Source organism: Amphibalanus amphitrite, unplaced genomic scaffold (genome assembly GCF_019059575.1).
Source record: "Amphibalanus amphitrite isolate SeventyFive unplaced genomic scaffold, NRLGWU_Aamphi_draft 000311F_arrow, whole genome shotgun sequence".
Taxonomy (NCBI): domain Eukaryota; kingdom Metazoa; phylum Arthropoda; class Thecostraca; order Balanomorpha; family Balanidae; genus Amphibalanus; species Amphibalanus amphitrite.
This window is the reverse complement of record NW_024881806.1, coordinates 220,159-291,174: the sequence shown is the minus strand read 5'-3', so window position 1 is coordinate 291,174 and position 71,016 is coordinate 220,159. Positions and strand designations below refer to the sequence as shown.

General features: G+C 50.3%; 1 protein-coding gene and 2 long non-coding RNA genes across 5 annotated transcripts in view; 1 reads left to right on the top strand and 2 right to left on the bottom strand.

Annotated features, from left to right (window-relative positions):
* Nucleotides 1-12,152: 12,152 nt before the first annotated feature.
* LOC122388159 (ubiquitin carboxyl-terminal hydrolase 48-like) lies at nucleotides 12,153-62,687 on the top strand. 3 transcript variants are annotated; one of them, XM_043379006.1, is made up of 22 exons: nucleotides 12,153-12,426; nucleotides 15,480-15,696; nucleotides 16,065-16,271; nucleotides 17,071-17,211; nucleotides 17,850-18,032; nucleotides 18,620-18,755; nucleotides 19,173-19,279; nucleotides 19,665-19,822; nucleotides 20,621-20,722; nucleotides 22,252-22,562; nucleotides 22,863-23,093; nucleotides 23,531-23,688; nucleotides 24,060-25,099; nucleotides 25,887-26,011; nucleotides 26,512-26,696; nucleotides 30,992-31,093; nucleotides 38,838-38,950; nucleotides 49,459-49,580; nucleotides 49,908-50,036; nucleotides 59,467-59,592; nucleotides 61,324-61,405; nucleotides 61,980-62,687. In XM_043379006.1, exons 2-22 carry the CDS (start codon nucleotides 15,560-15,562, stop codon nucleotides 62,000-62,002), a joined length of 3,918 nt encoding a protein of 1,305 aa, XP_043234941.1. In that variant the 5' UTR covers nucleotides 12,153-12,426; nucleotides 15,480-15,559; the 3' UTR covers nucleotides 62,003-62,687. The 3 variants fall into 3 exon arrangements, with proteins under 3 accessions (XP_043234941.1, XP_043234940.1, XP_043234939.1); XM_043379005.1 differs by having other exon boundaries at nucleotides 15,475-15,696; XM_043379004.1 differs by having other exon boundaries at nucleotides 12,187-12,426; nucleotides 15,462-15,696.
* Nucleotides 50,257-57,893, bottom strand: LOC122388160. Its single transcript, XR_006257742.1, has 2 exons — nucleotides 57,746-57,893; nucleotides 50,257-51,513 (listed from the first exon to the last, which is right to left on the bottom strand). It is a non-coding gene; the product is annotated as an uncharacterized LOC122388160 (long non-coding RNA).
* Nucleotides 62,688-67,992: 5,305 nt separating the features above from the next.
* Nucleotides 67,993-71,016, bottom strand: part of LOC122388169 — a 36,992-nt gene continuing 33,968 nt past the window's right edge. The window contains exon 3 of the long non-coding RNA XR_006257746.1: nucleotides 67,993-69,084. This is a non-coding gene — a long non-coding RNA (uncharacterized LOC122388169). The remainder of the gene's footprint in view (nucleotides 69,085-71,016) is intronic.

Sequence of the window (71,016 nt, the reverse complement as noted above, 5' to 3'; positions counted from 1 at the left end):
ACAATGGAACTGGAAGAATGTAGTGTAGTACCCCTCCCCGGGCCCGCCGGGGAGGCAGCGGCGGCCGGAGCCGGTCCGACCGACCTTTAGCCGGCCGGGTCAGGTAACCGGGACGGCCGCGCCGCAGCGCCGCGCCCGGGCCGGCCGGGAGACGGAGTCGGGTGCCCGCCGGCGAGCCGTCGGCAAGGGCGCGGGGCACATTAGTCGAGTTGAATGTTCACTGTTCAGTCTTCAGTGCGAGTGATGTATGTGTGAATCGATATGTGAGCAGCAAAATCCAACAAGAAAACAAAATCCGTGAAAGAAAGGCAACGCTGGCAAACATCACCCATTTTAAAGTTTGACCTGACCTGGAAGGTCAATGACTGACCTGAAAAAGTAAAACTGGGTATCATTGGATTCGTCTCTTCCAAAAGAATCTTTTTGGTCTTTACCGCGAAGCTCTATCTCCAACAGGAACGAAATGGCTCGGGGGGGGTGGCAACCCCCCCCCCCCCATGTGCATTCTAGGATGGGAAAATGGCATGTGCGGGCGAGGGTTTTAAAAAGTGAGCTCTTGGGAGTAATTGCCGTGGTTCAATGTTTTGCGTCGAAATTAGCCAACTTTAACGTCAGTCTGACGTCATTTCCGGCCGATCTATTGTAGCTATGAAGTTCATATTTTGACACAAGGTGTCAAATTAATGCAGTCGAAGGTACTGAAAGTTTGGCGTCAAAACGTCAAGCGGTATGTTATTGCAGAAAAACTGGAGGGGCTGCCCCCCCTAATAGCTATGGGGCGCGGGTTAATTACTTTAAGTCCACTTGATTTTAAGAAAATTTCAACTTTCTTAAGCTGGTAATAAAGTACATCGTTCGATTCGCAGGACGAGCTGCACTTGGTAAAAAGTTATAAGCGAAAACCTTTTGGCATGTTTTAGCGAAATTTTTGCAAAAACCCCCTAAATATTGACTTATAGTCACCACATTTTTAGGAGGACGAGATCTCCTATGGGCCCCTTGACATTTCTAAGTGCCATAAGAGCCAATCGCCGGGGGGGGGGGGCTTCCGACCCCCTTCGCCATCCGTGTTATGGAAAAGGCCCTCGCCTGGCGAGGGTTAAGCACAATGCATTTCACGTAGAAACTCGACATGCGTGAATGTAGGTTTAAACATGGTGAACCGATTGACTGGGGCGTTTTCAACTCTTTTCTTCTGGGCAAGGATCATGAGCGTCTGCATAGAGGCCCCTCCCTCTGAGTGGGTCGGCCATCGCACCCCTTGTGCACTATTTCTACCGGTCGTTAAAAAAATGATTTTTCTATTTTTCTGCCAAAAAAAACCGGAGTTTTCTTTTACATGCCATAGCTAGAAGAAAGTCAGGGAACACACAAATCAAATTCATTTCATTTTCATGTCCAAATCATTTTTAGCACGAGGTTCAGCATTGCGCGCAGCATTTGGGCACATAAATTGCATTTTTTGTCTTGCTTAGAAAATAGGCTGATAAGCATGCACCGGCTTTCATGTAATGAGTGAAACGATGATGAATTGACTGCTGAAACACTATTTGAATGCATGCAAAGACATATCCTGTTCGGCTAAATTAGACAAGAAATGATTTGCAATGTGACTTTCGTGAAGGAAGCTCATAAACTTCACATTTCTATTGAAATGCTTTAGTCCCGCCTTTTTAAACGCCTACCGGCCATCCCTGAAAGCATTTGCTACGTTTTATGGCTTTAATAACACGAGAAATAATACGTGCAAACAAATTTTACGACTCTTTATTGCCTTTAAATGCCAATCACGGCACTTAGAATGCAATAATATACCGAGACTGTGCACTGACACGCCATTTCGGCGCGTGTCCGCGGTCATAAAACCAAAATCCCACGCCTCCCGCCGGCGCCCGGGTCCCGCCAGCTTTTCGTCGAACTTCGTAATTGTAATATAATTATGAAAGAAAAATGTCTTTGCAGACGCCATTACCGACGCGCAGGCGCCGCCCAGCGACATTAAATTCGCCGGCAAAGTCATTTTTGCGCCAGTGATGGGTCGACTGTGGTCAGGTGGGCCCATTTATACCGAGCCGGATGGCGACAACTGTGGTGTGTCATGCCCATTCGGATGAGTTATGACACAAATTAGCCTCTAATGGATTCCAGCTTTCGTGATTGTGTCGTTCTGCAATTCATTGGACTTGTAGGAAACGAATGGCGGGCCGACAAAATGGAGGCTCCGAGCGCTCAGACTACAACGGAGCTCCAATGTTTCATTGTGTCTGTTTCTGTCAAAATGGCTTCATGTTTGAACTACTCTTATAGTCGGAATTCATACCTCTCCTGCTACAGGAATACTTCAGTGTTTCTTTTGTGTCAAAATGGCTTATAAATGTACCTAGTTAGAATTTCAAATAACCTAATTAAAATTGCCGAATAAAAAGCAAAGATTATAATGCCTGGCAAATTTTCGAACAACAGATCATTCTCAAGCCACATGAAACAATTGACGCAAACTGTTTGCCATGGATGATATAACACTGGATTGGTGTCTCGTGGAAATTAACATTGGGATCCGCGACATTGGGATCAGGCCTGCCATCTAGCGAGAGAATTATCGTAAGTTAGGAGCTAGCCGAGTGAACGCCATCTCTCAGCATTATGAGACACGTGGGTGTGGTGTGTTAGTTGGCTTGAAGTGCATATTTCCACGAGTTGGAGGTAATCTTACTGGACCTGAGACGACAAAAAATGTCTTAAATGCTTGAAGGCCAAAAACGTCAAGCAGCCTTTAGGTAATAACGAAAATAAAATGCGTAAGACGGTGTGTATTGAAACGCCCAGTCCCATCGGCTTGTATGACCTTTTATATGGTCATTTACTCACAATGGTACAGCAGTTCGACAATATGTAATGCACATTTGGTAGGCTTATTCCTTCTTCTCCGAATTTCGCCCGATGTTCTTCATCTTAGTTAATGTTACGGCACGTGCCACGTGCCAACTTAGGGGTGTCGAAATTGTTCCACATAAAGTAACTCCGCAATGACTGGGCCCATAACAGTAAAACTTCCTCAATAGTTAGGCACCCAGTGGCCAATGCATTTCCATGTGTCACCATGGTGGGTGCTACTGCACATGCGCACGTGCGGGGTGCCGCTTCCATATCTCAAGAACGGCTGGGCGGATAACGCTCAAACTTGGTACTCAAATGTCACACGATGCTCGCACTGCATTGATCAGTACTTACATTGGTGCAGAGTCGTTAGGAAAACGATGAACTGAGATGCGTGGTGTTTATGCCTTTCTGTTCCAGCAGTTGATTTATCCGCAACAGGAGATCCTTGTTTGTGAAGGGCGAAGGCTTCGTCTCCCTTTTCCACTCCTTGTTTAAAATAACATAACAATGTACGAAGATCACACATCAAAGTTGTTTTAGGCGGCTATCTTGGGCCAGGGCTGCGGAGTTGTAGTCAGAGCCAGCGGTTCTGTTCCGACTCGGAGTCGGTTGATTTTTTAAATCTGTAGTCGGAGTATGAGTCGATTGTCGAACGTCACCGAAAAGTCATCGACTCCACAGACTTACCAGGGCTGCAGAGTCGGAGTCAGAGTCGGAGTCTGTGTGAATCGACAGTTCTGCCCGGAGGAGTCGGAGTCGATATTTGGATACCGGAATCGGAGTTGGAGCCAGTCACTGAAATTTCATCGACTACGCAGCATTAGTTGGGTCCTTTTCATAGAGCGTCTTGAATGACATATTGAGCGGCAATTACGTTAGCAATTCCGTTTAACTTTTTCATTAGACATATTAATTAGTACTTAAGTTAGTTTTGTTCTTTGATCGAACAATTTGTTTGATTTAGGCCAAGGAAAGACTCGTGTGAAAAATAGCGAAAACGACACGTGCTGGCGAAGTCTCCAATAACTCCCTGTTTCACGATTTAAAGAGGAAATAACAGGGAACCGCTTATATTATTACTCACCCTACACATAAATTTATTAATTTCTTCGCTTTTGCTGACATATTAAAACATAACATTTTTAAAAATTACACATCAAGCCTGCTACTACACCACACTCCCGTGTGTCACAATGCTAATCAGCGGCGTTCACTCCGCTTGCTCCTAACTTACGATAATTCTCCCGCTAGATGGCAGGCCTGAGCTCAATGTCGCCAAAAACTGCGAAGACACCAATCCATTATTATCTCATCCATGCTGTTTGCCAATTGTTTCATGTGGCTTGAGAATGAACTGTTGTTGAAAATTTGCCAAACAATACAATATTTGCTTTTTATTGCAATTTCAATCAACTATCGAGGAAAAAGGTCATTTGAAAATCAAGCAACCTATATCAAGATGTTTCTCGCTAGAGCACTGCGTACTATTTCCATCTTTTCAAAATACCATCTTTTCAAGACGACGTAATATCACCCTGCAGCTTATTCTTGATAGCGTCTTCTGTGTCCTGGCTCCAAACTCTATTTTTAATGGTATGCATTCCTACGGCCCTGTATGAAGATCTAAAATGAACAAGTACACATTTTCGTTTACCGTTCTTCGTTGTATTTTGCATAAAACGAGTTCCGTATTCTACGTTTTTTAATGCCTTCTTTTTTATTAAAATAAACTTCACATGCATCGGGTGATGCGTACAATCACTCTGCCCACTAGATTTGGGATCTTAGAAGAGAGTAAACCCTCGTCGGCCCTATTGGTTTTCTACATACGGTCGAGGGGGGGGGGGTACACCCCCCTCGCCGTTTCACCCCTGATGGAGCTAGAGCGTCGAAGAAAAAACGAGCGTGTGCACCGTCACGAGACGCAGTGACTGGTACTCGATTTTCATTTCTCAGGTCAACCGGTGACCTCTGAGGTCAGGTCAAGTGACCCAAGGCATGGGTGCAGTTTTTCATAAATAACTTCTCAAAAACGGTCGCAGAGTCGCGATTTTGGCATCATCGTGTTTGCCTCGGTCAGGCGCGTCAAACTGTATACTTTTTGTTTGGGTAAGGTCAAGTTCAGATGTTGACCCGTGCTGGGTGGGGACGTGAACGTGAAAACGCCCCCACCCAGCACGGCGCGGGTTGAAGTGCCATTGGGCTCATGAAAGTTCTCACGCAGGCTCGCAGGCGTAGAAAAAAGGGCTCCTAAGGAACCAAACTGAGCCCTAAACAGGGATCCCAAGCTAGCTTCAGAGGGCCCCAACGGCCTATGAGATTCCCACTGGTGCCCATATTCTCTGAAGGTCCATTTAGCGGTCTTTGAAGATCCCATTTGCGTAGGGATCTGAATGGCCACTGGCCATACGGATCTTTGAGGGTGCCTCCGAAAAGGCCTCTGATGGCTCACCCGAGCTCTTGCGGCTGGGAACTTGCGGACTCCGAGCCGGAATATGGGGGAACCGCGACCCATCTAGCCTCTGAGAGTTTCATTTTCATGTTTCCGCATAGGGCCCTGAGGGTTCGACAGACCCTAAGGGCTGTTATCTAAGGGACCACCCCGGTCGCTTATTCGCCCGCTGCCCACACCTGGCTTCTGAAGGTCCCATATTGAGGCTTAGAAAGCGCTAAAGTCCCACATAAATGTTTGCTAGCCACGCCGATCTCCGGAAGCTTACACACACTTTTGATATGTGAGATGGTGCTTTTTGCCATGATGAATAGATATAAATATGCAAAAATGATCTGTAACATGGCAGAAATGTAAAACTTTTATTGTAAAATAGGCCAAATATGAGAATGAACTTTCGCTTTACAGCATCATCATTACAACATCATGATGTTGCAAAGCGAAAGCTCATTCGCATATTTGGCCTATTTTACAATAAAAGTTTTACATTTCTGCCATGTTACTGATCATTTTTGCATATTTATAGCTTACACATACCTCTGAGTGTCCGAACTGACCCTACTACTACTAGTGATCCACAAATACCTGAGAATCCCAAGCCCGCCTCTGAGGGATCCATTTCCTCCTATTCGTTGAAAATGTTTCGTTCCGCATTTGTTTGCGTTTTGCAGTGCTTCCTTAAACACGAAAAAAAAAAACGTGTACCTAAGTGTGTGAATAAAACACTTCCTATCAGTGAATCAAAGATGAAAAACTTCCGTTTCACACTTCTGACATTCACTCTCTGCCGAATGTCTTCTTTTTACTTGGCTACAATTAGTGGCTGCCATAAGCCCAATGCATTTCACGTAAGAGCTCCGATTAATTGGAGGGCTTAAACTTTTTTTTTTGGTGAGGATCATGAGAATCTGCGTGGGGGGCCATCTGATAGGGGACTTCTACCACGCCCACTGTGCACTTCTCATCAAAAATCACTGCCCTGCTAAACGGACGAAAGGCCAGTTATCTTATCTTACCGAATTGAAGTCGCTTTTTCTGTCAAAAAAAGTATCATGTCATAGCTAGAAGACAACTTCTGCTACCATCGCATTCCTTGCACAATGCCGCGTCGAATGATATGTAAAATGAGTGTGTACCGACTGTATAAAGGGAAAATTTTACGCCAAAATTGACATTCCCCTCAAAATAATCTCTGGCGAAGCCTATGGATGTCCCGATTGCGGTTTTCTCAGCTATCTAAAAAAAATGGGGATGCGGAGCGCCATCACTTTTGGCACACCTGTTCATATACCTTTTCTTCACATGTGAAAATTTCAGATCCATATGATTACCAGGTCACGTCAATTGACGTCACCTCAGAAAAAAAGTTAGAATGCTCGCCAGAGCTTCACCGACGAAACAATCGCCTTGAAACTTTTGGCGATGGATTAACCCGCGCCCCAGTGGCGGTCTCAGCCAACTTCGCCCTAGTGTGGGGGGGGGGGGCATATGTTACCACCCACCTCTAACTCAAAAACTAAGAGGGCTAGAAAGACGCGGTAAAAAGCAGTCGATAGCTCTCAATGCGTACGTTTGAAAGTATTTCGGTCATTTTTCACCTTAGAGCAATATTGGGGTCACCGGAGGTCATCAAAGGTAAAAAATTTGCCAAATTATTCAGAAAACATGCCACTATCTCAGGAACTATGGTAGCTAGAAAAACGCATGGAAAATCAATCGATAGCTTTTGAACTCTTCTTTTAATAAGGTCATTATCAAAATTGACCCCAGGTCAACGGTTTAGCCTCCAGAGGGCAAAAACTCCAAAAATAGCTGTTTTTACGAAAAGTGTTTTTCGACAATAACTTTCGACTACAAAAAGCCACGACATTTCTATTGCCAGAATCGTGTTCCCCTCGCCGAGACGCGTCGAATGAACTATAATTTGACCTTGAAAGGTCAACTTGAAAATTTGACCTCAGGTCAAGGTCATGACCTGACCGGAAAAGGTCATGTTGCATATCAGCCGATGCGTCTCAACAAGACAAACACAATGAGACCATCCACAGCGTTCTATCTCTTTCCAATCGCGAGGTATTGGCAAAAAACTGTTTGTAGCCTCAAATGACCTCGGATGACCTTTCTAGAGTCTATCAGCAAAAATGACACCCTGGTCATCACGAGTGGTCTAAATCATTGTGATTTTGAAATATTTGGACGGTTCCTATGCGTACACACGGATCTAGAGGCATTTTCATTTTTCTCCATTGACTTGTAATGGAAAGGTCACGCCACTGGCCTGACCTTAGGTCACGGATATAAAAAATCCGAGATATACAAATTGTAGGCGCCCATAACAGCATGCAATCCACCAAGTTTAAAACCTTTCTGACAAACACTGCAGGCTGGACATGATTGCAAACTTTTTTTAGGCTTGGTCAGTCAACTTGACCTGGTGACCTGACCTGACATGACCTGTGCTCAAAAATTTCACACATTGTCCAAAATTGATGTACCTAAAGCTACCCCAAGCGGCGCGGCGCTACGCGCCGCGAATTTTTTATTTACACGCAAAAAACGCGACAGGGTGGTAACATATGCCCCCCCCCCACTGGGGCGAAGGCCCGCGCCCCGTTGGGCTCTGCCGAGCAACGCGCCCGGTTGGGGGGGGGGGGGCATTTTGCCCCCCCCCCTAAGATCTCGAGAACCACGCAACCTAGCGACAAGCGGCAAACGGTGTTGGATAGCCCTATCAAGGAACTACCTTGTGACCCAATTTTATTGACCTAGGTCAAAACGATGACGTCACAGGTCAGGTCAAAGGTCCAATTTTCACCGTTCACAGGCATTTCAAGAAATGCGTTGTAAAATCGAGTAAAATGCATTTCATTGAAAATCATCGATGGGGAAATGTTCTTTAAACACATATTTTGCTATTTGAGGTCACTGATACCAGGTCAGGTCACAGAGGTCAGGTCACGGGGGGGGGGGGGGTGTCACAATATGAAAGTGTCGTGTGATACATGTTTTATGGTCCATTTTACATGACAAATGCGATTATGTGGGTCAGGCAGCCTTTGGGGCCAGCTTAGGTCACGTTTTGGTCAAGGTCAGGTCAAGGTCAGGTCAAGGTCAGGTCAAATTAGGTCAAAAGTTAATATTTTTGCATAAAGTGGGTATCAAATCGATGCAGCTCGTCACGGGGAGTTCAATGGTGGTCTTTGTTTTGCCGTACGTGGTCTAGAATAGCTAAAAATAAAGTTCAAAAATTTGACGTCATCTTTTTTGAACAGCTTTTTCGCTATAACTTGGCCAAAAAACGAGATATCGATCTGAAATTTGGTATGTATATAGAAGAGCGCTATGACTATCACATATATTCCAGTTTATTCGAAAATCGGAATTTTTTGGATTTCTTTTAGTTTTTTTTTTCTAAAAAAATCAATTTTTTGATTTTTTTTTGTCAAAAACCTAAAATTTTGAAAATCCGAGATAGCAGTTTTGTAGCGCCGCTTTTTGTCTACTAGAACATATAAAGAACTTTGAAATTGCTTGATAACTGTAGATTTGGTGAGCGTTTCAAGATTGCATGTTTTTTGCTCATTTTTGCTCGAACATGACCTCAGTTTGACCTCAATAACTCCTTTCCTAAGGTGACCTAAGACTTGAAATTTGGTGTGAAGGTGTCAAATTGATGCCCGGGAAGGTACTGAAGATTTAGCGGCGCTGCGCGCCGCCGTTTTCTTGCTATTCAGGAAAAACCACATGGGGGGGGGGGGCAAAATGCCCCCCCCCCAACGGGGCGAGGGAGTAACGTAAACTATGGATAAAGTTAACAGTTGTTTTGCGTATAAAGTGTGTGTCTCGGAATTTTGATATCGTTAATCAAAAAGAGATCAATTTTGCGCCCCCTCCGTCATAAATCAAACGGAAAAATTGAAAGGCGCTTCTTTTGGACGAACGTCATTTATGTCATTTCATTTCATTTATTCATGGAATTGATCACGGGACTAGCCCATTTAAGATCAAAGTCAAACCATAAAATCCCAATCACAACACTCTAAAAAGTTGGCGCTACTACAGATCTTACATATTTCTGGATCTTACGTTTTATACATGACAGTGAATCGTAAAAAAGGTCCACTTCCGTACATTTCCTTTACCCGTGCCCCGGTGGCGGTCTCAGCCAACTTCGCCCTACTGGGGGGGGGGGGGGGGGGCATATATTACCACCCACCTCTAACTAAAAAAACTAAGAGGGCTAGAAAGACGCGGTAAACAGCAGTCGATAGCTCTCGATGCGTACGTTTAAAAGTATTTCGGTCGTTTTTCATCTTAGAGCAATATTGGGGTCACCAGAGGTCATCAAAGGTCAAAATTTGCGCATTGTCATTAAATTTTTCAGAAAACATGCCATTATCTTAGGAACTATGATAGCTAGAAAAACGCTGGGAATAGCAATCGATAGCTTTTGAACTTTTCTTTTGATATGGTCATCATCAAAAATGACCTAAGGTCAACGGTTTACCCTCCAGAGGGCAAAAACTATGCCACTAAATATTGTCCGATCTTCAAAATTTTGGCACCAAAATGTAGCGCTTGCAAAGTTCTAGCCGCACTTCGAAAACCATTTTCATCAAGGTCAAACTTCAAGGTCAAATTCAAGGTCAAAGGGCGGGGAACTGAAAAAGTGCCACTAAATATTGTCCGATTTTCAAAATTTTGGCACCAAAATGTAGCGCGTGCAAAGTTCTAGCCGCACATTGGTGCGGCTAGAATTGAAAAGTTCTAGCGGCTAGAATTGGTGCCAAAATTTTGAAGATCGGACAATATTTAGTGGCACTTTTTCAGTTCCCCGTCCTTTGACCTTGAATTTGACCTTGAAGTTTTACCTTGATGGAAATGGTTTTCGATGTGCGGCTAGAACTTTGCACGCGCTACATTTTGGTGCCAAAATTTTGAAAATCAGACAATATTTAGTGGCACTTTTTCAGTTCCCCGTCCTTTGACCTTGAATTTGACCTTGAATTTTGACCTTGATGAAAATGGTTTTCGATGTGCGGCTAGAACTTTGCACGCGCTACATTTTGGTGCCAAAATTTTGAAGATCGGACAATATTTAGTGGCACTTTTTCAGTTCCCCGTCCTTTGACCTTGAATTTGACCTTGAAGTTTGACCCTGATGAAAATGGTTTTCGATGTGCGGCTAGAATTTTGCACGCGCTACATTTTGGTGCCAAAATTTTGAAAATCGGACAATATTTAGTGGCACTTTTTCAGTTCACCGTCCTTTGACCTTGAATTTGACCTTGAAGGTCAAGGTTTAGGGGTGAATGGGTTCGATTTTCGTGATCCTCATGGTCCAATTGACCTTGTACGAGGTTTTGGCTAAAATCGGTGCTCGTCGCTGGAAAAGTCGCAGGTGACGTAGCATTTTTAAAGTTCCCCGTCCTTTGACCTTGAATTCGACCTTGATCTTTGACCTTGATGAAAATATGTTTCGAAGTGCGGCTAGAACTTTGCACGCGCTACATTTTGGTGCCAAAATTTTGAAGATCGGACAATATTTAGTGGCACTTTTTCAGTTCCCTGTCCTTTGACCTTGAATTTGACCTTGAAGTTTAACCTTGATGAAAATGGTTTTTGATGTGCGGCTAGAACTTTGCACGTTCTACATTTTGGTGCAAAAATTTTGAAGATCGGACATTATTTAGTGGCACTTTTTCAGTTCCCCGTCCTTTGACCTTGAATTTGACCTTGAAGGTCAGGGTTTAGGGGTGAATGGGTTCGATTTTCGTAATCCTCATGGACCAATTGACCGCGGCGCTATAGCTCTAATTGGTTCCCGAGTTATGCGTCGGCATCTTGTAAACTGTCGATATTCGACCTGAAAATCGGCGAAATTTGGCCTTCATCATGACCTGACCTTTGACCTGACCAAAAAAGTGGCCGAAGAAATTTCGTCATTATTTTTGACGCTCTTTCGAACGAAGATAGAATATGGGATGTAAAAAGATATGCTTGCCAATGCACGCCCATGTTTTTGAATGGAAATTGAGGGTGCAGCTGCACACCGTGCACTCCCTCTTCCGCCGCCCCTGATTTCTTGCCACAAACGCCTTCAACCGCTTCCGAATGAAAGAATGTACGATATATTCTCATTTTGTGGAGGTTGGGCAAAGCCTGACCACTACTGGGGCATTCCTCGACTCTACTGGGGCATTTGCCCCAGTAGTTAACATGCTAGCCGAGGCCCTGCACCCATGGGTGCTTTTGCGGCCACTTTTTGCAAAAAAGTGGCAGTGGCTTTGGGATGGCCCCTCTCCCTTTGAAAATGGCTGGATCCGCCAGTGAGCCCATTCGATGAGTTTGGCAAGGTGCACGCTTCACGTCGATAGAGGTCTGCGAGCATTGCGATGGGCGATCCTCTGGAGCGAACCCGAACGGGAATGGGCCGAATGGGCCGTTCCTCAAAGTCCGGCTCATTCCTCAATAAGATTGGGAAATAGCTGCTCTTATTACCGTTTGCAGCGACATCTCTTATGAATTTTACGGTACCGGTCCTGACCTCTATTGACCACTTTTGTTGTTTGATAAATAGATGAAAGTTGCTCTACAATATTCACTGATACCTATGGATTTCGTTTAAATTTGTTTATGCCATTACAAATTCAGATTTTTAGCAGAGATGAATGAAAGGAAGACACATTTTACATGTAGCTGCTAGTGGAATTGAAAATATTTTGCGGTTATTTTGCTTCAATTCGGGGATTATGAGAATGACGCTTCTCTTACGAAACTGGCGCAATATGATAAGCGCGTGAGGGCTTTTTGTATCTATAGGAATCTTGGCTTTTTGTATCTATAGGAATCTTGGCTTTTTGTGTGTGCAGCTGGATCGAGCTGGATCGAGCGGATAAACAAGTTTCAATGTCGATATCTCGATATCTAGCGTGATTTTGTACCATATTTGCTCGCTGAGTAATTTTTTAAGGTTTCCAGGAAATAACGGAATCGTTGCATATTGATACACCTCCGTTGCATTCTGATTCAATCGTCCCCCAGTTCAGTTGGGAACTCTAGCCCAAGCTCTAGCCGTCCTATCGTCGGGCACGGTGAGTACCTACCTACCTATTTTTGTTTTATAGAAGACAAAAAGCAGAATGAGACAGACGCTCTTTTCGTTAATTCCTTAACTTTAGTTTGCTCTTATTATGCCCATGATATTATAAACCCTGAGCTATGAGTCCGAGGGTCAGAATGGCTGTCCAACAGGAAGGCTTAACTGTTGCAATCTGCAAGTGGATACAGAACAAAGCTGAAACCAATTTTGAGGAATATTAGAATTATTGTGGGCCGTGGGGGAGGGGCTTCAGTTCTGTTTTATCCGAAAAGTAGTTGAAATCGTGAGCTTTTAGTTATGCGTGCAAGTCTGAGTCATTTAAAGGGACCCTCCCACCTTCAAAAAAGTTAATGAATTGGCATGAAAGTGATGTCGCTCGGTTCAGAAAGAGCAAAAACGAATATCTACCAAATTTCGTCGAAAAATATTCACCGGTTTTCAAAATATTAGACTTTTACTTTTGTTTACTTTTTGGGATCTCCGCTGTTCCTAGCGACTTTATTTAAAAGTGCGGCATTTGTTGCGCGCAAAGCAGCATATACCACCGCGTGCTACAAAACGTTTTAGTCAAACATTTAACGGACGTTCGAAAGCCTGATGACGTCATCAGATTCCCGTAATGGTTAAGAGATAGGGACCACGCTGGTCCCACCCTGCAAGTAAAGGGAAGAAATTTCTTGAACACCATAAAGCTGCGGGGGTTGCGACCAGGATAAATGGTGGTTTCTGAGCCTGGCCGCAAACTTGGCTATCTCAACTCAAAACTAATGTTAAGGTGGGAGGGTCCCTTTAAAGTTTTCATCATTTGCCTTGACTAAAATTGATGATGGATGCTCTAGTCAATCCCATATTAGTTTTTCAGTTTTTATCCATTCAGAGAGATGGAATATTTTGATATTCACTGTATCAATTTTAACTTAGTTTGAACATTTGAAGTCCCTAAGCTAGAATTTAATGGAACTCAGTTTAAGTTAATTGGCTAAAATGAAGAATTTAATACATCATTATGAGCTTTATTATGCAAGGATATAGTTGGAAAGTATTTAGAGTTACTAAGTGGGTAGGTAGTTAATTTGTGGAACAAGGAGCATTTGTATAAAGATAGATGTAAGATGAATCATCAGATATATGTGATTGAGTTCATGCTCAAGGACTTGTAGTAATTATTTATCAATCCTTCATGATTTACCCAGCATCCAACCATGCTCATGTTAAAGTTGACAAGTAAACTATAATTGAGATGACAGGTTCAGATTGCTGCCCATAACAGGCTACCTACATAAGATAAATTCTAGGCAATTGATCACAAATATTTCAGGAGAGGCCCGAGGCTCTTTCCATATTTCCATAATGAGTCACACACCAGATTGGCCAGGAGCTTGAATGGCAATAGCTTCCTCATGCAGTTATGCAGCATGTTCAAGATGAATAAGACAATGCCAATTAATTACACATCAGTTCCTTTGATAGATCATCCAGCTGCTGAGTTAAGGTTAAGGTTAAGGTTAAGGTTGATGAGCTAGGTTAGACTTGGTCTATTTGGTGCTCATGTCCGGTAGGATGGTACATAGAAGGATCAACAGTAGACATATGTAGGATTGATGACTAGGAATGGCAGGTGGTAGCCCAGTGTCGGTCGAGTCTGTTCTTGAAGGCATTTGTAGAAGGCGCAGAAACAACATGATCAGGGAGCTCATTCCAGGGCGTAACGACTCTATTCGAGAAAAACTTGGCTCTGAAGTGATGGGCTGCTCTCTTTTTCTCCAGCTTCAAGTGGTGTCCCCTGGTCCTTGTGTTATCTTGTAGTTTGAACAGCTTCGTGGGGTCGATATCTAACTTGTTGGTAAGAATCTTGTAGGTTTCAATCAGGTCACCACGAGCAGCCCTGTCCTTCATGTTCATCAGGTCCAGCTTCCTTAGCCTGTCCTCATAAGAAAGATTTCTGATTTCTCGAGTATGTGGGTGCAGTGAGATCCTATTTTGTCTAGTCACTTTAGGGCTTGAGTTTTTAGTGGTTGGCCATTTAAAGGGACCCTCCCACCTTGACATTAGTTTTGAGTTGAGATAGCCAAGTTTGCGGCCAGGCTCAGAAACCACCATTTATCCTGGTCGCAACCCCCGCAGCTTTATGGTGTTCAAGAAATTTCTTCCCTTTACTTGCAGGGTGGGACCAGCTTGGTCCCTATCTCTTAACCATTACGGGAATCTGATGACGTCATCAGGCTTTCGAACGTCCGTTAAATGTTTGACTAAAACGTTTTGTAGCACGCGGTGGTATATGCTGCTTTGCGCGCAACAAATGCCGCACTTTCAAATAAAGTCGCTAGGAACAGCGGAGATCCCAAAAAGTAAACAAAAGTAAAAGTCTAATATCTTGAAAACCGGTGAATATTTTTCGATGAAATTTGGTAGATATTCGTTTTTGCTCTTTCTGAACCGAGCGACATCACTTTCATGCCAGTTCATTAACTTTTTTGAAGGTGGGAGGGTCCCTTTAAGCTAGCCTTTGGCACCAGGGCTCACACTACAGGAAAGATGAGGCTAGTGAGCAGAGTGGTCCTTTCTAGATATTTTGAGGATGGGCATCACTTGCATGTAATACCACTTAGGAATCTTATGTTGTTATGACTTATGAGAAGGTATATTTTGTCTTTGGCAAATTAATCTTGTCTGAGTATGTCATCTTTGATGTTTGACAGATTTACCTGTCCTACTTTTGTGCTGTTTTGTTTGCAAAATGCAATACCTGATAGATCCTCGAGCCTGATTTTTCTTCCCTGCTTATTGCAACTTATTCTTTTTTATTGACAGTCGTACATTTTACATATTTGTACAGCGAATCAGTTTCAATCCTAAATGATCTGTGTAGTTGCAATGACAGTTCAAGCAAACAATAATCGCAGTATGGTCGTCCAAGACTTCAAGCCATCAAAAGCATCGAGTTCCAGGTTTAAATTTGCCATTTTTGGGTTAAAACTTTCAACTGACATTCATCTGACATTCAACTGACATCAACTGACATTACAGTGACCTGTTGCAGCACAGGCTAGTCATCCTCAGTCTGCTGGCGTCGCTGCTGGCCGGCTCTAGCCGGCTGTGTCTGGTTCCAACCGGTTTATACCGGTATGCCGCCCCGTAAGGACCAAGTGGAGCGGCAGGCGTGGCAGTGGGCGGAGACCACGCCCCCGGAGGATGTCACCGAGGAGCACGTGCTGACCGCCTACATCCTGCAGCCGCCGCACAGCCGAAAAACCGCCTGCAAGTCAGTAACACAGAGGAAATGGACTTACTTATTGGTGAACTTCAAATGCAGTAGCCATAAGTGCACAGCATATTTGTCAGAAACATGAGTCATGCTGCAAAGCTAAGTTTTAAACAAAGTTCACTTGAAGCTGATAAAACTTGATTGTAGTCTTTTCAACATTTGTTCTGCCTGGAATTATGTTGCAGGAATATCATGCAAGTTGCTGTTGGAATATGTTCATGCATCTGACTCGCTGAGAACTTGGCAGGCTAACACACTGAGGTGATGGTGCTGACGTCACATGTTGACTCTATGTATCTTACATAGGCCTTATATTGACCCTCTATCACCTAACACTGAACCCTTTCCCCATCTCCCCCTCACAGGAAGAACTGCCGCCACCAGCCGCTATGTATTGCCGGTCTGGGCGAGCACGACTGGCTCTACAACAGCGACGAGACGCGTCTGTACGCCGGAGACCGCGAGGAGCCGGACGTCCGTACCGCCCAGGTGCCCGCCGGCCTGAAGAACCTCGGCGCCACCTGCTACGTCAACAGCCTGCTGCAGCTGTGGTTCCACAACAGAAAGTTCAGGTGCGGATGATGATGTGGATTGAAGGACAGGGTGAAGGGTAATTTAGGTGATAGAAGTTGAAAATTACGTTTTTCTGTGTCTCTCTTTATGTGTCTCAGCAGAGGCAGTTTTGGCTTGTGTAGCATTGGATATTAGGACCCGATACTGTTATGTAAGGGACAGAGATAGGCTATATGCGGACTGGTTCTCAGTTTATCAGGATTATGATTCATGCTGCAAGCTGTTATGACTCATAAGAGCGGAGAGCAGTTTATTCACTGGTGTTATAACAACTAGTCTAAGAGGATAATATCTGCCCGAATGATACGATCTCTTCAGAAACAGTGCTGTTATATCAAGCTGACATACATTGGAGGTCGATATTACAAAATGTATGAACACAATAGTCACAACAGATGGCTGATCTTGCATCATGTTGATTTTGGATGATCAGAAACCACGTCTTCCGCGCTATCCGCGGCTGTTGATTTTACCGTTGATTCTTCCGTTCTAATAAATGACCACACCAAAGGCCAATACAACAGTTTCCAACAACGTTTAGTAAAACATTTCAATGGAGCAAACAGTGGAATGATTACACCCCACCGTCATCCTTTCCACCCTATCTCTCTGTCGCCTCTGTCCCTCCCTCCCGCCCGTTCTCCCCCTCTAGACGGACGATCCTGCAGTGGGACCCGGCCGCCGACTGGGGCTCCTCTGACCCTCCCCGCTCCCCCTACCCCTCTGACCCCGCGCTCCCTCTATCTCCTGACCCTCTCGTTCTCTCTGTCCCTTTAACCCTCCAGTTCTCCCCCTCAGGCGGGCGATTCTGCAGTGGGACCCTGTGGCCGACCCTGTGGAGCAGCTGAACGAGACGCTGCTGACGTCACAGTACTCACCACTGACACCCATCGGTCACCTGCAGCTCATCTTTGGCTACATGCACGGAGGAATGCTCAGGTGAGACACCCACTCCAGACAGTGACAGTAGGGGAGTGTTAATGAGGGATGCTAAAGTGAGACGAATAGCCCAAGCAGTATGGCGGCGGGGGGATGAGGAGTCAACGGGCTGCTTGGACAAAACGCAAACTAAGCGGTGACAGGAAGGAGCAATGTTACGACGGACTGCGTAGGAGAGGCAAAGGACAGACCTTCACGGTGGATGTCAAGGACGTGGGCTTACATGATATGTGAGCTGGCTTTGTCCTATCGCCTAAAGCCTTGATAAGATAGGGCTGACCGAATATAACTGCACGTGTTCTGGTGCATGTGTTGTTGAGTTCACGAATTTGCTATACAATGCTGTCATCTGTTTCCTTCAACTTGCGTTGGTTGGCGAGCTTGGGACTTGATGAGCGAAAGAACGACTCCATATAACGTTAGATAATCTTCAACTGTCTCAAGAAGTCTAGAGATACCGGATGCAGTGACCATTTAAACATTATGACCTGAAAAGTGTCGAAAATATACTAGGAGAAGCTACACGATGCACATAACTAAATTCACAGCTAAGTGCCGATCAAACGGACAGCCGGTGATTATTTGAATCGCGTAACTGGCCCCGTTTTACCCCTGCCCCTGCCTCCGCTGCTGCGCAGGACGGTGGACCCGTCGCCGTTCATCCTGTCTCTGCGGCTGGACACGATGTACCAGCAGGATGCGCAGGAGTTCAGCAAGCTCTTCAGCACGCTGCTGGAGGAGGCGCTCTCCCACCAGAGTCGGCCAGAGGTCAGCGGCGCCGTCCAGCACCTGATGCGCGGACAGTACGAGTATGTCACCAGGTGAGAATTAATGTTAGGGAGGTAAACAGAAAGTTATAGAGATGAGTGAGTTGCAGGTACTCGTATCAGTGGTTTCGTATTACAGAGTCCGTACTCTTAGCTCAGGACAAGTTACGAGGCGCTGGATGGTGCTAGGCGTTTGCAATGTCGGCGAGTTTTCCTTGCGTTTGGATTTTGAAAGCAGTGCCTTAGCTATGCGCAATAATGCTCTTCTTGTATCCTGACCATGGGTGTCGTTTTGTATAGGCATGGTAGGGCCCGAGCCCTACCGATAATTTTGGAAATTTAACATTATGCCTATGGCGTTGCGTGGAAAGAATCGCTTTGAATTGGCAAAAATTTACATTAGAGCCCTACCAATAATTTTCGGAAAGTGTCGCCCCTGATCCTGACTCACATCAGTGATGATAATTCTCCTTGCGCCCCAGTTAGCGGTAATGCATTGGGCCAATGTTCTATAATGGTCGTCATTGCTAATCCTTTGGTAGTTTTCTCTTCCTGCTGATTGAGAATTGCACTGCAGACATAACGTCGTCAAGAACAGTTCCCGCGATTCGCGTTCTGAGTCTGTGTTGGGTCATTTACAGGTGTAACGAGTGTCTGCAGGAGTCCACTTGCCCGTCCTATTTCTACGAGCTGGACCTGCAGATCCAGGGCCAGAAGCAGCTCTCCGACTGCCTGACAGAGTTCCTCCGAGAGGAGAGCCTCACGGGAGCCAATCAGGTACGAGGAGGGCCTCACATGAGCCAATCAGGTATGAGGAGAACCTCATAGGGGCCAGTCAGGTATGTGGAGGGGCTCACAAGGAGCCAAACAGATACGAGGAGGGGCTGGCAGGGATCAGTCAGGCACAAGGAGGAGACTAGGGCCACTAGAGTCGGTATGCGGGTACACAAGTGATATGTTGTGACGAATTAGCTGCCGATATTTTACGTGGGGACTATAATAAGGGTGTGAAGTTTTATTCATAGACTAGGACGCTGGTTGCACGAATCAATTTCTGTTTGAGAATTGATCAGTTTCATGTGTAATCTGGTTGTAGGTGCTCAGACTCATGGATGGAAGTATTCAGTGTAATGTGAGTGTGAATGGCCTTGCTTCAATAATTGCTCAAAGTACAGCGCTTCTGCTTCATTACAGTACAACTGCCAGACGTGCCAGTGTAAGAGGGACGCGTCCCGCGCCATTCGGCTCACACAGCTGCCGCCGGTGCTGAACTTTCAGCTGATGAGATTCGTCTTTGACCGGTGAGGACTGAGAGCCGATTTTCCATCAGTAGCTCGCCGTAGCAGTTCTGAAAAATAAAGTTTTATGAGTCTTTGGTTTCGTCGCTTTGTGTTTGAGCTGCCACTGGTATTGGAATGTATTGCGAAATTAAATGGTGTGATGTTAATATATTGTTTTCTGTATTCGCTCAAAGTTGGTTTTGTTTTGGCGTGTCGAAACCATTGTCTAATATTTGACGTTGATATAGAGTTCCACCGCGGCTCATCTTTTGTGTGGTACCTTTTCTGGTCGTTTGTTTGTAGGTTGACCGTTGACTTCTTTGTTTTGTGATGTGTACCGGTGATCGCCATTGGAGACTGGCCTACATTCTCTCTGAACATGTGTCCGTCCGCGGTCGCCCCCCAGTGAGACGGGTCTGAAGAAGAAGCTCTCCTCCCACCTGCGGTTCCCCGAGCTGCTGGACGTCTCAGAGTTTGTGGGCCGACCGTCGGGCGCCGTCACCTACCGGCTGCAGGCCGTCCTGCTGCACAAGGGCCCGTCCGCCTACTCGGGGCACTACACAGGTGAGGGACAATAAATATAATACACCACTCAGACACACACTGCACAAGGGCCCGTCCGCCTACTTTGGACATTACACAGGTAAAGAACACTACACAGTACACAGACACTGCACAAGGGCCCGTCCGCCTACTCGGGGCATTACACAGGTAAGGGACAGTACACACGGGGCCCCCAAAACCCCAATTCATCATCATCATCATCACATACGGGGCCGTCCGACTACTCGGGGCCTTACACAGGTAACTTCGGGGGCGTCTACGTGCCACACAACACAGGCCGTGCTGCTGCACTCAAGGGCCCGCCTGTCCGCCTGCTCCGGACACTGCACAGGTAAAGGACACTACACACTAATACGGGGGACACAACACAAGCGGCCGTCCGACTACTCTGGGCACTGCACAGGTAACTTCGGGGGCATCTACGTGCCACCCATAACACAGGCGGTGCTGCTGCACTCAAGGGCCCGTCTGCTTACTCCGGGCACTACACTGGTACGGGACCTTACACACCACACACCACACACAGGACGTAACTTCGGGGGCGTCTACGTGCCACACATAACACTGGCCGTGCCGCTGCACAAGGGGCCCTCCGCCTACTCCGGACGCTAATACAGGTACGAGCCGTTAGTTGCTCATATAATGGACGTTACGCAAGTAAATAAACGCTACATACTGCACGAGGGGGTCATGCCCACCAACAGCTGCAGGCACTACAGTGGTACTGAACACTGGACACTGAGCCAACCTCACGTCTCTTACCTGTGCTCTGACATCTGACCTTCTCTCTGTCCTCAGCGCACATCTGCGACAGCGAGACGGGCGCCTGGTTCCGCTTCAACGACGAGGAGGTGGAAAAGATCAAGTCGTTGAAGCTGAACGCCGAGGATGACCTCGAGGGTAGGTCAGGGAGGCCGTGGGAATCAGACAGGCGCGGCATGGATTGAACTGGTTGGTTTGTCACTTGGGTCAGGGACAGTTGCACTTTAACCCGCGCCCCGTAGGGGGGGGGGGCGAAACGGCCCCCCCCCCCCCCCTGTCCTTTTCGGTCGATATCTCCTAAACGGCTGGAGATATCGCCACCAAACTTTCAGGCCCCTCCGGGCATCAATTTTACACATTGTGACCAAAAATTTTTCTAGAGGCTATGATAGGTTGGCCACAAATGACGTCAGAGTGACGTCATGTTCTGATTTTCGATCGAAAAAAGACCTTCGCGAGAAGACCTGTCAGGCCTACAGCTTTGAAGATACAGAAAAATGATCAAGACATAAAAGGTATAGAATTGACAGGGCTACAAAACTGCTATCTCGGATTTTTGAAATTTTTGAGTTTTGACCCCCAAAAATCAAAAAAGCATTTTTTTTTTGGATATATCAGCCAAAAAATCCAAAAAGTTTTTTGAGTTAAAAAAAAACGGAATATATGTGATAGTACCTACCGTCTTCTATCTACATACCAAATTTCAGATCGATACCTCGTTTTTTGGCCAAGTTATAGCGAAAAAAAACTGTTCAAAAATGATGACAACAAATTTTCAAACTCAATTTTTGGCAATTCTAGACCTCGTAGAGCAAAACAAAGACCACCATTAGACTCCCCGTGACGAGCTGCATCGAATCAATACCCATTTTATGCAGAAATATCAACTTTGAAATTTGACCTAATTTGACCTGACCTTGACCTGACCTTCACCAAACCGTGACCTAGGCTGGCCCCAAAGGCTGCCTAACCCACATAATCGCATTTGTCATGTAAAATGGACCATAAAACATGTATCACACGACACTTTCATATTGTGACCCCCGGTGACCTGACCTCGCTGTGACCTGACCTGGTATCAGTGACCTCAGATAGCAAAGTATGTGTTTGACGAACAATGTACCATCGATGGTTTTCAATAAATTACCAATTTACTCGATTTCACAACACATTTCTTGAAATGCCTGTGAACGGTGAAAATCTGACCTTTGACCTGACCTGTGACGTCATCGGTTTGACCTAGGTCAATGAAATTTGGTCACAAGGTAGTTCCCGGGTGGGGCTATCGAACGCCGTTTGAATTTTGAAAATCGGCCGGTAACTGTCCGAGATCTTAGGGGGGGGGGGGGGGCGAAACGGCCCCCCCCCCTACGGGTGGTAGGGTCCGCCGGTAGCCCTACGGGGCGCGGGTTAATTATGGTGGCATTGAGCCCTTCGGGCTTGCAAGTGACGCTTTGGGTTTGCATGGTTTATCAAGATATGCCGATACCATTGATATTTTCGTTTCAGGTAATAAAGTCCCGTGATGCCTCGTGGTGGTGATGTTTTTTATCGAAATAACACGAATTCGTGTTCCATTTTACTCTATTTTTGTGTGCCTGAGAATTGAGATGCATCTCTGAAGTGTCTCAACACTCCCTATTCACTACTCTCTCGTCCCGGCACAGACTCAGCTGCCAAGAAGCCGAAGCAGACGCGCTGTCCGAAGGGCTACCACTCGTCCAACCAGGCCTACATGCTGGTCTACTACCGAGTCCCGGAGACGGCAGAGACGAACGGACCGACCGCCTCACAGGCGGACGGAAAACCAGCCAAGGCGGAGGGGCGGCAGGCAAAGGTGGAGGCGAAGGCGAAGGCGGACTCGAAGGCGAAACTGAAGGCGGAGGCGGAGATCACGCTGCCTGATCATATTCAGACGATGGTGGAAGCCATGAATGCGACGGTCAATGACCAGGTGCAGCTCAATGAACAGGCAAAGGTGCGTAGAGCGGGGACGCTGATGAACGGTGTTATGCAATTGTGGAGTTTACCGTTACGGATTATTTTTCTGTACGCATTGCTAGCTAACAGTGCACTTTGGTCTACTGTAGTCAATGCTATGTGCTCGTTTATTTGCCTATTATTGGGAAAGTTCTTATCAGCTTTTGTATAGGTCATTGTGTTTTCTTTCGCTGATTCAGCGTTGATTTTTTATGAAAAATTGTGAGCAAGAATATGCGCATTGAGCAACCAAAACACACCGCTAACCCGCTTACCCCTCCCCCGTCTCCCTCATCAGAGTGTCTCCGTCGAGGAGTACCGAACCCGTGAGCGGGAGGTGCGTGAAATCTACCCCCGTCTGACGTGCTCGGACGTACGGGCCGGTCTTCTGCTGCTGCCTGCCGCCTGGCTCTCCGCCTGGCTGGCCGGAGACACGCCCGGCCCCGTGGACCCGGCTTCTCTACTCTGTCACCATGGGAAACTGTCACCCTGGCATGCTGCGAAGATGAAGTGTGTCGACCCGGGAGCGGTGAGTGGATGAGAGAGGAGAGGCGAGGAAAAGAGATGAGAGGAGAGGTCGAGAGGAGCGGACTGGAGAGGACAGCTGGAGGTTGGTGGCCAGTTGCAAATCACTACCAAAATGTAGGAACCGGATTTGTTATCATGGTTAGTGATCGTTGGGAGTAAGCTTGAGGAGACTTGTGTTAGATGCAGCTGAAGTCGGTTTGTCCTGCCGGATGTGATGACTCGGTCGGCTCATCTGCAATTGTTAGCAATTAATCATGATTGACCGTTAAGCTGCCACGCCGCTCTGAGCACGCTGTTCGACGTCATCTGAAGTTTTTTTTTTCTTCACATAACGTTCTCTGGGGTTGGCTGCTGTTCCCACAGTACTACCTACTGACATTTTCAGCTATCCCTCCCCTAAATGGGTTCGGTTATAACTGACCTTCTCCCCGCCCTCAGGGCTCTCTGCTAACCTGTCTATACGGCGGAGCCGGTCTGGACCGCTCCGGTCTCTGCCGGGACTGCGTCCAAAGCCGGTGTCGGGCTATCCGCGCCCGCCAACAACTGGAGGAGGATGCTCGCACCGTCACCACGCTCCTCAAGGAGGACCTCAAACCGTGAGTGGGGGGAGCTGAACAGAGCAACTGGTACCGTTGGTCGTTTGTACTGTGTGATTGGTAGAGCCTGTTCGTTTCCCGTTTTGGTTCTAGGCGACTCGGTCTGCCGTTGTTATTTAGCGTTTTGTCGAGAGGGTATAGGTTGTCCGTGCTATGTTATGCCTCATTTGTGCTATCATATTTTTCTTCTGCTGTCTTCCTATTTTAGGAATTTGAATGGAGCCTTATTGAGCAGCCGCTATGTCCAGCTGCCTGAATAGTACAAATTTGCGCTTAATGCTGTTCGTGTTAGCCTGGTCTGACTTTGTTTCGCCTCAGCTACCCACCGGCATCATCTCGTTTCCTTTTCTGACACCACCGTGTCCCCGCAGCGACGACCCGGCCGTCTGGGTCGGAAAGACCACTCTCCGCGTCTGGAAACGTCTGGCTCTGCAGTCTCTGCCCCAGGACAGCCCTCCCTCAGCTCCGACCGGCGGCGGGGACACCCCCAGCTCCGTGCCTGGGACCGCCCCTGCTGCCGCTGTCACCACCACCGCCAGCTCCGCGCCGGCCACCGTCACATCCGCTCCTGAGACAGACTCGAACACCCCCACCGACCAAACCACTACCAACGGCACTGGTCAACCTTCCAGAAAACGACCGGCGAGCTCGGTGGAGGATGCCGGCGACTCGAGTCCCAAACGTACCCCTGGCCGGCGGGCCTCGGCCGCGGAGGACAGGACTGTGAGAGTGGGGCTGAGTGAGGACACGGCTGTGGAGATGGCGGTGGACAGAGCGGGGGAGGTGGAAGAGGAAGAGAGTGGGTTGGGTCGTACTAATGGTAATGTGGGGGATGAGGGTAAGGTCAAGAGTCTTTCAGAGGCTGTGGAGGGGAGGTGTAAATCGGTGCTCAGTGCGGAGAAGAAGGACGCTCTTGCGAGTGAAGTGACGGAGTCTTCCGCGTTGGATGTGAAAGAAGAGAAAAACTCAGACGAGACGATACCTGCAGAAAGTAAAAACGTGTCAACCGACAAGGAAGAGGCGCCAACGAACGGTGCTGTGCCTTCCTCTATGGAGACTGAACCAGCGGAAACATCCCCGGATCCCGCCAACCGTTCACCATCCCCTTCCGCGTCATCCTCCACCTCACAACCCGCATCAACAGCCGCCTCACTGGCCTCCACATGCGCATCAACACCAGCAACCACTCCAACACCATCCGCGGCTTCCACATGTGCTTCAACCTCAGCTGCAGCAGGTTCTTCAGCTCCCCGGCGGTCGTCCGTGAGCCGCTCGAACGGTCACCCGGAGACTGACAGCGAGGGCACGGCTCGTGGCCGGCCGGGGGCGGAGACGGAGGACACCTCCGGACCGGAGGACGACGAGGATGACGAGGAGGAAGAGTTCAACGGTGACCTGCGCTGCGCGCACGGTGAGATGGGGGAAAATGACGGGAGGGGTTTTTAGAAGGCTTGTAGGGGTAGAGGAATCGTTATGTCGAAATGAGAATATGCTGGCTATTTGATTCCCGATCTAAAAAAAAACTTGACTCTTGCTACTTTTAGCTTGTTGGCAGTCTCGAATTACTTCAATATTGTACAGGAAATGCGTCTCATAAGCATACCTGACTGTCTTCGAACCCAGAATACGAGCAAGGTTGCTGCGACATGCGCCTCTTAGCACTCCGCAGTCTGCACCATGCCATGACAGCAGTCCCCCACTCCCACCCCACCCCCGATCTGCCCCCAACGGTCTGTCCGCCAGTGTCCCAAAATTATATTTTAGCTTGGTGTCAGAGAGGAAAATTATTCCGTAGACAGGGTGAATAGGGTGGAAAATTGCCGGTAAGGTAAAGCTAACAACAGATGCGAGGGATAAGAGTGGAGTAAAAACAAATTGATAGCTTAGGTACATTTTCACACACACACACAAAAAAAATGATAGGGTAGAGCGTGTAATGTAGGAAGCATCGATATGTTGTTTAAGACCATGTACGCATATGCCCTTTGCTTTTTCCGTTCGGAGTGCAAAATTGATCTTGAAAGGTTGAATTGAGAGTGGAAAATGGTTTTCATTTGGATGTCGTTTCACAGTACCCAAAACGATTAATTTTGGGACACTGCTGTCCGCAGGTGAATTTTGTATAGAGGAGAGAATCCGACGGCTGGTACTGTATCTTACCTCCCGCTCTGACCGTGTCATTACTCCTGCCTCCCCAGGTGAGCTGTGTGTGGAGGAAGGTGTCCGACGTCTGGTACCGCTCTCAGTGTGGTCAATACTCGTCAAATACTTCCCCGACGCCCCGGAGTACGGCAGGGACCGGCAGCTGTGCCAACAGTGCAGGGTAAGGCAGTGTGGGACGCACTGTAAGCTATGGGTTGGAAGCGCTTTGGGGACCTAGCCAGCCTGCTGTTAAGGTGTTTTGTTCCGGGTGCATTCGCCTTGGAATCCTTGGTCAAATGTAGTCAAATATGAGGTCAAAAATAAGATTCAAAATGAGGCATTTCACCCTGGCAAATGCACCAGCTACACGGGTACTTCTAAGCTTTATCCATTACGAACGCTCAATCTACGCAGCTGGCTCAATTATTTCCTGTGTGTCGCCTTGCGACATCTGCATTCGCTTTGCCTTTGAGCTATCCAATTTCCAGCCCAGCTTGCCTGTCACTAGCAAGTATGCTATGACCTGCTTTTGGAGGTCCTCTCTGAGCAGTACCCCTCCGCTCCCTTCCCCAGGATCTGAGGGGATCACTGACACCCTATCCATCCCAACCCTGAAATAGGAGCACGTATGCAAGGAGGAGTACAGCAGCTGCTGACATCCCCTTTCTTCCCCGTCCTCAGGAGCAGGTATCTGAAGAGGAGCAGATGCGTCAGCTGTACCGGCAGATGGCCACCGAGCAGCGTGCCGCTATCAGCGACCTCTATAGCGATCGGCTGCGGCCGCAGGTGGCAGCACCGTCGTGCCCGCCCGGCCGCTACCACGCCCTGGGGCGGCAGTCGACAGAGCTCTGGAGGAAGTTCCTCAAGTGAGTGCGACTTGGTGAATGTGGCGGTTGGGTGGGCAGATACACGTTCAGAGTAAATACGCGCTAGCCGCCCTAGAAGAAAGCGGATTATTGGTAGATATACATTTTCTGTCTTAGTGTCTTGAATGAATTGCAAAAAGCTCCTAGGAATCTTTGAAAGGTTTCTAGGACGACTCTTTGGACTAGGACGATACTTTTTTGTCCTGCAATTCTCTGAAACGCTCCTGCCATATTTCCAACACCCACATGGCGCCTCACACTCCTAGTGAACGCTCTTCATCCGCAAGTCTCGCATCCCACTTTGCCACACAGCTGCGTACTAGCCTAGCCTCTCCTCCCCCAAACCCATCTCTCCCCTCATCCCCCCACACCCGACCGCCGAACCCATCATCCCTCCACCCTCCTCTGCTCATACTGTCGGAGCTGTCTGTCGGTGCCGGCGAACCGGGAGCGTCGGCCGAGCCGCGCTAATGACGCGTTTTTACCGCCCCGCTGACGTCACGGCTCGGCCGGCTGACGTCACTGGTCGTCTGTGAAGCCGGCGCCGCGGTAGTCCGCCGGCTGAGCAGTGATGATGGCACCTGGAAACGCGTAACTGCTATTATATCGCGTGGTTATGTACACGAAGTCCATTGACTTCTACGCAACCCTTTGTACCTTATTCACTATTCAGTATAGCGTTCAATCTCTAGTCTGGTGTCTTGTCGATAGGTCTCAATTGGCTCAATTTACAATAAGACGTGCCTTCATGCGTGCTCTGACCGCCGTGGAAAGACTCTACGATGAAAGACACTGTGAGCTAGACATCCTGTAAAAGACCAGGGTCTAAACAAGAATCCTCACTCTCCTTTATTCCTATAGAGCACCCCCGCCGCCCCCGCTATCCCTGTCCAAGTGTCCATCCAACCATACCAACCCCATCTGGTGTAACACCGTCACCGTGTCTGAGGCCGGCTCTGCGTCCTTTTTACCTCCCCGGATGAGCCGTCTCTGCGCGCTGAGCCCGGCGGTGGCGTGGACACCCCCGGGAGAGGAGACTGGACAGCGCGGAGCGGGCTGATCCTGATGGATGAGACCGAGAGAGACGTGTCACCCTGGAGAGCGGGGGGGGGGAGGGGGAGATGGCAGGTGGCGGGAGAAGGGGCTGGGAGACAGTCATGGTCTGATAGGAGGCATCTGGCATTCATGCTTTTTTATTGACGCTGTATCAATTTTTAATGTGTTCCCGTTATTATGATGTTCTTTGGACGTTTCTCCTGGGTCGATTCGAGTCTCATTATGAGTTCACTACTGATTCCATTCCTCACTTTCATCTCTTAAGCTCTTCTCCCTTCCCTAAGTCCGTTTTACTCTTCCCTCTTTTACCTCCTCTCCTCCGTCCGTCTCCCTCACCTCCCATGCCGGGTCGTCCATCGACTTCAGTCCCGACCCATTGTCCGCGGGCGGTCCCATCAGTGTCCGACCGTGTCCGCCGTGTCCGAGGATGTCCGAGGATGTCCGCCATCCACCACTGCCGCTGGACTCCACCGGGAGACGGTACCGGACACCGGGTTTCTCCGAGTCCGGACTTATGCCACTAGCGTGCGACTCTCTGCCGGAAACTCGCGCTGGATAACGTTTTGGAATGTAGCCAATAATTTATCCCATTTTCTCCCATCTTTCTTACTTCCCGCCCATTTTTTCTCCTTACCCATTCCATCCTCAAATCGCATTTGTTTCGCCTTGCTTCTCCGTGCTCACTGCTCATTCTAACAGGTTTAATTCCAGTTTCTTTCTTCAAGACAGCTCCGTTCTTTGCTTACTCTTACACCCGCCTCTAACATCTCATCTCCCTCTCTACCCCTCGCAGGTCCTCCTATCTCCCTCCCTCTCCTCCTCTCCTTCTCCTTCTCTTCTTTCTACCTCCCTCTCCTCCCCCTCCCCTCTCCCTGCGGGCGCCGGTCGGCTCAGCCCTGCGTCATTGTCGCTAGGCGCGGACCGTTTTTGGCCGGCGCCCCATCCATCTTCTCCTTCTTTTATTTGCGGCTAGCCATTCTTCCCTGGGTTTTTGGCCGGCGGCACTGTGATAGATCGGTTTTTAATTGGGGCCGCGGCTGGTCAGCCGCCTGCAACCGAGCGGGGGAGCAGGGGGTAACGGTGTACAACTTCTTCAGTGGTGTTTTTGTGGAGAGTAAAGGGACCGAAGGAACTTCTTGGAAAAGAGAGTAGTCATGTTTACAGATAGCTGCTGTCGGATTTATTGTTTACTTTTGTGAATGTTCTGAGGACCTGGCCATGTTTGGCGCGGTATTTTTAGCATTAGTTCATAGCCTACCTATTTTTTTTTATTTTTGTAATCATGCCACGTCGTTTGGTTAAGTTTATTGTCTGACATCCAAAATGGTCTCTGTTCATTGATCCCGATTAAAAATTATGTCCCTTACTCGAATGCTGAATGCTATCACTTTCCATTTTCTGACCTGCAGTCTCACCTATCTAGCCTCTGAATCGGCTGTTCTGATCCCTGGCCTCAGTTCTGACTCCATCCCCTCCCTTCCTCTACCTGCGCCCCCTCCTCTCTCTCTCTCTCCCAGTATCGCCACAGTCGCGCAATCGCGGCGGATCACCGAGACCATTGTCCGGGGGAGCTCCGGGTCTGGGATAACCATGAAATGATATCACTCGTCTCTCTCTCTCTCTCTCTCTCTCTCTCTCTCTCTCTCTCTCTCTCTCTCTCTCTCTCTCTCTCTGTCTCTGTCTCTGTCTCTGTCTCTGTCTCTGTCTCTGTCTCTGTCTCTGTCTCTGTCTCTGTCTCTGTCTCTGTCTTTCTCTCTCTCTCTCTCTCTCTCTCTCTCTCTCTCTCTCTCTCTCTCTCTCTCTCTCTCTCTCTCTCTCTCTCTCTCTCTCTCATTTCTCTCAGTCATTCCCCGTGACTCTTAACTACCTTATCCGAAATCAACTGCCACCAATCAATGTGTGTTGTGGCGTATCATACCTCTCTATTACCGGCTGATACCTCCTATAGCTGCCAGCACCGTACGGTATATGTACTGGTATCGTAACACCGCCCGTAAGTTAGTTGCCACCGGTGTGTTGTTTGAACCCAACCTCCCCCACCAGTGGACTACCGTCTCTCTCGTTTCTCCCGTGCCCGCGCTGGGAACCAAAGTCTGCCGGCGCGGCCGCCAACAGCCTCCGTGGGGCTGTTTCTTCGACGAGCCGCTCGTAAAAATAACTGGCGCCAATTTTCTTTCCCTCTTATTGCGGCCGGAAGAAATGCTTGAAATACGACGGGGCTGTGGTGTAAAGAGCGGCCCGTTTAATGAAGAGTCGGTGTTGGGCGGTACAGTTGCTTGAAAGGGGCGGTTTAATCAGCTGAGATTTGTGGTGACGAATAATGATTGAAGTCTGACTAGCGTATTTTGGTTATGATCGCCTTATTTGGTTTGTCGTACGCTAATTATTAATATCACGGCGTAAGTTTTTTTTTGCGGTTTTGTTTTGCTGAGGGCCCGGATTTTCAGTAGTATCTTTAGATACGGACATGCTGTCTTGCTTTATTGTTGCACATTATAGCTTCTTAATGTTCAGCAACATATTTTTAGGTCTTCTCATTGCTTTCGTTTCTGCAACATTTTCCACTTTGTTTTCCACTCACCGAGCTCTTTCTTTGTTCAGTTCTTTTTACCGTAGTTGTCTTTTTGCCTCAGGTATGTTTTTTCCTCTCCCTCTGAGCTCTTGACATGAAGGCAAATTGCTTCCATCGCTCGCTCGCAACAGGAATGAGACAGCGGCGTATTTGCAATCGCTTACCGTAACTGTAACTAATCGGCGTGCGGGCGCTTCATTCCGGGGGTGCCTGGCCGAGGGGAAGGGGGAGGGGTCACGGTAGAACACCGGGCTTGGCAATTTTCGACGATCAGCAGTTATATGAGGAACGATTGGGACGCCGCGGAATGACAAATTTGAGCCAGCGAAGTCAGGGTCTGTGACACACCATTTGTTGTGAGCTCCACGACGCTGTTTTGTTGTGTTTTGCTGGGGGAGTTCGTGCAGTTGTGCCTATCATGTTTGATGTTAGTGTTCAGTGAATGATGCACGTTATGTTGTGTTGTCGGTCAGCATCAATTTGTTATGCTGTCTGTTGTGTGTCTGGTTGGTTGATTTGAGCTGAATTGAGTTAATAAATCTACCGTCATTTCGTTGGGAAGTACCGGCTGCGTACCGATTTCGAATTTCGCCGTCTTTTAGTCTTGCAGAGTTCGAAGCCTTATTGTATTGCGTTCGTCTGAAATCCGTGCCGTTGTCTGCTCCAGGGACCCGCTTCGGAGAGACCCGGCGAACCTGGAGACACGGAGTCTGCTCTGTCGACACGGAGGACTTGTGTTCTCACCGACCGACCCGGAGGACAGGCACAGGTGGGCAGGTGTGGATAGATTGTGGGAGCTCACCCCGTGGGTGGGACTCTCACCCTGAGGAAAGGCACAGGCTAACTGGCGGGGAACAAGTGCCCAGTAAACATGCCGACGTCGGCCCGACGTCGGCCGACGTCGGGGTGACGTCGGCAACTCGGCATCGGCATGCCGACGTCGGCCCGACGTCGGTCCAACCTCGGCACGACGTCGGCTGGATGTCGGATATGCCCGCATGTACCGATGTCCAGCCGAGGTCCAGCCGACGTCGGACCGACGTCGGACCGAGATCAATTGCTGAGGTCCAGCCGATGTCGGGCCGACGTCGGGGCGACGTCGGACCGACATCGGCCGCTGTTTTGACCGTTAAAATAATATAAAATACATGATTCATGTTTCATAAAGAGCTTCTGTATTCAAAATATCCTCAGGAAACTCAAATCTTCCTCCACGCCGCAACCCCCTGATCCGGACTGGACGGGAAACTTTATCCCATTTGGGATTGCCCGTAAGCCGAGCTCGCCCGTAGCCGGGTGCGGTGAGTGCTTGGGGGCTGCTCGGCCTATCCTTTGGTCAGGCTCAGCCCCGGCAACTCACCAGGGCCGGGCCCAGTTCATATAGAAAGGCCAGTCGGCAAGTGTCACTTTGCCAAAGTGCCACTTATCAAAGGGACACTTTGGGAAACGTTGGTGCAGGTGTGTAAGAGTGACTATATGAATCCATTGTGGGGTCGCCCTTTCCAACAAGTGTCACGTAACAGCAATGGGACCAGGGGCAGGGACTCTATATGAACTGGACCCAGCGTGCTCGCCAAGAAGACCAATGTCTCCTCAGTCCTCTCCATCCTATCATCCTTCCGGCTCTGAAATGGTCTTGTCAGACCGAAAGGGCATAACCCAACAAAACAAACTAAGTCCGCCATCTGGCTGCGTGGTGTAGTGGTTAGCGCACTAACCTCGCGTTCAAATGACACGGGGTTCGAATCCGATCGCCGGATGATGCTTTTGGCGTGTTGTCCCAGTAAACATGCCGACGTCGGCGACTGGGGGGCTTGAATCCCGCCGCCGGTTGATATTTTTGGCGCGTTGTCCCAATAAACATGCCGACGTCGGCCCCGTCGGTCCAACGACAAACGATCTCGTCAACCTCGGCAAACGACCTCGGCCCGACGTCGGCTCGACGTCGGCTGGACTTCGGCTGGACGTCGGAACATGCGGGCATATCCGACGTCCAGCCGATGTCGGGCCGAGGTTGAACCGACGTTGGGCCGACGTCGGGCCGACGTCGGCATGTTTACTGGGGTGAGAGCAAATGGGTGCCGGCTTGGCCCTTAGGACAGACACAGGTGAGCTGCAAGTGGGGGACGGATAGGAACTCAGCTGTACAGGGGTCCTTACCTCGAGGACAGGAACAGGCGAACAAGTGGAAAGGGAGGGGCAGGTGGGTGCTCACTTGATGGTTAACGATTTTCTGTTCTTCATCGGGAGGAAAGTTGTGGTTGTCAGTTGAAGTCGATTCGCGGTCTTTGAATGAGACGTCTTGGACGGGCGTACTCAAATTCGAGTAAGGGGTACTAAGTGCTAAGGAATCTCACTGAAATATTATGGAATCTCATTGCGCCATTGGAATGAAGGCATGAGGTCAGCTGGTTGCGTGCATGCAAAACGTATCAAAGAATAACAAAGAATGTTCTCCAGGTAAGCCGATCGATTACCTGCTGCGTTAGTTAACACCACTTCATCACCGGTATCAGTAATTTGATACCTCTATCATTTGCCGTCTCGTTTTTGGCTCCGGTTTTGTCGTCATTATCAGTTCTGAGCCCACGGGGCGCCCGCGAGGCGGTGACTGATGCACATGAATATTTCATGTTGGTTGTGCCCGGGGCACAAAGCCACTGATGATGCGCTCTCGCAGACTGTTGGCGAAATTTCGACTCCGCCGGTGAGGTATGCTCTGAGGTGTTTTTGCGTTCCACTTTGTCTTGGTGTCTCATAATGGCTAGCTATGGTGAACAGAGCATCAGAGCATGGATGAGAAATGGAGACGGGACATGCGATAGAGAAGATGGAGTTAAATTTGCGAGCGTTTGTGGAATAAACTATAGGAAAATAAGTGTCAACTCAGGCTTTCCACGATCAAAAAATGTCCTTTTGACTCGCTTTCTCGTAACCTTGATGGTCGCCATTCGATTAAGTACGAGTACCAACTGCTATGCGTAAGATTCGGTCGCGGATTCTGCAAAGCCAGCAATCCTTTCTGTATTCATGACTAGCCCCGTCGATTCTTTCGCCTGTCAGGGCAGTCAACTACTCACCTATGTGAACGTCTGGGATCTCAGCGACTACCGGCTATCTGATCGCTGGCCCCTGCATTCTGCGTCCCCGTCTCCGTCCTGTCTCTGCGCTTCTGTCGCCATGGCGGCCATGGCTGCTTTCACCTGTCTCTATTCTCCTCTGCAAGCTACTTGCACGGGCGGATTACGATGCAGCTGTGTTAGCGTCTGTTGTCATGGCAACAGCGGCGGCTGGGGAGAGAGGGAGAGAGCTGTGAAGTGGCAGTCACCTCTCGCCTCTCTTCTCCCTGTCATGTGGCTGTCGGCACCGTCACGCAACCTGTCACAATGCCTGTCATACTGCCTGACACGCTGTGTGATGTGTTCATCTTGTGACCCTGGCTGGTAGCTGTAGCGGCTGGTACTGTGCCGTGTTATGCGTGCATTAGGTCATTTCACAGCACAACACAGCTCATAGAAATATAGTGCGGTACACTACAGTATGGTGTAGCTCGCGATGTCATATCACCGTCGCCGATTTTGAGAAGACTAAGACAACCACGAGTGCCTGGGACGCTACCCAGCCCCCGACAGCCTTTCGACTGTCCTGCCCTAGCGTATCACCCAGCATACCACAAGCATCCGCTGTCAAGACCGGCGCGGTCCGCATTTCGTATGCAGACTGGGGCGGACGACCTACCGAGCGTAACCACTGGCGGTCACGGACAACCAAGTCGAGCTGGAGCGGCACGGAGTTGATGGAACGGCACGGAACGGGGAACGAGTAGGCGACGCGATTATGGGTGGAGGGATATCCTGGACCGTCTCGGGGACAGCGGAGGAGCGGGGAGGTGGGGGGGGGGGGGGGGGGGGGACGGGAAAGGCGAGGCGGTGCTGACAGACGGATGGACGGACGGTGATCATTGGCTGGCTGGCAGCGCCGGTGTGGGAGCGAGTCTCACCAGACGTAGGGTCGTGGCCGAGTGGGGTTGAGGGATGACAACCTCGACATGCGTGGAGTTAGTAAGGAGCTTTGGATATTTGCACATTCTTGGCGAATTATATGCACACATCTTGATTTTTTATTGGAATTTATAACTTATACTTTCTTCGGTCGTATTCTCTGCCTACTCGTCCCTTCAGTTCGTGGCCGAGTGACGGGAACCTCGAGCTAATAGGTCCGTCGTACTGATAGCGCTGCGTCCGGGCGCCGACTCTTCGTAATCCGTTGTGCTGCTACTCCTATGACCCAAACGCTAACCCGCCCATACCCATGATACCCGTGCGAACCAAACGCCGACCCGTCCTCCTCACCCGCGATACCCCTGTGGCCCATACTGATAGCCCTGTGTTGAAGACGCCGACCCGTCCTCACCCGTGATACCCCTGTGGCCCAAACGCCGTCCCGTCGCCTCTAAACTGGTCATCGATCGCCCCGGGGCAAAAACGGCGGCGTCGGGCGGCGTGACAAATTCAGACGTCACTGCCAGGGCTCACACCCCTCGCTCGTCCGCCGTTGCCCGGACCCGAGGTTCGGGAGGGCCTCCTGGAGTCTCCCGAATGTCTTTAAGGGCGTCTCCTCGGCATCTTGCCTGTTTATCCTGGTCGTCTCTACGGATTTTCCGGAGCTATGCTAGGCATGTTTCATGGTTTCTTCATGTCTTGTATGCCGTCTTCCGTCGTCTTCATGGCATGTTTCGCGGTGCTATTCGCGAAGTCTCCGGCGTCTCTTGTCTGAGTCGTTTCTCAGCGTCTCCTGCGCCTTCCTGCTGTTGTGCTCGGCGCATGTCTTCTCAATGCTGCCGGGGCGTCAGTAAGCTCTAAAATCCTCAATAGAATCATTTCAATCCCTTCTCTTTCCAACCCCATCCCGTCCTGCCCCGTTTTAAATTTCCGTCTCTCGTCTGGCTCTCGCGTGGCCGTCGGATTTCTCCCACCGGTCCATCCCCTGCCCGCGGAATAGGGGTAATGATGTGCGCATAACGCTGATGCATGGTTCGTGACTGTTGAGATTCGGCCAGGCCGTCGTTGCCGACGGTAATGGATCGTCGGCCGGTGGCTCCGCTGCGTCGCCACCGGCGGACGGCCGGAGCGTCGTTAGCTGATACAAATGACGGCGACGGGACGGTGGGAGAAGGGTGGTGGAGACCGGGGTATGGCGGTGGCGGTGAGGTGGCTGGGTCGAGGTTTAATGCGGGATTTGAGGTGCGAGTAGGATGAAGAGTGATATTCGCAATCGCAACTGGATGACGCAAATGCTTAGCATACCAGGAGTGGTTGACTTTCTAAATTTTTGCTTTTCCCCTTTTGAAGAGCTCTTGAGAGATGTGACTGGAACGTCAGCGCTGCTGGACCTTGATGTTGCCAAGTGGCATGTCCTACACGTAGATTCCCAAATTTCTCGGTGATTCACCTTGCCCTTGCGGAGCTCTCGCTAAGCCGAGTCTGACTGACCTGATTTGACCCCGGTGACTCGGCACACCCCGTCCCTCCCCGCCCCCTCGCCGTCAGACAGACAGGTTCAACGGACGCGCCATTTTTTCGCGCGCACTTTTTGGGCGGCGTTTTTGCGCGGGTGGTTTTTGCGCGCGCCCGGAGACAGCGCAGGTCTGTTCTGGCGGCGGGCGGGGGCGGGGGCGGCCGAAATGCTTGGTTGCATCGCCGGCGGCGGGTGAGCCGACAGCTGTGGCTTCCGATGACGGCTCCGGGCTGAGTCGGTCTGACGGGATGACGCAGAGGGTGACATGGGCTGGGGTTCTCGAGGAACGAATCACATTGGCTATGGAAGAGGATCTATGATTTGTCGTTGTTATGAAGGACTGTTCGGGGGTTTGGGCTTGTTCTGTTTAGCGCCGGTATGAGTTTCATGCTTTGGTGTGGACATGAAGGACTATTCGGGGCTCCATTCCACTTAGCTTCATACATTCGCTTTAATGCTGCTGCAAAGGACTGCTTGATATCTTTTCCTTCTAGGGCCGACATGAGGTCGACGCTGCCCCAGAGAACTCCCTGGCGCTGTTCCACCCGGCGTCAGTATGAGTGAGTGCGTGACTTGCGGCATGGGTCCATCACCATCAGCGACCCGTGGCGATCCCGCCTCTCCCGAGCCGCGGCGGCGCATACCTGAGCGGCACGTGATTAAGCGATCAGACGGCGGCACGCTCGGCCTCATGAGGCAGACCCTCCGCTGACAATGTCTCAGTCACGCTGAGGCCGGGGTCACTGACCTGAGTGCCTGTCATGGCTGACCCTCCTACTCCTCCGCTGAAGCTCGACCTCCGGCTCGCGGCAAAGTCAGCGGGGAAAAAAGTTTCGTGAGGCTCGTCTGACGGTTGGCAGGTGGTGCCGGTTGGCGAGGTGGTTGGTTGTCTGTTTGGTGTGGATGAGAGGCGGTGTTTACTCAACTGTGGGGGCCGTGTCCCTTGGCTGCCCGGATGGCAAGGCTAGGGGCATGGCGTCCTGTGTGGCGCACTGGCAGATGTGGTTTCCCCAGCTCACGCTATGCTGCTCACCGCGGCAATCTGTTCAAAGTTCAACTGACTAAGGATACCAATTTCTCAACGATCGCCCTCATAATTGCTCGTTAGAATTTAGAGAATTAACTTATACTCTGGTTCATTGAAAGGTTTGTGATTTGTTGCATCATTTTCGTATCTCGCACCGTTTTGGCTCACCTGTCTGTTACCAATAAATGTGCTCTGCCCTTATCCCCAAAACAAACCTTGTCCACCCCGGGTTTGTTCTGCCGGTTTCTCATAGTATCGGTCCCTGCTGGTTTGTATCTCTCCTTTCTCCATCTTCCGTGCTCCCCTCTAGTACAGTTTATACTGACCAGCGAATTACGGTCACAACCCACCGGCTACTGGATAACGGGCAATTCCTGCCGATAAATATCAGACATGTTTGGATGTATTCGAGCATTCCAGCTTTCCATTCCCCGCCGCCACCGACGCACAGAATTAAAGATCGGCGCTGAGCTCCGTTAGCCAGGACTTTCTTTGAAAGCTGACAGTTATCTACGCCTACCATTTGTATTTCACATTGCAGTCTATCCGTTAAGGGGATGCACCGGATTGCCATTCCACATCAGTGTATTTTTCTGTTCTTTTAGCAGTTCCTGCATTGTCAGACGGATTAACCGCGTCTTGTCGGTCGGTGCTGTCATTTCAACCAATGCAGACATGTCTGGTCTTCACAGACGTTTGCGCTCAGACGTTCAGACGTTGCGATGTTTCTCTGCGTGGTCGATCGCCGTTCGTTTGGATTGGAAACATCGAACTGCCGTGTTGTGGAGCTGGCTCTGGCACACTGTTCTGTTTTTGCTGTCCACGTTAGCCGGAGCTGATCACGCTAATGAACAGCGCCGGAATAGTGCGGCTTCCGAGTTAGGACTGTGTTGGTGAACTGTTGTTAGTTGCAGTGTCTCTCCCTATTGACTGCTGATAACTACGTGGAACTCATTGACGTTATCCGGTGGCTATTGAATTAAAAAATCAGCATCTAGGATGCCGATGGATTATGGCCACTGATTTTACACCAACGAGAGCCAGGACTTTATTGCGTTGCTAAGTCGATCGTTGATTTTGTATTACCACAATCTAGTCGATTTCGCCACCGGCACATGCCCCCTGCATCGGTCATCCCGTCTCTCGGTCGACCCTATATGGAACCCGCTCCCAACACTCGCCTCGTTTGGCCATCATCGATCATGAGCCTGCACAGGGCCGTCAACTGTGACCCGACCACCTCCACGGCAAAAACCGGCGGACTTTCGCCCCCTGAATGGAATCTGCTCGATAACGCAAAAAGACGGCGCCGGCCTACTTCGGGCGGCGCTGATCTGTAAGGCTGGCGTATGGGCAGTGTGTGCGCCACATGGAGACCCTTTCTAGGGATGATGATGTGCGAGTTTGAGACCTGACCTCGGGGTCACCGCTGTGTGTGGTGGGGCTAAAGTGACACACTTCTCATTTGCATTCCGCTCTGAGTCCGGTTTGAGTCACTCTTGCAAGTTTCATCACAATTTCTGTGGTGTAATTATAGCGATTCTGTTCAGAAAGGCTTCTGGTTGTACCAAGACATGTATGGTACTGATATTTTTGCTTTTCGACCACTTAGAGACTGAGTGATTTGAGAAGAAAACTCTTGTTGCTAACTCATTCTAATTAGTGCACTGCCCACCTGAGTTGGATACCGAAGTCATATTTCCTTGTTTTAGGGCTTGAATGCTCAGTGGAACCCAGCACAGTAAAAACCTGCCTGGAAACAGTCAACGTCAACTTTACTGAAGGATTGTGATTTTTTCGAGAAGTCTTTATTTTTCTTGTCTTTCGCTTCACTTCTGGTAGACATTGGTTCACTGAGGGAGACTGAGGGGACATTGGTTCACCTTTATGTCAGCAAATTGTATGTGCTGTAGTTTGTTGCTCTGTCGACTGTAAAATATAACGACCTTATTTTATCTGTGTGTTCCAGGATGGTGTTTCTGCACGACTGGGAGTGGGACATTGTGAAGCGGTCCGGTCACGACGGCTGTGAGGTGATCATCACGAGGACAGAGGGTGACCCGACCCTGGCCACCCACCCAGGTAAGTCGGGTCACATCGGTGGAGGGACTGGGTTGTGAGGTGATCATCACGAGGACAGAGGGCGACCCCAACCTCGCCACCCACCCCGGTAAGTAGGATCATATCGGTCTACCTGGGCTCTTCACGACCTCTGGTGAAGCTTTATATCCAGCTGCCACAAATCGTTCGAGGGATTACATATCCATCATGCTATGTTGTTTCTCTTTACGGCAAGATGTGGAAGACTTTCACACCATAACTCTTGCCCTCCCCTCTCCCACATTTCTAATCTTCGACTGCATCTGGCATCGTTCGTGCCCTATTTGCTCCCCTGCCGAAGCTGTCTCCCTATCTCCCCAATGACAAACGCTACTCTATTAACGCCTAATGGTCAGCAGAGGTCCCAATTGATTCACTCTGGTCTCACTTTTGTTGGGCGCGTGTGCGGCCTTCCAATCGAGCAGCGGCTGCCGCCGGCCGGCTGGCCAGTTGGGACATTGGTCACGTTTGATCTACCGTTTGGGCAGCGTGGGGAGGGAGTGTACCCCTTTGTACCCCGTGATCGGCCGCGCGGAGTAGCGATGAGCCGTGTCGTGTTAGATGGGGGGAGATGAAGTGAGGAGCGCGAACGAGTTGTGAGCTCCCGGCTGAGGAGAGGGGGGGGGGGCTGAGGGATGGAGGTCGGGGATGGGTAGATAATGTTTAATAAAGCGAGTGCAGTTTAAGAAGCGTGAGAAAACCAAACATTGTGTGAATGACTGGGATATATGGAACGATGTTCTCGCAGGTACGATAGATACTCGTAGACTGCAGAGGAACTGTTGGTGGGATATCGGATCAAGCTGATCGTAGACTGGTGACTTTCATGATTGTGCTCTTCCAATAAAGTACACCAGGTTTATCCCGGCTTCTATCTCCCTCGTTGAACGTTGTTTTAGATGACTTTTCTGCCCCGGATACCCGCTTCGCGCTGACTTCTCCCTCCGAGTCGCTCCTCCTGTGGCCCTCTGGCCGTGTCACTCCGTCTCTGTCCCTCAGTCTCCCTCCCTCCCTCAGTGTCCCTCAGTGCCCCTCGGTCCCTCCATCCCTCGGTCTCCACCGTACCGACACTGCCTCTCCGTCCGCGTCCCTCCCGTGTCCCTCCTTCAGTGTCCGCTCCCAGACGGTGATTTATCAGCTCTGTGGGCTGATTGCGGCCGTCTGCCGTCTACCGCTCCCCACAGCCGCGGCGCGCCGGCCCTAATTCGTACCGCGCTCCTCATCGCCTTGTCCACGCCGCCGCGCCGGCCGGCTCATTTCAACAGACGCGTCGTCGGCGAACGAAGGGACAGTGTGATACCGACTGCGACGGGACTGGTCGCGACGCCGGGGAGGGGGTAGAGGGGAGGGCTAGGGAGTTGAAAGTCAAGGGGTGATACGTTGAGGAGTGGGGGGGGGGGGGTCGCCTGTTACAATCATAGACAATGATGCAATGAAGTGCAGTAATATTGCAGCGGCCAGCGGGTCTGTGAAATCGTTTGAGACTTCGAGACTACTGTCCGCATGAGTCGACGACTGAACCCCTAGAGGTTGTTGACGCCTCAAAGCGACTCGCTTATGAACAATGCCCTAGCGGCGCCCCTCGCATCCGTCCGAGACGTTTCCTTCCTGTTTGCGACTTCTGTTGGGGCGACGATTTTTGGCGGTCGGTCCGCGCCGCTGGTTTCAGCCGCTGCTCCGCGCCTCGGTCTGAGGTTAAAGATCTCTTGGCCCTGTGGGGAACGCTGGTGACCACCCGACACGTCGGATCGACTAGAAGCCGCGCCACCGGCGGCGACCGCGCCGGCTTCACAGCGTGGGGCGCCAGCTAATGGATGACGCTTCAGCCGGCGGCGGCGGGGCGATCCGTCATCGGAGCGGGGACGTCATCAGAGAGCCGACGGAGGTGGCACCGCCCCGGCCGGCGCAGACAGAAGAATGACCGCTCGGAGCGAATGGACAGCGCCTGAGAGCGAGTCAGGCCGGTCTGGAGAGGAGGGTTCTCAGTCTCACACGCCAGCTTGATATTGAAACGAGACTCGGTGGTGGAACAATGAGGAAGCCACCGGCTCTCTTGGTTTGAAAACGGGACTGAGTCTGGCAGCGCGATGCGAAAAGAGGAGGGGAGAAGGATGCGACGCATCCCGCCCACTTTCAGAAGCAGGCGATGTGGCGTTGCTTGGTTCTGTGCGGGGAGAGGAGAGAACTTCCGACGCCCTCAGAAAGATCAACGGGTAAAGAATGATGGAGAAATTGTGTCTTAATGTCAAGCGATGTCGATCGAGCAGACCATCGTCTGATTTGTGTAAAACGCAGCTTCTTGGGTGTACGGCTTGGTGTGAGGATCGTGCGCCGAGATCTACTCTCTAGGGTACTTGTGGAATGCTCCAACGATTTGTGGCTCCTGTTTAACATCGTAAAACTAATGTGAAATAGCGAGTAGACCCACAAAAACCCGGGCGTGCCACCGTCAAACCATTCAAGCCATTCGTTAACATGGCTCTGCAACGCATTAGCATTCTATGGCGCGTGGATCTGAAATCAAACAGTAGCGTTTACTACGGTCGTATCCCGTAAACATTCCTTCCATTGATTGGTGCAGGAGCCATGCACCATTATGCCACGACTGCCATGCAATAAATCCTACCGTTGACCGCGCTCCCGGAGGGCCATAAAACTTCTTTGGTCCCGTTCCGCCTCTTAGCGCCATCGCACGCTGAGCTCTCCCTCGCTACTCCCTTCCTCTCGCCTCCCCGGGGGCCGAACGAACCGGAATAAACCTCCGACGGAGACGGAGACGGAGATGACAGTAAGCGCTCAGACTTTTGCGCCCTCGTCTGATGTGAAAATGACGAGCCCGGCGGCCGGCTGTCTCAGTGTAACCGGCCTCGAACCGCTTCACTAGCGTCCTAGCGCTACTGAGATATCTTGTCCCACTATGCCCGCTCTGTAAACACGGTGTTGTATAGCCGACTACAGAATGATGTTCCACTTTTCACAAACAATTATTTGCCTGGAGTGGTAGGCTGTGCCACATCACACGGGCTGAGTTCACAAATTATAGCTTTGTCCCAATGCTCACAATCGACACGCTTCATTGCGTTATAAACGGCACAACTTAGCGCTCCGGTCAACTGATCGCTTCAGAGGAGTGGAACATCATTCTGTAGTCGACTATACACGAGTCGGCGCTTTGTGCCGATCGTAGATGTTTTTGAGAGGGGCAAAACTGAGCCGCCGGTGGCGGTGGGAAAAAGTTATCGCGCTAATAAATGGAGAGTCTCGCGTCCCCTCAGAGGCTGTATTCTGGCTCTCTGGGGAGCGGAGTTCGTTAGTGCTATTAATTGTACTCCCGACTGGTCAGTTGGAGCTTCTGTTGGCGCTCCGTCTGAGAGAACCAAAGACGAGGGAGGCGTGGTTCTTTGGTCGCCGGGCGTCCGATCGTCTTTTGAAGCGTGCTCGGGCGGCACATTGACCGATGTCTCGATCGATCGGCTTTTTGCGGGCCGGCGGACTTCGAGACGAACGCCTCGTGAATTAGTGGTGACGTGAGCCTTTGCTATCAAGGTCGTCGGACGCTGTTGTACCGTTCGTTCGACGTTGTATCATGTTACTACGCCCGCTTATTCTGTAGGTACCCTGCGCTCTGCTCCTACTGTTGCTATTCCGCTATCCTTTCGTATACCTCCGTACAAAAAGCCCCTTTGCTGCGGTAATTTCACCCGTTTTCGCCCATTTGGGTAATTTTCAGTCGATTTGAGTTGTTTTGCGCCGTCATTTGCACCCTCTTATGGCGATTATTGGCACCCCAGGCGATGACACAAAGCTCACCTCCCTGTCAGGTCGGACACCTGAATCAGGCGTCATGAGTCACGGGTCATGGGTCATGGGCCGGTCACGGGTCACCGCTGAGGTCAGGTCTGGTCCGCGGCGGTGCCGGCTCTGAGGCGGGGGTGTGGGAGGCGCGTGGGAGCCATCGGTCGGCCGTGGCCGGTTTTTGCACACACCCCGGGCCGCCTGGCACCGGCACCGTCTCCGGGCCAGGTCGGCGCCCTACAGTCGCCAGGGAGGGCAGGAGGCGAATGAGATGTGGTGTCAGGGGACATGGGGTGGGTTTCAGGCTAAATTTTGGATTATTGTAATGACACTTGCTCTCTAGGTCTCATGACTGGTAAAGCTTGGTCTCATCCCTCGCTAAAATGAAACCTCGATGTCGTTTTATTTTGCATACATATAGTTGTGTTTCGGTAGACATTCCGTTAACCCTAAGCAGTCATTTTTTTACGAAGCAATATTATTTATTGACATTGAGAAGGCTCAGCGGTTGCGTCTGCCTCCCCGGTCTCACCCGGCCGCTCGGGCTGTCAATCTCACCTCTCGACTGTTCCCGTACGTCAGTTCTGGCGCCGCCGGTGTCACTCTACCCTGCGCTCCTGTCCCTCGCCTGTCCCTCTGCAGTCCCTCTGCTGTCCCTCTGCTGTCCCTCGCCTGTCCCCTCCGAGTCCGCCGCTCCACCGTCCAGTGGCCGGCCGACACCAATCTAAGCTCGACATGCCTCCGAATCATTTACCGCCGGCAAAAACCATCATTGAAAATGCATTAGGGCCGGCGCGCAGGACATTCGACAAAAACCTAACGATCTCGGTGATGGATGCGGCACTGCTCGGCCGCCGAGAAAAATTACCCCGAATTGAAAGAAACGGCACACGAAGCGAGCAGTCGGCCGCTGGCGGCGAGTCGGCGCGACTTCCGGGACTGGGACGGTGGGGGTTTACCCGGGGAGAGAGGATTTTCAACCCTGGGGTCTGGGATTCCGGGCTTTGAGAGCGGCCGATGTCCATCGTTTTAGAGAAAGGAGGGCGGGTTAACGGCTTCATGCTCAACTCAAGGGTTAGGGGTCTTGCTTTTTAACCCCTGATTCGTATTTTATGGATCTAAATAAGATGTTGGGACTGGCTCGAGGCCCGTGAACTCTTTTTTTTTTTGCTGCTGTAGGGGAGAGAAGGGTAAGATGCCCAGGGTGGGAAAGACGCGCCACCCCCTCTAGCGGCGAAACAAAGAATCGAACCTGGAAATGAATGTTCTTAGCGTAAAGCGGAAGCCTGCCTTGTTAACTGCACAAAAATTTGCGAGGCTCAGTTGGGCAACGGCTGGCTGGAGATTGCATGTTTTTTATTTGCTGCTTTCAAAAAATATTTTGGTGTCAAAACATTGTAAATATCAAAGAAAGTAGATAATTTTTGCGTCCCTTGCTATAGTCGTGATAAATTAACATGCGTGTGCTGTGTCCCAAACAGTTTGTTTCAGGGTGTAGTTTTATGGCTAACAAATTGTACTGATTTAATGTTACCTCGGTACCTTGGGGTAAGATGCCCCCTGCCCTGATGGGGAAAGACGCCCCCCTAAATCCGTAGGCTGTCCTTCAAGCAGCCCGTCAAATCATTTATTACATACCTGTGATGAGAGATAAAAGCCGATCTGGGACTATTGAGAGTCCAGTACGGTCGGGTGCTCCCCATGCCGGTCTCTCGGCCCACACAGCGACTTTTTGGGCGGCATCTGACTCTGAGAGCCCTTACGACGGCCTCTGTGGGCCACATTATTGGCTCCAGGACCCCTCACGACATCCTTTGAGGGCTCCCACGTTGGCTCCACGGGCCGCGCTGGCATCTGAGGTCCCCACGATGGGCTCGAGGGCCCTCAAGCATCATGAAGACCTATAAGGGCCCCACAGTGGTCTCCGAACGCCACCACGGAGGCTTGTTTGGCCGCGCTGGACTATGATGGCCCTAACGATGACCTCTGAAGCCCCGTACGACTACTTTTGAGGGCCCTTACGATGACGTTTGGTGTCTACTGCAGGCCCGAAGGGACTACTGATTCGTTCAGGCGATTCACGTGCCCATTTATGTCACTTATAGTGCAGGGGGCATCTTACCCAACGCCAGGGGGCGTCTTTCCCACCCTGTGGGGTAAGATGCCCCCTTTCACTTCTTCAGGAAAATGCTTAATAGCAAAAAAAAAGTTATCATATTTCAAGCACGAAAGTGTGGTATTTTTGGAGAAAAATGTTGTCGGCTTCCGTTGAAACTACAAGTTTTTGCTTTCCGATCGTCATTTTCGAATAATATATGACATAGTAAAACCCTGGGCATCTTTCCCCACTCTCCCCTAATTCTTGATTACCTCTGTCGTTGCTTACATGGTGAAAAATATGCTGTCTAAAATGGACCTTTCGGGCACTTCACTGATCACATCCAATGTATCACATCTGATGCCTTGTGTGAACCCATTACACCATTTATACGGTGTAAACCTGGCTATGTTGCGTGTATGAGTGTAATCCCCAGTATCGAGCTCACTGTTCACCCCCTCTTCACGTGATCGTCTCACACCTGTGCCCTCCCGTGTGAGGTTCCTGTGAACAGCACAGGACGGGACGCTCCGTTTGACATACGAGACCGACAGTTCCGTCATTTCGCTGATAAATGGTGATATCCGCGCACCGCCTATCGCCCGGGGTGTGTGTATTGACCTGTGGAGGTAAAAAGTGAGATAATCTGCCGCCGTTGGTGCCCTTTGCTATGGTTGAAGTCAGGTTTTGGGACGTGCCAGTCAGGTGATGAATGGAGTCATACACTCGAGTGATATACCGCGCTTGAAAGAAGTGATTATTATATTTTTTGAGATAGTGTTGGAACTTGGAATTATGATTCTGTCGTTTCTTTTCATGCCTGAGTTTTACGCAATATTCGTATTACCCAATACCCACCCAGGTCCTCAATAACCTCTTACTTGTACGCTTATATGGGTGAGAAGTGAGCGATACACTAAAAGTGTGTGGGTTAAATGCAGCGAGAGATTTGTGGCGAAAGCACACGAGCCAAGCCCATCTACCGGGCCACTCCCCGAGATGCCTATCTCGTGTTTTTCGACGCGTTTCGGCCGCCATGGCGTGCTGTTGGTTATTAGAAGCCGTGTTTCGTCACGTGCCCTTATTGGAGGTGCACCTCCCGGGTATGACAGGCGGTGGTTACGGACTGACAGCCCGTCAACGCCGCCCGTCAACGGTCGTCGAACGTCCGACATGGCTAGTGGCCGCGGCTCTGGTCAGAGGTGGTGGCTGGGTGTTTGCTCTTCACCTAGTGAGGATGGGATAGGCAATAAGTAGACTTGAGATGTTACCTGCTTCATGAACAAATATGATGGGACGTATAATGTAGGTGTCCGTACAACTGGTACAGACCTGTGCGCTGAGAAATCTTGGCTTGTTCCGGTCACCAAACATCGTACATCTCTGCTTTTACCACGTTTCTCAAGTCCAAATGTCATACAGGCATTTTTGGACTTGGGATTATCCGGAATTTCTCCAGCTTGGCGACCTTTTTGCCATACATCTCAGCTGTTCTCTAGACTGTCTGAGCCCGTTGTCTGAGCTCTCCAATCACACTGATCCCGTGAGTTGTCATTCGCCCACACAATGATCCAGCCGGCACTGTCATGCCGTATACTGCCGGTTGCCACACATCCCCCTTAGTCTGACCTACCGTTCCATCGGCCGGCAGCTAGCCGTGTCCGGGTGCTCGTCGTTTTTACAAGAGAACCGATGGCGACAAAGAAGCGATCAGTCATGACTGTGTCACTGTTACTGATTGCAAGAAGGTGGAATGCGTCCGGTGGTGCAACGACTCTGGAATATCGCTGCCAGTTGGGTCAGAAGTGGCATGTGATTTGGGTCTTATTGTTTGCGGTATTTTTTTTAAATCGGTAAATGTGTCTGCGGATTTCAAGACAGGAGATCGTGCCCCTTTATTCTGATGACTTGTGGTGGGTTATGATGAGTAACGATGAACCTTCCGTTGCTCATGCGCTCTGAGGGCGTTCACGGCGTACGATGATTTGCTGAAGCGCGCGTAACGTGACTATTTTGAAGGTGAAACTAATCTTCCGAATGAATTTTTGTAAGCCTGTGATCGGAACGCCTGGCAGGCGCTTGCGGCTTCTTACAAGTGTTTTATGCTCAAAGTCTGAATTCGGGAACAAAATTCCAAACACGATGGATCTGAACTTGCTATGCGCTCCTCGGAACCTGGGTGGGTCGCAAATTGAGCCGGAATCGAAGCTCTTGTGCTCGGGAGTTCGGCTTTGTCATGTGCTGGTTGTCTGCCATCCGTCGTGTGTTGGCAATCTGACCTGCGGCGGTAGTCTGACCTGTCTCAGCAGTCTGACCTCGTCGGACGGCGCGCGGTCCGCGGTCAGTCCGCTGTCGGTAGTCTGACCTGTCTGCAGTCTGACCTGTCTCTGCAGTCTGACCGCGTCTGACGGCGCTCGGCCCGCCGCGCCGTCAGTCCACTGTCTGAGCGGATCACCACCGACCGCGGCGCCGGCCCGCTCCTCGCCGGCACAAAAAGCCGTCCTGCCGACCGGACGTCGCCCCGCCGAGACTCGACGTCGTCACGGTGACTGTCCCCGCTCCGCTGCTGAGCTTTCGCGACGTCACAGGGGCAGGATCGGGGTCACGAACCGGGCCGGCTCGGCACGACTTTCGCGAGAGGCCGCCCTTGCCCCGCCCGCGCGCGGTGCACTCCCCTGGGGTCGCAGGTGGAGAGAGGCTTTACTGATGAGGATGAAGGAGATTGGTGCCGGTGGTGAGGGTTTGGGTGGAGCGGTTTTGGTATTTGTGGGGATTAGGTATGGGTGTCAGAGGTTTGTTTGCTTCGTTGCAGATGTCTTGTGCGCCTCGACCTCGTTTAGTCACCGATTGTGCTTGATGAAGCTGTAGCCGTGTACCTGTCTGCGTTCTCTCCGCACGTTTCTCGGACATTAGCTCTCCCGCAGCTCCGGCCGCGTCCGCCACCACCCTCGGACGTGACGGCCATCCGTCCTCGCCTGCACCGCCGTCCGATGACTTCATCTGCGCCTTTTTACGAGTATCTCATTAGCGGTGCGCGGTCGGCGGTTAGCGCCCCACTCGGCGGCGGCCCCTCGCCAGGTAGCACCCCGGTGCCGCCCCCGAAAAACGCCGCGCCGCCCGGGCCGGCCCGGTTTTTACCTGAGACACGCGCCTCCGACGCGCGTGCCGTACCGCCCCTTTGTAAACGGAGTGACCCGAGCACCTCATGTCGTGATAGAGGGCAGAAAAACGGAGTTTGTGGAACGGTTTTGTGGTTCATGGCTTTAGCAGCGATTAGGCGCTGTTGCCTGTTAGATACACGATTTATTAACATTTCTTCGGGCATTCGAGATGTGTCTGGTACGTTATTAAAGGGGTTAAAGTTGTGCTTTAGAACAGCAAAAACTTTCATTATTGATTAGGTGCTAGGCATCCATTTGAAGTTTTTTTTTTCTTGCTCACCCTTGATTGCGTCTGAGATTTTATGCCAACGATGTCGGTCAAAAGTGAATCATATGTAATTGCACGAGCAGCTTTTGCCTCTTGTCCACCTTTGTTGGTAGCTAATCCGCCGGCATTCCGCAGCCCGGTCTCTCCAGCGTTTTTCCCAGGAACTCGTGTGCCAGAAGCCAGCGAGCTTTTCCCACCTTTGAGGCACGCCGCTGCCGGCCTCTTCGGACGCTTCTTATGAGGAAGGCGGCGCCCCTTGCACGTCGGCTGAATGCGGGCGGCTGACAGCTCAATGGCGCCAGGAGAGACGGTAGACGTTGATTTCCAGGGGCTGGCTGGACATTCCAGAGACTCGGTGTGTCCGTCTCCTGTCGTGTATCGGGATCATACGGAGCTTCTTTACTGGGTAGTTGCGTCACTGTATGGTTCAGTGGTGCCTCGGACCGCCAATGACGGAAGTCCTATGTTGAAGACACGTTGATGCTGAAATACTACATGGAGGAATATACGATGCATTAATAAATAATCGTGATTCCGTGCGTGGTGCATCATGGTCCTGTATCGAGTTACCCAGAAATCACATACCAACTTTGTTCCAATTCATAATCCTCGTAAATCCTCTGCCCTGCTCAGTTCCGTCAGTGCGTGGAGCGTTTTGCGTTCGGTCGCCCCTCCCCGGCTCCGCCGCTCGGGCCGCGTCGTTTGTCGTCCCGTCTTTCGACGCTCGTCGTTGTCGACGTTTGCGGAGCGCCGGTATGCGCCGCCCGTCTGACAGGTACATAAAAGTGCCGTCGTGCGTGGCTTCTCGGATCACCGGGCCGGCAGGACGCGCTGACGGGACTGGGCCAGTGTGGCAGTGTTTGTTGTGATGGTGAGGTCAGGGATGTGTGCGATACTCCCAAAGAAGAACGATTTATTGCATATGTACCGGTGTAAAGCTGAATACGCCCCATACTTCGTTATGTGTGTCCGAACCGTGTCATTGTCCGTCTCCTGCCATAATGTCATTCAGAGTGTGCGTTTGGCTAAGAACTGACGTAGTCGCTTCCTCTTCCACCAATGCCCTGTGATAAGTTTACTATCAGGGGTGATCATTCCCGTTTTTCTCTTTCCAGTCCCCCGCGAGGAGTGTATCAGAGGTGACCATTCCCTCTCGTCTTTTCCTCAGCCCCCTGTGAGGAGTGTATCCAGAGCCGGCGAACGGAGGAGCAGCAGCGGCAGCTTCAGTACGCCTCCACCAAGATCTTCATCAGGAAGGTGGACAGTCTCGAGGACGAGATGGAGGAACTGGTGAGTTGAGTTTGCTGCATCAAGGTTCTTGGGATGACAAGAACGAAGTTTATTTATCCGTCCCACTCACTAGCTACATCGGTCCACGACGTTTGATTATGGCCCTATATAAAGGCTGTATATTATAATGTTCTCCTAATCAAGACGTTGTGAACAATGGAACCCCACTTTTTAGCATGCTCATTGTATCGAGCCACTCTTTGTGCTTGCTCGTTCATTATCAAAATTTGGAGACCGTTTCAGCTGTATTTGTCAACAGTTGTTATTCTAGCATAGTCATGCATCATCCCCTGCGCTCTCCCAACCCCACCCTCGCTGTTCCTGCAGGCGTCGAAGCGTCCCCGTCTGGAGGGCGCGCCTGAGCCGGTCCGCCGCAGCAGTCGACCCCGGCGGGCACCCGGCTCCAAACCGCTCAGTGTCGCCTCGACAGATACCCTGCGGGACCTCAAAGTACAAGTGAGTGGGCGAGCGAGCCGGGACGATCGGGGATTGCTTTTACTGGTGAACTGAGCTGTTACTAGGGCAGTGTAAGAAGCAGAGCGTCTTTAGCGTTATGTGGAATAATATTTCTGTGGGTATTACCATCGGGCAGACAGGTTTTTAGGCGTGGATTCTCGAAGCCAGACTAGCTTGTTTGTAACGGCCATTCAAATCAATTTCTACAAATAAACCGCCATTCTACTAGGTGCCGCTATATTGTACGTAAAACCTGAAACAAACAATAGTATCAACAAAAAATAATACACATGGATACACGAACAACACAAAAACCAATCATTTCAAAGCATTGCATACATTAATCAATTATCAATGGACAATAATCTTACTTTTGTGGGATCTGACGTCCCAGTATCACAATCGTATGTGTCAATGGCCACGCTTCACCGCGTGCCACGCCCTGTTCAAGGTTCTATTAATTGGAGGCGGCAAATTGGGGAAAAGAAAACATCGCTGCCCAATGACCTCTGGGCGGCGGTTACACTCCCACCAATCGGTCACGATTCTATAACAAGACAGTCCACATTTGCGCAACACGACCGCGGAGCGCAACCATCCTGCGCCACACGACCGACGACGGTAAAGATGGTGGCAAACTGAAATCATCTTACGTCACGGGAGTTGCCCGTCGTCCATCACTAAGCGACACTCGGCAGCCGCTCACGATACGTAGCGCCAACACATACTAGTCAGCTCACTCGTCAGCTGACGTGCCACTCTCCTCAGTTCACAACGCACTAACAACCACCACACTGTCGGTGGCTGTTAACTGTTTATGTCGCACGCTCTGAGACACTGCATGACTGTATGTCTCAGTTAAACCTTCAACGTCTGAGCCACTGTCATTAAATGAGCCACTGTCGTCACTGGCAGAGCCACAGACAGCCCCACGCGCAACGCTCAGGGTCGCAGCAGTAGTCTAGGCTACGCAGCACTCCAGGCAACGCAGCAGCTTCACAGTTCAGCCTGACAGCTGCGCACAGTTCAGCCCCCACTGAGCGCCGTCGATGGCTGCAGCCGCCAACTCTGCTCAAGCACCGCCGAAGCCACCACCAGCGCGCGGCCCGGCCCCGCAGAACGCCGCCGGAGCCACCAGCAGCGCGCGGCCCACCGAAGTCGGCGCCTACGGGAGGAGCCGCACCAGCTTCTGTATCGGTCGATCATATGTTCCGTCTTTCGTGCGTACGGCGACCCGCCGGACGAATCCGTCGTCGGACGGATGAAGCCGCGTGACGCGCCCCAGCATCCACTTGCAGCGGGGAGAGTTGTCGTCGACAACGAGCACGACGCTGTCTAGTTCGATGTTCTCGTGCGCTGTCGCCCATTTCCTCCTTTCCTGGAGACTCGGGAGGAACTCGGAGCGCCATCGTTGCCAGAACCGGTTTGCCAGGTACTGGACGCGTCGCCAGCGACGGCGGCAGTAGACGTCAGTCCTCTGAAAGGCACCAGGCGGCGAAAGCACTACATTACATTTCTGTGTTAGTAGAGTCATGGGTGAGATTGGGTGGGGTTCATCGGGAGTCATGTTGAAGGATGTGAGGGGCCTGCTATTAACAATAGCTTCCACTTCGCAGAGCAGCGTTCGCAGGAGCTCGTCATCCAGCCGAGCCCCGTGACATTCCTGAACGAGACCGCCCAAGACAGCCCGAGCGGAGCGAATCATGCGCTCCCAGACGCCTCCTGCGTGGCTGGCTGTTGGGACATTCATCCGAAAGATGACCCAGTCGCAGTTCTCCTTCACCAGCTCTCTGCGTATCCTGTCGTCGTCCATCTCGTCCAAAGCCTGCTCTAAGGCTCTCTTCCCGCCCACGAAGTTTGTGCCTCTGTCACTTCGCAGCACCCTCACCGGGCCTCTTCGGCTCACAAACCGTCTGTAGGCGTTAAGAAAAGAGTCCGTCGACAGTGAGTTTGCCGTCTCGATATGCACTGCCCGAGACGACATGCACGTGAAGAGAACGCCCCACCTTTTCACTTCACTCCGTCGCTCCTGTACCAGGAATGGACCAAACAAGTCCACGCCTGAATAGGTGAAAGGCGCCGCAGGTTCCAGTCTGTCATGCGGCAGGTCGGCCATCTTCTGATTCAGAACGTGGCCACGGAGCTTCTTGCAGTTGACACACTTCAGAATCAGGCGTGCCACCGATCGTCTCCCTCCGACGACCCAGTAGCCAGATGACCTCAGTCGAGCGAGAGTGAGACCTCGCCCAGCATGTCCGACTTTCTCATGGCACTCCTTGACGATCAGATACGTCACATGGCTTCGGTTGGGGATGATAACAGGGTGCACCTCACTCTCTGGAAAACCGCTCCTGCGAAGCCTCCCACCAACACAGATCAACCCGTCTCGCACAACTGGATCGAGACGAGACAACTCCTTGGGAACCGTGGCGGTCCGCCGGCCGGCTCCCACCGTCCTTGCCTGTCCCGATCGTCCAGCGCGGTCGACTTCACCTGGCAGCTCCTGTCGCTGCAATGCTGTCAGAATGATCCTCTCTGCTTCTTCCAGTTCTTCTACTCCGACTTGCGTTTTGGGAACATCTCGTGACTGCACGGCACTCCTCTTCATCATCACGAGGTGGTGAAGTTTCCTCACGTACAGGACGCACGTCGCTACTGCTCGCTTGGCTCGCCACCAGCTAGAGAAGCACTCGAGCCTCTTCGGAATTCCAGCGAACTCCTCCCGCGCTGTTGTGGCGAAGCTGAAAGCAGAGCGTGACTTCACCTCAGGATCTTCGTCTCCAACCTCCCGTGGTCCCTCGCCCTCCGGCAGGACCGCACGGGACAGGAAGGCAGGTCCGTGCCACCACAAGGCACTGTCCACCAGTTCCTCGGCTCTGATGCCTCGGGAGGCAAGATCGGCTGGATTCTCCTCACTTGTCACGTGCCTCCACTGACTTGGCTCAGTATGGTTGCGAATTTCCTGAACTCGATTCGCGACATAAACGTGAAAACGTCTCGCTTCGTTCGAAATATAGCCTAACACCACCTTACTGTCTGTCCAGTAGAACTCTTGTAGGTGCTCCAGCTTCAGTTCGTCCTGGAGGAACTTGCTCATCCTCACAGAGAGTACGGCAGCGGTCAACTCGAGCCTTGGCACCGTAACCGGCTTGGTTGGTGCCACACGAGCCTTGCTGATGATCAGTGAACAGTTGACCAGTCCATTTTGGTCAACCGTCCTCACGTAACTGCACTGCCCGTAGCCCACAGCGCTGGCGTCGGAGAAATGATGCAGCTCTACAGTCATCTTGTCCTGCAGCCCACCTTCCACATAGCATCGTGGAACACTCACAATCTTCAGAGCCAACATACTCTCCATCCACTCCTTCCATGCGTCAGCCACATCGCTGGGCACGGGATCGTCCCATCCGCAGCCCTCACGACACAGCTCCCTCAGTAGCAATTTCCCTCTCAAGATGAAAGGAGACACCAGGCCCAGTGGGTCAAAAAACGAACTTACTACTGATAGTATTCCTCTTCTGGTCACTTCTCTGACTCTCGGCGTGACGTGGATGGATAACATGTCGGTGTCCGTGTCCCAGTCGATTCCCAGAGTCCGCTCAACGGGAAGATCACCGGAACCGACATCTAGACTCCGAAGTCCAGCGCAGCGACTCTCCATCGGCACCGACTTCACGACATCAATGCTGTTCGAGAGGATCTTGTGAACAGTGAAGCCTCCACGTGCGCAGAGCTTTCTGGTCGTGTCAATCAGTTTGACCGCTGTCTCGGCGTCTGGTACAGAGATGAGACCGTCGTCAATATAGAAATCACCTTTCATAAAGTCGGCGGCCTCTCTTTCAGTGTCACCTCGCTGACAATCAGCAGCAGCTCTGAGTGCAAACATTGCACACGCGGGTGACGAGGTGGCACCGAATAGGTGAGTCTTCATGCGGTACTCAGTTGGGTCTCTTTTCAAGTCGCCATCCTCCCACCACAGGAACCTGAGCAAGTTGCGATCCCTGACGTCGACTCCCACTTGGTTGAACATCGCCTCCAAGTCGCAGGAAACCGCCACAGGCTCCTTACGGAATCGGCACAGGATTCCGGTGAGGCTGTTTGTGAGGTCCGGTCCCTGTAAGAGGTGGCTGTTTAGCACGTGACCCCGAAACTCTGCACTGCAGTCAAATACGATTCGAATCTTGTTCTTTTGTGGGTGGTACACCCCGTGATGCGGAATGTACCAAACCCTGCCATCATCCAGCTCCAGTTCTTCACTGGGGACTTTCTCTGCGTAGCCCTTCTCTAACGTCGCCGCCATGAAGCCGGTGTAGTCGTGTCTGTAGGCCTCGTTTCTCACCAGCTTCGCCTTCAGTCCTTTGAGTCTTTGGATGGCGACTGTCTTGTTGTTTGGCATGGACACTTTGTCATTCTTCAGTGGCAGCGGCATCTGAAAATGGCCATCCTCGCGGTGCTCGAGTCCCTCACTCATCTTCTTCACAAACTGTTGATCCTGGATCGATAAAGCTGTCTTATCCTCTCGGCCAGTCTCCTGGAAGTCGGATTCGAGCACCTTCAGCACCTCCAGTGGGCTCACCTCGCGCACCTGTGATCTGAATGCGAAATGACAACGTTTGGGGTGTCCATCGCTAGTGTCCACCAGATGACACGTCGCGTCCGGGTCGTTGCTCCCACCGAGACAGCCAACGATGCCCCACCCCAGGTGGGTTCGGATCGCCCAGGGCTCGTCGTCCTTACCAGAAACCACGTCCAGTGGCTTGATGGCGCGTGAACAGTTGGTCCCCAAAAGCAGAGCCACTGGTGCGCCAGGGAAGAACTCCGGCATTTTACTGGCTACTCTCTCCAGATGCTTCCACTTCATGGCTGTCTCCCTTTTAGGAACGACCTTCTTGGAGCATGGGATTTCAGGACGAGTGTAGGTTGATAGCAGTCTGATGGCTTCATCTGCTGTTAGGGGCTGGATCACCAGACCCTGTACCGCTCGGCTGCTGATGACCGACTTCCCCGTCATAGTGCTCAGCTCCAGTTTCGTGGCTCTTCCGTCGACTTTCAGGGCTTCACAAACAGGCTCTGAAGCAAAACAGGCATCAGACTGAGCGTCCAGTACAGCATACACCAGCACGCTGTGTTCCGGGTTGTCAACATGGCTCAGTAGCACTGGCACCACCAGTGAGTGACAGCAGCCTCCTCCTTCAGCATCTGACACAGAGCCCGAGCAGAATGAAGTCGCCTGCGGTGCCGCGTGGGACGTCCTCCGTTGGCCTTCAGGCTGAACCTCAGCTTTCTTGAGAAGTGACTCATCATGCAGAATCGTAGGGTGCCACCTGCCACATTCATCACACTTGCATCTTGAGCGGCATTCCCTCCACCTGTGTCCTCTTCTTAAGCAGCCTCGACACAGTCCCAGCTCGTTGACCTTGCTGTTCCGTTCAGTTCCAGTCATCCTTTTGAAGGTGTCGCAGTCGCTGATCTTGTGCTGGTGTTGACACAGTTCGCATGTTGAAGGCTTCCTTGTGTCCACTTGAGTTCCTCCATTGGCCCTCTTCACACCCGTTGTGGACATGAAAGTCCTGGCCTTACTCTGTGTCTTCTGTGGGGCTTGCCGCGTTTCTTCACACTTGGGTACATCCACTGGTCCGCAAGCAATCCTGGCTTCGATGCCGACAAAACGGACAAACTCTGAGAACGGTGGATGTCTCCTTTTAGCAACGCCCTTTTCATCGTAGAGCCACTTGTCCACCTCCCTCTTCCATCTGTCCACCAGGTACTTGGGCAGCTTCTTCACCATCATCTGAATTTCCAGGTAGTCATCCAGGATTCCTAGGTGGCGAAGAGGACCCGCAGCTGCCGCTTGGCAGTGCTCGAGGAAATCAGCATAGTCTCTGAGAGCACGACCATCTTCATTTTTGATTGCGGGCCAGCTCCTCAACTTCATGCGATACGTGTTGGATATGATGAAGTCGTTTCCGAACCTGTCATTCAGTCTCGCCTTCGCCTGCGAGTAAGCCTCATCTGTCCTCAGGTGGAGCAGGCCCAGGATGGCTGTCTTGGCTTCACCCGCTGTGTACTTTCCTAGAAAGTGAAGGCGTTCGATGGGAGAGGATGTCTGATGTTCAATATAGGTTTCAAAAGACTTCAGCCACATTGGAAACTCCTCAATGTTGCCACTGAAGGTGCCTGGTTCCAGCACGGGAAGCCTACTACCATTGTGTCGCTCAGTAAGCAGATCTGCCAGTCTGTGTAGTGCTGCTTGAGTGCTGGGTTCATCATCCTCCACTCGACCATTGGCTGTCTTGTCGTCTCTTCCTGTACCTTGGACATTATCCTTCACTTGGACTGCAGCATCAATGGAGACATCATTTCTTGGTACTGCTCCAGTTCCAGTGACCACTTCAGTATTCTCCTCCTTTGCACCAGGTCCAACTTCATCACTTGGGTCTTGACTTGCTCCCTCCTCCCTGTCAACATCAAACTGGTCAACCACCCTCAGCTTGGCTTCATTTATGTTCCTTTCTGTTTCTATATCCAGTTGTTCTTGCTCCAGCAGCAGCTGTTCTTGTTTTTGCTTCAGATGCAGCCTTCTTCTACTCATTGCAGCTCTTGCTTCCAGCTCTGCTCTGTCCTGCTGCATCTTGAGCTTCATGAGCACAACTTGTGCCTTTACTTCGCTGCCTGCACATGACTTGCTTGAACGTGATCCACCAGCGTCAGATCTTGCAGGAGTAGCATCATCTGCGGAGACTGAAGACAGGTGAGCCTCCACCTTGCCTTTCAGCTCATTCACTTCAGTGAGGTTCTTGTCATGATCCAGGTTTTCTCTCTCTTCACCTTCCATCAGGGAGCATATCACTTCATATGTTTGCACAAAATCAACATAATCATGCTTCCAGACATCAAAGTCCTTCCTGATCACTTGTGGCTTTTCTTCCTGCTCAACAGACTCCAACAGTAAGCTGCCACGTGATCTCAGCTTCTTCAAGAACTGCTTGTACAGCTTTGACTTCTGAGCAGCCTGGTAGCATCTACCTTTCTCAGTTGTCCGCAGCTCCCTGCCCTTCGCAGACAACATCCTCTGTTCGTCACTCATTGTGGACCAGGCAAGGAATTGCTCAAGAAAAGATGGCACAGGATTTAGTTTCACTACTTAAATAAATGCAAGAGGTGCAAATAATAGTTTAAATACTGCAATAACAAAACAAAAATGAAGCACAAAAAAAATGTGACCCAAAACCAGTGTTAAGACGTCAAGGTCAGACGTCCAGGTGCTGAGGCCAAAACTCAAGGTCAGAGTGACAAATACAGGTGTGTCTAGCTACAAACACCTCTACTAGTCAACCATCATGCGTGATACGACAGGGGGAATCCTACTAACAACCCTGCGTAACTACTGACTGCCCCAGAATCTACAACCAGTTGATATTCATTCAGTGCAACTGAAAATGTTAAAAGAAGAAAATAAAGACAATCTTTCAACTACAAAGTCTCTCAAAATCAGGACTAGATCCAAAAAGTTTTACTGTAACGGCCATTCAAATCAATTTCTACAAATAAACCGCCATTCTACTAGGTGCCGCTATATTGTACGTAAAACCTGAAACAAACAATAGTATCAACAAAAAATAATACACATGGATACACGAACAACACAAAAACCAATCATTTCAAAGCATTGCATACATTAATCAATTATCAATGGACAATAATCTTACTTTTGTGGGATCTGACGTCCCAGTATCACAATCGTATGTGTCAATGGCCACGCTTCACCGCGTGCCACGCCCTGTTCAAGGTTCTATTAATTGGAGGCGGCAAATTGGGGAAAAGAAAACATCGCTGCCCAATGACCTCTGGGCGGCGGTTACATTGTTATTGCATTGCTATTTTACTGTTCGATGATGCCAAGCGACAGTGATTACGGAGCGAGCGAAGCGAGCGGAGTCTTTCCTTAGATTAACGGAAATTTCTGAGTATGAGCGGCCGGCCGGCCGTGCGGACGCTTTTGCGAGGCTTATATCTCAGCAACCACTTGACCGATTTACACGCGGTAATTTTTGTAGGGTAGCTTTATTCCTTCTACCAAGTATTGGACTATTCCCGATGCATGTGGGTGACCCTTTATGCACGTGCCACGTGCAAAACGAAGAGGTGTCAGTTTTGTAATTGTTGCAATATCTCGGTAACTACTTGGCCGATTTCGCTGAAAGTTGGCATGTAGGTAGGCACCCACTAGGCACTGCATATCCATGTGCCAGAGTTGGGGTGCTGCTGCACGTGCGCACGTGCAGGGGTCGTTTCCAGATCTCGAGAACGGCTGGACCGATGGCGCTCAAATTTGGTACACGGTTAGGGACCAGTTAGTAGGGTGCCGTGCACAAGTCAGTTGGGACCCATTTTGCACGTGCGCACGTGCAGGGTGTCGCTCCCAGATCTCGAGAACGGCTGGGCCGATTGTGCTCAAATTTGGCACATCGCTAGAAACCGGTCAGTAGGGTGCCGTGCACAAGTCAGTTGGAGGTACCCCCTCGAAATTTCGCACGTGCAAGACTCACCCCCTCGCTCGCTCCGTTAGTCGCCCCAAAAGGCGTTATACTGGTTATTACGGAGCGAGCGAAGCGAGCGGAGTCTTTCCTTAGATTAACGGAAATTTCTGAGTATGAGCGGCCGGCCGGCCGGCCGGCCGGCCGTGCGGACGCTTTTGCGAGGCTTGTATCTCAGCAACCACTCGACCGATTTACACGGGGTAATTTTTGTAGGGTAGCTTCATTCCTTCTACCACGTATTGGACTATTCCCGATGCATGTGGGTGACCCCTTATGCACGTGCCACGCGCAAAACGAAGAGGTGTCAGTTTTGCAATTGTTGCAATATCTCGGTAACTACTTGGCCGATTGCGCTGAAAGTTGGCATGTAGGTAGGCATCCACTAGGCACTGCATATCCATGTGCCAGAGTTGGGGTGCTGCTGCACGTGCGCACGTGCAGGGGTCGTTTCCAGATCTCGAGAACGGCTGGACCGATGGCGCTCAAATTTGGTACACGGTTAGGGACCAGTTAGTAGGGTGCCGTGCACAAGTCAGTTGGGACTCATTCTGCACGTGCGCACGTGCAGGGTGCCGCTTCCAGATCTCGAGAACGGCTGGGCCGATTGTGCTCAAATTTGGCACATCGCTAGAGACCGGTTAGTAGGGTGCCGTGCACAAGTCAGTTGGAGGTACCCCCTCGAAATTTCGCACGTGCAAGACTCACCCCCTCGCTCGCTCCGTTAGTCGCCCCAAAAGGCGCTATACTGGTACTAATTGTCGTTGTTCCCTGAATGCCTGCTATCAGGTACTGTGGCATCATTTTAGGTCGTCGTCGAGGTCGTATAATGCAATGGCCGTGCAATGTAATGTAATGTTGCGTCGTCTAATGGCCGGTGTTGCTATTGGCAGATAATGAAGGCGTTCAAGGTGGCTCCGTATGACCAGCACCTGATGTTTAACGGCGTGCCCCTGCTGGACGGCCTGTCGACGCTGGGGCACCTGGGCATCGTCCCCGGATCCACGCTGCTGCTCAAGGTGGGGACAATGACGGCACGTGACGACTGACGATACGTCTTATTTATTAGTGACGGCATGATGGTGTTAGTTTGAAATTGCTTTCTCCAGGTCGCCATTTATTGAACAAACAAACAAAAAAGAAACATTTAGATTGGGTAAAATGCTGAAATTCATCGGTTAACGAAAAGTATTGTTCGATCATGAATAATGGGAGCGATGTGCAAATCAAACTGCAATTATCAACACTCAATATCTGTCGTAAGCTACGCTAGTATCCATATTTCCCTTATCACACCATCCTCTCCCTGTTTAAATCTCCCCGGTTCGTCCGTCCGGCCGCGGCTGTGGTCGATGTCGTTGATATGATTCACCCCCCCCCCCCCCTCCGCCGGGAGGGGGGAGGGGCTCATCCTCTGGTGATCCATCAGCCGGCAACTGGCGAAGACGAGGCGAACCGCCCCCTCTTATACGGTGGCGTCGCGCTTCAGACAGACACCCCTCCCCGGGCTGGGTCGGCTCACAGGCCCACAGAAGCGGTACAATCAATAAAGCGGCTTGTCAACGCGACTTTCATTCAGGCTGCGCCGGTGATAAATGTTGCGATCGGTGGCGCTGTGTCTCCGCCGGGTGGCATCTCTGCACGCCGTGTCCCCTTCTACTGGTTTGAGAGGGCTCCCAGGATGACGTTTATGCTCGTTAGGTCATTCTGGGTTTAAGTCTTAGAAGGTTAAATTGCGATGTTTGTGAATGATTGTTTTGGTGTATTGAGTGTCTGTAGTTAGTCGAGATACTGCAGGCAAATGATGTTATTTGGTTAGCATTTTGCCGAATTAGGCCTGATTATGTGAAGGGCACGGTGAAAACCTGTTATCTATCCCTCTTTAGATCTCTTGTTATACATTGTTGGTGGTTGGGATTTAGGCTATCGACCCTCCGTAGTATTGACATTGTTAGGTCATCATTTTCTGCCTGATCCCATGTGTTCAAAGCTGAAGCCAAGACTGTTCATGGCTCCTGGAATTGTTCGACATTATTCGGTCAAACGCTTGCATGCAGCAGTGGTCTTCGACTCGTTGTTTATCAAACACCGTTTATCCCGATCTTTTTAACGTTGTCTGACTATCTCTCTTGTTCAAACATCCACCAGTTTCGTGATTCCATTCCACATAAACTCTGATCGTCTCATTTTTCTTGCAAATAGGTCGGCGCGCGGTGACGGCGCATTTTGTCGGCCACGGGCGCGGCTCGGACCGACTGATGTGTTTATGTAATGGACCGTGGCCGGCAGATAGCGGCGGTGGTTCCTGTGTGTGAACCCTGAGCTCTGTTCGGCAGGGGATGGATGCGGCCGCGGGCGGGAGTTGAGAAGGGAGGGGGAGGACAGTGTCTTCTGTCGGTGCTGATCAAGAGAGGGCGGTATTATTGAAGGGGTTGTGGTGTTGTGGTCCGGAGAGCTTAGTTGTGCCAGTCAACTGGACATGTTTTTGTGCTTCGAGACACGTGTCTTGATTACTTTGTGGGTAAAAGAGGGCCGGCGTTTTTGCTCACGAAACCCTCCCATGTGACCTAAAGCCATGCTGGCTGCTTGTAAGCAAGTTCTGGCGACAACAGACCCGACCTCATCGAACATGGCCCGAATCAACCCAGGCTCGTAGGTGACCTAGGCGTCCGAATCAGTCGATCTCACCTGATCTGGCCTAACCTTACCTGACCTGACCTGCGCTGACCTGACCTGACCTGTGCCCTCAGGTGGACGAGGCGTCTGAGTCGGTCGACCTGACCTCCTCAGAGGACCTCACGGCCGCTGCGAACCCCGAGATGGGCTTCAAAGGTCAGTCAAAACGTGAACCTCAACCCTCGTCATCAGATTGCTAATCGTAAAATTGCAACCAGCTCACCTTTGGAAAATGCGAGGCCTTCTCCGCAACACTTTATAACAATGTATACTTATTTCTCTAAGTGGTTTTCCGAGATGAAATCATGCACCACTGGCCACTTGGGCGGCTTCTGTCCCGTCTTTAAACGACTCTTGACATTTATCTCGGGCAAAAAGTCTTCCGTTGAGTGGTCCGGTTTTAGAGGCAGGTTGAGTGGCCTGCCGGCTGCCGAGAAGCCTGTGTCCGGGATCGGTAGCTGACTGGTCGGCAGAAACGCCGACCAGAAACGAATGGTATTCACCCGGGTAAAAGTGGGAGAATTGATACGGAATTTACACACTTGGGGTCGTGACATTGTCGACGACTTTGAAGTTGATGAAACCTGGGTGTGGTGCCGTTTTGATTGTGGTGTCATGCGTTCTTGTTCGTTTTGCTTATGCCAGATGATAAGTTGGGGAGTTACAAAGCTCTTAATTATAGCGTTTTTCTGCTTTTCGATGGTGACAAGTGTCGCTCCATTTGCCACAGGAACTGGTCTTGTGAGCTCGTGACATGAAGAGACACCGCTGTTTCCCGAAGACGTCTAGTATCGGGTCATGCCTAGACCAAGCCAAAGCAGTTCGGATATTCACTCGACTCTGCTCGTCCGACTTCGTCCACCATGATATTCGTCCGTCACAATGTTCGTCACTCAACACGGAGGCATTGACACCCCACTGCCTTCCCTGTCTGATGGTGATTTTCACTACGGAGACTCATGCTTACAAAACCTCCCTGTGATGATGACTGGGGTTTTGTGTGAGTGACAACTCTGGACGGACGCTACTGTAGCGTGACAAGAGAGACGCAGACACTGTAAAATGTGCTGTACTTGTGGAGGACAGTCGCCAAAGGCCGCATGTGACGATCTCTCTACCGAAGTGCCGGGCCGTGGTTGGCTGTATTTCTGTTTGTATGTATGTGTGCACTGCTCAGCCGGGGTATGTAAGGCCGCCACGCGAATGGTCGTACCAGACTGTGTGTCTCTGAGTACTGTGTACCATTGTACTGCGTACCCTTGGTACTGTGTACCGCTGCCTGCGGTACTCAGTGCTCGGTACGGCCGCTGACAGTGTCCACAGCGGGACCCGTACCGTGTTGGTTTTGTTGATCGCGTTGGATTGAGGCCGCGGCGCTGTATATTGTGAGCTGTGTCCGCCGACTGGTGTGTAATAAACTGGTGCTGAGACGTGGATCGTAGGGTTTTTGCTGAGCGGTTTATGGCACGGGCTCGGCTGCAATTGAAGCGTGTTTTGGAAGCAGCCGTAGCGATAAAGACGAGTGTGAGAAAATGAAGAGAGAACTTGATCGACTGAGGGAAGGTGCGAAGGAAACTTGAGACGGATACTGCGCATTTATGCCAGTTGACGGTCAAAAGGATGGACCGCCTATCGATGTGAACACTTAATTGTTTGGCTTTGATTTATGCAATGTGCCCGCATGCTTCCGATCCGATGGTAGAAATTAGGTCCGTCGTAGCAATATCTGCTCTTCCATCGGCGCAATCCCGGCACTGGGTAACAAGCCATCGCAGCGTAACGCTCTTCCTCCCTATTATCGAATTCGTCGAAGCTCGTCACTACCGTGATATTGGCATTGAAGTGTGTGAATCAGTTTCACCGCTAGATCGCACGGGCTAGACCTGAGCATGCGTTATCACGTTTTCTGTGCCACGCAGGGCATTCCTGGCTGGTGTAACTGAGCCTTGATGCTATGAGGCTTCCTTTGTATGCCTCTTTTTGGGGGAATTCTGTCGGGCCGGATCCGTATCCAATGACTCGATTCGACCGATCTCTGTAGCCTCAGGTGGACTGATGGTTGCTCTCGAGTCACCCTGACACAATTGCCATTTCTTATGACAATTAAAGCCAGCTGGGTTCTCGGCGAGGAATTCGAGCAGACCGGTTTGACCCGACAGATTTTGAGTTACCCAGCTACTTTGAGCCAGCTAGACAGGGTTTGAGTTGGTCGGCGGTCGATAATGTCCTCGGGCAGCGGACCAAGGTCACTCAGGTCGACTAGCGGCCCGCACAGCCAGTCTTCCGTCCCGCCGCGGCCAGATGGTGGACCTTGTCAGATAAGCTAGGGACAACCTGCCGTTGCCACTTTTTTGTATCGATTATCCTTTTTCTTTAGAAGCCTGGATCCTGGTGTTCATTCCCGACCAATATGCATCTACACATCATCTCCGTTTTATCTAGTCTGTGTTTATTTCTTAGCTCACATTCTTCAACAGCGCCAATAGAACAGTGACCCACTGTGCCGCCCAGCGTCCCTCCGTGCCCGTCTCGCCCCTTCCGTCCCCTCCCTTCGGCCGTCGGAGCGGCTGCGTCGTGGACGACGCGGCGGCTGCGTCGAGCGCTGGCCGGTTCTCTGAAATCGGCGACGATTTCAAAGGAGAGGCGGCCGCGCCCGCGAGAGGCGGTCTACGAGGAACCGAGGTGGGTTTTTGGCGCGCCTTTTTGCGCGGGACGAGTCGCGGCCGCGATAGGAAGGGGGAGGGGTGGGGTGGGAAGGGGGTGCGGGTGTGAGAACTGGGGTGGACGGTAGCCGTGCCATGGGTAGTCAGGGAGACTGCGGTGCGGGGTGGGCGGGTAACACCAGCGCGGCTAGAGGTGTGCTGGGGAGAAATGCAGATTAGGCGGCACGGTGATGTCGGCTGTACGATTGTGTCTGTGCTCTATATTGATGAGGCTCGGTCCTTGGGTGTCTGTTGCCGCTGTTTGTAGTACCTATTCAAGCAAGAGTTCATTGTGTTGTACCGTAAAGGCAATAACAACTATACGCAATTAGAGGATGCATTTTTTTGTAAAATCTAACTCTTGCCTCATTTTGGTCTTTGGACTTCATCTAATACCTACCGACTTTGGATTTCATCTATTATCGACTGTAGGAATATGTATTCGAGTGCTGATAAGAATACTATGTTTTATGGCTTTACATCGGATTTGCCGTTATTGCTCTGTTCCGTAGTTCCGAGTTAATAAAGTATCCCTCTGATTTTTTTTTAATTTGAAAGCTGTCCAATCCAATGACTCTCAACTGATAGTTGATTTACACGTAGGTGCTTGGTTTGTTATCCAGTCTCAGTAACTCCGTTTTTTTACTCAATAATCAACTGTATCTCTGTTAACCCTCGCCCCGTTGGGGGGGGGGCCATTTTGGCCCCCCCCCCTGTGGTTTTTCCTGAATAGCAAGAAAACGGCGGCGCGCAGCGCCGCCAAATTTTCAGTACCTTCCCGGGCATCAATTTGACACCTTCACACCAAATTTCAAATCTCAGGTCACCTTAGGTCAGGAGTTATTGAGGTCAAACTGAGGTCATGTTCGAGCAAAAATGAGCAAAAAACATGCAATCTTGAAACGCTCACCAAATCTACAGTTATCAAGCAATTTCAAAGTTCTTTATATGGTCTAGTAGACAAAAAGCGGCGCTACAAAACTGCTATCTCGGATTTTCAAAATTTTTGGTTTTTGACCAAAAAAAATTCAAAAAATTGAAATTTTTAGAAAAACTTTGAAAAAATCCAAAAATTTTCCGAATTTCGAAAAAACCGGAATATATGTGATAGTTCCAGCGCTCTTCTATATACATACCAAATTTCAGATCGATATCTCGTTTTTTGGCCAAGTTATAGCGAAAAAACTGTTCAAAAATGATGACGTCAAATTTTTGAAGTCAATTTTTAGCAATTCTAGACCACGTACGGCAAAACAAAGACCACCATTGAACTCCCCGTGACGAGCTGCATCGATTCGATACCCATTTTATGCAAAAATATTAACTTTGAAATTTGACCTAATTTGACCTGACCTTGACCTGACCTTGACCTGACCTTGACCAAAACGTGATCTAAGCTGGCCCCAAAGGCTGCTTGACCCATATAATCGCATTTGTCATGCAAAATGGACCATAAAACATGTATCACACGACACTTTCATATTGTGACCCCCCGTGACCTGACCTCTGTGACCTGACCTGGTATCAGTGACCTCAAATAGCAAAATATGTGTTTGAAGAACAGTTCCCCATCGATGATTTTCAATGAAATGCATTTTACTCGATTTTACAACGCATTTCTTGAAGTGCCTGTCAACGGTGAAAATTGGACCTTTGACCTGACCTGTGACGTCATCGGTTTGACCTAGGTCAATAAAATTGGGTCACAAGGTAGTTCCCCGTTGGGGCTATCCAACGCCGTTTACCGCTTGTCGCTATGTTGCGTGGTTCTCGAGATCTTAGGGGGGGCCAAAATGGCCCCCCCCCCCAACCGGGCGCGTTGCTCGGCAGAGCCCAACGGGGCGCGGGTTAACTGTATCAACTGTAAACTGTATCTCTGATGCAGTTTACTGTGCAGTCGCTTGGACGTTGGCGTTCCTAAATGAGCTAGAGTTTTATTACATTTTTAATAATGTTTCCGTCTCAAAACTCGTACAATTTTATTACATAACTATCTCTTGCAGCTTCCTGGAAAGGGTCTCTTGCAAGTCCGTCGCGTCTCATCAAACGGACGCCTTCCGACGAGCCATCGAGCCCTGACCGGCATCTACGGGTGCCTCTGGAAGGCTCGCCCCGGCAACAAACCTTCCCGGACGAGCGGCAAGATTGCCTCATCTGATAGTGCCAGGACATCGTGTCACGGGAGACTGTGGACCAGACAGCTCGGATGACCGATCGGTCGTGGGTTTTATCGTTTGTGAAAGTTGGACATGCGTCGTGCCGCTGAGGACAACTCTAAGTGGGAACTGTGATCGACGGCTGAAGTTGGGTACGGTGAAAAAATTAAAGTTTTTGAAAATATATGTGCGTATACCGTTCACATTGAGTCGTATCTTATTTTGCGTGATGCTTTCTAGTGTTTCTGAATGATATTTGAGGACCTCTGAGTATTAATTTGTTACTCAAACGACGGCAAGATACAGTTACGCATCGTGAAGACGATTTTACAGACCGAGAAGACTATCTGCCCAATCAAAAAACAGCTTGGAAGAATCCGGAGAAATCGAGGGAATAACCAAAACCTTCCACATCACCTCAACGTACGTTTTGAACGCCAGCATCAAGCCGATCCTAGGCGCCGTTGGCTACCAAGCCAGCTCCAACGTCATCCCACCGGTCTTCATCCGATCTCTCATCTTGTACCGGTACACCACCCGCACCCGCCTGTACCGGCGTCATGTACCCGTGGTACCGGGAGAGTGTACAGCAATTTTCGTCTGGCATGCCGCCGGGACCGATCAAGACGGAGACGGGATGCTATAGCGATTGTATGCAGTTTCCAACCGAGTATAACCACAAACAGGTGAGCCAAACAGATGGGAATCATATAGGGGGGGGGGGGTAGCAGGGCTGTCTGCGAAAGTGTCGCTATGGTGGGGGTGGGGTTTGTTTTATTGAAAAGTGGGCGTTGGCTAAACGAGCGTTTCTCTCATTGTCTTTCTTTGAAAGGCATTACTGTGTTTAGGGCCTTGGGCATTACAATGTTATTGAGGTCGTCTGTTCTGTTGTGTGTCTGATGCAGATAATCATATTGCACTGTTTTATGGCATGTTGTTGATGAAACTTAGACCGAGCTTCCAGTGGATTATGAAAGCTAGGTATATTTCTGGTAATGAAATATCTGCCCGCAAAGTGAGATAAGTAATAACGAAATACCCACAAACATTTATCTGACGTTATCAGCTTCCGCGTTTTTCGCGTGAAGTACCTCAGTAGTCAGTTCACGCAGTATCCGATGGCATTCCGGTTCCTGTATCATACCAAGGCCGTTTGTATACGGGGTGCTCCTATCATACTTCAGTTGTATCAGGTGACGTGCGTTGAAGTCTAGTCTGGGTAGAGTGAGAGCCAGACAGATCAGGGAGAACTGTAGGATGTGAGCGGGCACTGGCGGATCCAGCTCAGAGTTTTGGGAGGGGCAAACCATAACAACATAGTGGTGCTTTCCATGCACTGTCTAATATAGGCGTAGTGTTAAAATTTTGCTGTTTGGGAGGGGCAATTGCCCTACTTGCCCTCCCCTGGATCCGCCACTGTGAGCGGGAACGTTTTCCAAATGCCAAACGCCCGTTATGTAATCTTATCAAAACATCGCATCTGGATACGAAACAAAAACTCATTGGCTCTGTTATATTTCCCTGAGAGCAGTTTGTACTTTTTGGTACTTACATACGCTTGGTACACATCGACACCTTTTTTTAAACCCCACATCTGCTCTCCCGTGAATTTCCGGGAGGCACGAAAGATCTCCTTTTAAAAGTGTCCAATCGTCCGATCCTGATCAAATATGTGTGTTCGTAGGCCTGTTCTGGTATTGCTTTATCTGCCAAGACAGACAAACTTGAGAAAAATCGAGTGATTGTACCTTTTTTGAAGGTCTCTAACCAACTTGTCTGAAATTCACCGGAGAACAAATGTGGGATTTAAAAAAAAAGTGTCGACATATCAAATGACACTTGGCAATGTTGTTAGTAGTCATTACAGTGGCTGACGTTTCCGCCAATCAGCAGCATGACATATAGCGATTCGCAAACAACACTCAGCCACGCACCACGCCACTTTCGTACATCCAACACAATCTTTCGCAACATCCATACAACATAAGGTAAATGCACTTGCACACCATTGTTTATTACCATCTCCTTATCATTCATTGCCCTGAGATATGCTAAATGACTAGAACGATCTGGTAGATGAGCGATCCCGTTCAGTTGCTGACTTCTAAATCTAGCATTTATCTTTTTTATTTTCCAAAGAAAGAATGTAAATTGAGATTCTGGATATCTGCGACACATCAGATATCCAGAAGTAAGTTGGCTGCATTCCCCAAATCCCTCAGTCATAGCTGGCCTGAGCTCACGCTCTGGAGCCGCTCTACGCCGCGCTGGTCACTAACTCTGCAGCCGTTCGCCGTCGCGATCTCCGCTGACTCCAGTTCGATGGTGTGTGCTCAGTAAGGCGACACCACCAACCCAACGCGACCGCTCACACACAGTCGACAGCGGTCTGCTTTCATTGGGCGGGCTCTGCCGGAGCGCAAACGGCGTGGGCTGGAGGCGGATGGGTCAGCGATCACTGCGATTTGTAGACAGGCGAAGACTCTAACGATTCGTCCATCCAGTGCATTCATCGCTACCCACTCTTCATTACCTGTGGCATACTGGTTCACCCATGCTCAAAGCTTATGACACCACTCCAACACACACCCATGACAATATTCCACGCTAACAATCCCTATGACATCACCACACTCATAAGTTTGGTGTCACTTAATTCACCACCCACACGCCAATGATACCAGTGAACCACCCACACTCAACCCACGCTTGTCGCCTAGTTATACAAGTATCGTCACCATTCAGTCAATCCAGGCTAATTAGGCCTTTCATCCGACCCGACGGGCGTTACCCAGATAGAAGTTGGGCGGATAGGCCGGCTGGGTGGACTGGTTCCAATGATAGTAATCATGAAGACAAGCATTATTAATAGAGTCTCCAGATATGGTAGGCAGGCAGGCGGGCGTGTCGCGCAGAATGCTGGTGGAACCGTGGACCGCGCCGGTTATGGTGTTCGCCAATGATGCCCAGTGGTAACCTGAAACAGAATACATCACTGCATTAGTGGATAAGCGACAGAAACGCTTCTGCCGGCCAAATCCCACATAGCTCTATTTCATAGAGAAGTCTGTGCTGTGAAAAGGACCCCAATTGGCTGCCGTGACCACTGTCACTGAACACAAACCGTCCCCGTCGGACGGAATCAGCGAGCGTCGTGGCAGCTCTGACTAGCCTCTCTCAGCGCAAAGTGGCTCAGCGACCCGGCTCTCTTCCAACTGAGCTGTGGGGATCGATGAATTAATTATCTTTCTAAGCGATTTAATGAAAACAATCTCGATTGATTACTCAGTTTCGAATGTGCCTGATTATGATAGAGTCACCGGGTAGATAAGAAAGCTAGTAATCATTGCTTTAACACAGGATAATCACTTCAAGCAAGCATAGCATAGTCATACTGGCTAATAAATGCCGTCATCACTTCATTGAGTGCGTTGGCTTTCCAAAACTAATGATTGTTCAACCTTGCAAGGATGCCAACTTGCCAGCTCCTTGCGTTGCATCCACAGATATCAAAGCCCGTCACAACAGTGCGCACGAACAAAGACCCAATTTACGCCAGACTCCACTGAAGCGCGCAATGTGCCAGTAATGACCTTGTGCCGTGTGTGTTCGCCGTTCTATTCCGTCTTCTGACCTACATTCGCAAATAATCCTCCTTCGAGACCACGCTGCCATCTCTCCTTCTCGTTTTTGCAACGGTATTGATTCTCTAGCTTCTTCGCGCCATGCGGTTTTTGCACACGGCAAAAAAGCTCGGATCAATACAGTGGCCGGCCGGCGCGAGCTGGCGAGGCCGGCGAGAGCTGCTGAAGCCCGCCGCGACTCGCCACCACCGGGGCACACAGCTGCAGCTCGGCACGGGCCGCGCAGAAACATGGATGCAATCAAGTGGTTAATATTGAGCATATGGCACTGATGGCCAAGGATTCATCAGGGATATATGCCGCGCAGGGCTTACGATTCATATGTTTGTGATATCTTGCTCCAAACTGAAAAAAAGATCTTACCAAACAACCCAGTGCCAGCTACAAAGTATTTTTAATATTCATATTTTTGTTGGAAATTTCATGAATGTCATCTGCAATTTTTCTTTTTCAACGTCGAAAGGTGTGCGTCCCGTTGCACCAGCAATGTTAAGTCATACCAGCAATGTTAGTCAAACCAACGCTATTGTTTTGTAGCAATGGCCTCGAGCGAGCCTAAGGATTTGACATATGACATCATTGACATTTCATTGAACATAAACAACGGTTTCGTAAGCGCGGTCCATAGCCTCTCATATAGCCATAAGCTCTGTAAGCGCGGTCATTCTGAGTATAAAAAGTACTGCGGCACAGTATAGCTGCAGGCGTTCCCCCACTGCCATCTAGCGGTAAAAGATGAAGGCAGCTGTCATTGCGGCACAGCATAGCGGCAGGCGTTCTGTTCCTGCCATCTAGCGGCAAAAGATGAAAACAATGTGCATTGCGGCACAGTATCACTGCAGGCGTTCAAGTGTTCACTGTTCAGTTATGCGTCTGCGTGGCGGTGGCCGATGGCAATACAAATCCCGCCGTTATATGACAATAGCTTACTGGCGCTGAAAAGAAAGTCACTAAATGAACTGTAATGCCGTTCCCTAGCTCTGCACTCTACATCAGCATTCGTCACCTGCTATTTGCAAAAAAGTTTTTTTTCTTTTGATCGGCTGTCTTTAGCTTAGGACATTCGAAACTTAATTTTATATAAATATCATAATAACGATTTCTGAAATAGTTATGCAGCTTGTAATAGTATTGAACACGGTCTGTGGTTGAAAGAGGGCCAAATTAGACCTCGTCTGCATTTTTTTTTTTTTTTGTCAGAGACCCCTGCATGTAGCCGAAAACGGAAAGAGGCACGGCAAGCACAACAATTAACTACAGGAGCA

Excerpts from the sequence above, each read along its gene's own strand:
- LOC122388159 (XM_043379006.1), top strand. The coding sequence starts at position 15,560 with ATGCCGCCCCGTAAGGACCAAGTGGAGCGGCAGGCGTGGCAGTGGGCG. Across the intron at positions 23,689-24,059 it reads CTCAAGGAGGACCTCAAACC|CGACGACCCGGCCGTCTGGG; the intron begins GTGAGTGGGGGG and ends GTGTCCCCGCAG. Across the intron at positions 25,100-25,886 it reads TGACCTGCGCTGCGCGCACG|GTGAGCTGTGTGTGGAGGAA; the intron begins GTGAGATGGGGG and ends CTGCCTCCCCAG.